Source organism: Mustela erminea, chromosome 11 (assembly GCF_009829155.1).
Source record: "Mustela erminea isolate mMusErm1 chromosome 11, mMusErm1.Pri, whole genome shotgun sequence".
Classification (NCBI taxonomy): domain Eukaryota; kingdom Metazoa; phylum Chordata; class Mammalia; order Carnivora; family Mustelidae; genus Mustela; species Mustela erminea.
This window is the reverse complement of record NC_045624.1, coordinates 52545411-52611309: the sequence shown is the minus strand read 5'-3', so window position 1 is coordinate 52611309 and position 65899 is coordinate 52545411. Positions and strand designations below refer to the sequence as shown.

The 65899-nt window shown below is 43.4% G+C and overlaps 1 long non-coding RNA gene across 1 annotated transcript; it reads left to right on the top strand.

The window, feature by feature from the left end:
* The first annotated feature begins 26445 nt into the window (after window positions 1-26445).
* Window positions 26446-32632, top strand: LOC116569479. Its single transcript, XR_004277053.1, has 4 exons — window positions 26446-26549; window positions 28222-28583; window positions 30882-31049; window positions 32294-32632. It is a non-coding gene; the product is annotated as an uncharacterized LOC116569479 (long non-coding RNA).
* Window positions 32633-65899: the final 33267 nt, after the last annotated feature.

Genomic DNA, 65899 nt, shown 5'->3' with positions numbered 1-65899 from the left:
TAGTCCAACTGAGTCTTTGCCTCACCCTTTGCACAAGCCTGACTACAACCATATGTGGGTAAGAAACTGAAGCAAGAAATACCCAGCTGAGCCTAATGAACCCACCCAACTATGAGAGATTGCTTTAAGTCACTAAGTTTAGAGGTATTTGTTATATAACAGTAGGTGACCAGACACCTAGTTCAGGAAAGTATGAAGAACATACTCCCTTGTCAGTAAAAAGGAAGGAAATTTATAGTCATATTTGTATATGTGAAGAAAGCTGAACTTCTTTCAAGTAGTCAGAACTGGCTACATGGAGAAAAGAAAGAAGGAAGATTTTTCATGTGTAAGTTTTTATGTTTTTGGTTTTTTTAAAAAACATGTAACTGTATTACCTATTTAAAATAAATTTTTAGAAAAGATTGTATTTATTTGTCAGAGAGAGAACACAAGCAGGGGGAGTGACAGGCAGAGGGAGAAGGAGAAGCAGGCTCCCCACTGAGCAAGGACTCCCCCCTCCACGTGGGCTCAATCCTAGGACCCTGGGATCCTGACCTGACCTGAAGGCAGATATTTAACTGACTGAGCACCCCAGGCATCCCTGAACAATTTTATTTTTTAAATGTCGCTGGATTTAGAAAAGTCAGGGAGGTAGGAAGAGCTGGTTTTTAGATCTCATTTTTCATGGAAGTTCAACTTGACTAAACTAGAAGGCACCCAAATGAAAATGTGGCCCGTGGGCACAGGGTGAGCAGGAGCTCCAGAGCGAAGATAGGTGCAATGGACAGGCCAGTGCTGGTGCGTGAACAAGTGTGGCAGTAAAGGGTAGAACTAAAGGAAGTTGCTCAGAGGACAGAGGAGGAGCAGAGACAGTTTTCCCATTCTCAAGCAGGGCCCTTGGAGAACATGAGGCAGAGGACTTCCCATTTCCAGCTGTATGAAATTTGGGGTAATGACTCTTGTGGCTTTTCCTCCTTTAATTCATGCAGTCCCATATGATTACCAAGATTACCACAGTATCTACTGGTTGAGCTTTCCCTGTGTTCTTCCACACTATGCACACCTGCTTGTCTCCTGATAAACGTACCAAAAAGACAAGCCATGCTAATGAGTCTCCTAACACGAATTGCTATTAGGACTTTGATCAGTCTTCTTGGAATTCATCCCTTCCCAGCATCTCATTTTTAAATTTTCCCTCCATTTGAGATATTTTGCATTGCTTACCAGCTCTTAAAAATTAAAAAATTAAAAAAAAAAAAAAACCAAAACCTAAATACAATTGTGTCTCCCTATTGAAGCCTGCCAACACTTTAGTATGTAATGATCAAAATGGACTGAATCTGACCTTCCCAAGACCAAGGTTGAGCCCTGCAATCTCAAAAGGCAGACCTTGCACAGGTAAATGGGTACTGCCCATCCTGCCTCTACTGAGAAGTTCAGACAGAACTGTTGGTTTACTTGACATTAGTGCTATTTTTATGTTTTCTTAGGGAATGAATATGCAATTGGGAGAAATGAAGCAAAATGATGAAACCTGTTTCAAAACTAAAAATATTAAGGCTTACTCACTTTATTTTCGTTTTCAAGAATCACAAATAGAACTACATGCTGTCAGACTGTTCATGACAAACCTGTGTGACGCTGGGCTATTATTTTTGTCACGCAGCACACACAAGTATTCCCCTCGAGGAGGAGACGTTTTTCTTACACAATTTGCATTGGTGTCTCCAGCCAGAGACTGGCTGATAAAGATGCCACGGTAAGTTCATCTTCTGTTCATTATACTCGTAATCTTGAAACAAATTCTACTGATGCTTTTTCATACACTATTTACTATTATCATTGTGGAAATTTCTTCCTTTAAGTCAAGAGTGCAAGTTTGCCACCTTTGGGTATTTAGAAAACTTTTGCCAAAAAAAAAAAAATTCTTTGTGGTCAAATGCTTAAGAAGACAGAGGAAGAAGGCAGTAAGAGAACTAACTTGACCAGCAGACAGCTAGAAAGGCAAGCCAATCTTTTCCCAGCATCCCTGTTCTGCTTGTACAAGTCTACTCGCCCTTAGCAGATCAAACAAAACCTCCTCCCAGAAGCCTTTCCTGCTCTTCCCATTTGGAATTAATTCTTCCTCAACTAGGATTTACCTACAACTATGAATCTACTTTTACCACCTCCCTTACAACAGTCCATTTGAATATCTGTCGTATTTGAATTAAATGTTTACAAAGAAGACCTATGTGTTATAAAGTCCTTGAAGGCAGAAAATATTCATCTTTGCATTCCCCTCTAGTGTCTTTGGCAGTTCGTAGCACATAGTAGATGCTAAGTTAATGAACACATGCATACGTGAATGCCAGTGGATGAATAACAAAAATGAATAAACAAAATCATTATTAGTTAAACACTGCCATCATAAGTAGAAAAAAGTAAGACAATGGTATTAGCGGAAGCAGAGGCTCGGAGGTCGCAGGAAAATACATTATTCTAAGGGTGACGGGAGGCTATAAATGGACTCCAGATGGTGGCATGTTCAGATCAGCCGAGAAGGAAGATGATTTTAGCATCAGTATGTGAAGTGCTTCAGAACAGGGAGATGCGAGAAGCTGGGCAGCCAGCAAAGCAGGTTACAGGATCGCAGGCATGAAGTATTAAGACGGTAATCCATAAAATTCGGTTGATGGAAACTTCTGTGTTTTCCGTATACTATTTGCTTGAGTGTATTCTGTGTACAAAGCGTCTGTGCTAATTAACTGAGCCGATGTTTGTAAGGCTGTTTGCACACTGTAGGGCACTGTGAAAAAACACTGCCTTTCTGTGGGGGTTGGGGGGCAGATGAAATGATACCTTGGAGGAAGCAGAGCCTGGAGTGGGATGACAGACAGGAGCAGGAAAGGAAACAGTGTGTGGAAGATCAAGCCCAACCGCAAGACAAAGGCCACTAAGAATGTGTTGCTTCCTATTTGTGAATATTAAGCATCTGTAGTATTGATCCAAGCCAACTACAGAATAAGCCAGGAGAAAATCTACCATAGTGGGTCTGGCAACATTGTATGACTTCAAACTGGCTTTTGAAGACCTTGGAGAGAAGATGGAGATGGGGCTAAAACCCAAGAAGAGCAAGGGCTTCTGCAGGAGCAAGAAAGGTCTCCAAAGTTCTTAAACCCTTAGCCTGAAGACAATGACAGCACTCAAGCGGTGATAAGGTAGCTGTTTTCAAATATTCTGAATAGGTAGAAGAGGAAATGGATTCATTCTACACATAGCTAAGACCAAAGAAGGAAACCACCGAGAAAAAAGTTTCTTCTCATAGTAAAGGCTTTTCTCTCCATTTCAAGTCCTTTTGAACATGGTCCTTATCCTTGCAAAATGGGGAGATGCAACTGAACCTCATGGGATTTCATGTCATCAGACAGATGACTGGACTCAATGACCTGGAATGTTCCTTCCAACCCAAAGATTCAGTGATTTTCCTGGCTGGTGTGCATACAGAAGCAGTTGTAGGATACCGGTTCTCAAAGTGTGGTCTGGAGACATCTGGGCACCCTCAAGACCCTTTCAGGGTTTCCACAAAGCTGAACCTATTGTCTTAATAATTCCAAAGTCTTATTTACCCTTTTGTTGTTATTCTATCATGAGTATACATTGGTGTCTTCCAGAGTCTAGAGACATAATGTTGTAACCCACAGAATACAACATTTTCTATTCTAGAAAGCCACACATTGAAGAAATTCACAAAAATATAAACAATGCCACTCTTCTCACAAAACTCTTTTTGCATTGGAAAACAGTTATTTTTCATAAAACCTATCACCTATATTAACATATAATCGGCTTACAACCTGGTCCCTTGGGAAGGAAAGGACAGCTCTGAGACGCTGAAGAGGTGATAATTCATAACTGCTATTAGCCGAGCTGCTGACTACATCTGAACAGGTGCTCTTTGATGTCTATGGGTTTAGAGGTAGGAAAAGCTGTTAGTCATGAAGTTTCTGTTTACGCCTGGTGAAATGTTAAAACCTGCATTGTCAGGGCTGAGAGAACCTGACTCCGTTTTCCAGTTGAATCAAGACCAGCCAGTTTTGGTCACAGTCCACTGGGGTATCTGCATATTTGTTACCCTTGACTCCTCTTTAGCTGTGCAATTCCTAAGGACTGAAGTCACTGCTTGTGAGTATCTGTAAATTCCCCATTACGTGTTGTATTGTTCTGTGCACTGTGGGCATTCCATGGAACTGTAATTTTGTAATTCCAAATTAAAAGTGATAATGTTTCACTTTTCAAATACATAGATTTGAAACATTCTCTTAGATGCCATTCACTATGGTAACAACAAAATTTCATATTTACTCACACAAGACACTCAAAGGATCAATAAGCTTTCATGTTTGGAGAGTTTTCATAGTTTTTCCCAGGCTATATGAACAAGGTGATTTTTTTGGGGTGTCTGGGTGGCTCAGCTGGTTAAGTGGCTATCTTTGGCTCAGGTCATGATCCCAGGGTCCTAAGATCGAGCCCTGCATGGGGGCTCCCTATTCAGTGGGGAGCCTGCTTCTCCCTCTCCCTCTGCCGCTTCTCCTGCTTGTGCTCCCTCTCTGTCTCAAATAAATAAACAAATACATCCTTTTTTTTAAAAAAAGTGATTTTTTTAGATCTCTATGATGTAGACATTAGAAGAAACAAAGAAATGAAGTCAAGAGCCCATGAAATCTTAGGATAAGATTTGGAAGCATGGGGTGTTTGTCTTAATAACTCACTTCTTCTCAGCTTTCTTTATAGTTTCTAATTCAGGAATCCTAGATGAGCACCAGTGTAGTAGGGGGGTCTCTGTGGCAAGGCTGGCTAGATTCAAATGCTCCCACTGCCGTTATCAGTCCCAAGAAGTTCCACAGGCCCATCTTTGGCCTCAGTTTCCCCCATTTATAAAATGAGGATACTCACAGGACCTGCCTCATTAGATTCATGTGGGGAATAAGAGAGTTAGTTTGTGTCAAGTACTTAGACTGGAGCTGGGGCAGTCAGGAGGACAGATGTGTTAGAGATTATCCTTAGTATTCGTTTCCATCAGGGGTCCACAGGCTTTACAATGGCTGGGAACCTCCTGAAATATGAAAAATATCTGTGCACTTTTCTGATGAAAGAAACATAGCCTTCATCAGATTTTCCAAGTAGGTAATCTAATAACGGCATCTCTAAAACCTATGGCATTTGGATTAGAGTCTACCTTCTTAAATGTGAGCATGTACAGACAGGCCAAAGACAAAGACAGATGTAAGCTCCCCATGTACATTAAGAGTTGTTAACTATGAATTCAATTACAGTCCAAAGGAGTGCTCCTTCTTTTAGTGAACACCTAAGTAGTACAATTTGATGCTCCCCACCCCCACCCCCAAAACACACACACCTGAAAATGAACAAAGGTTAGCACTCCATGCAGGTCCATGTGACGTAAACCGTTAGCTGCTGGCACAGAGAATTTGGGGGCAGGGGGTAGCTTGGAGACAATTTGGGGGCGGTGGGTAGCTTGGAGACAATTTGGGGGAGGGGGGTAGCTTGGAGACAATTTGGGAAAGGGCAAAACAAATGGAAATCCATTACGTCTGTTTATGCTTAAATCCTAAAAATACTCTGAAGAAGTGACAATCATCACAGGATCAGATACGAGAGGTAAATGCGACAGGAGAAAATGCCAAGAGAAGGCATTTGCAGGAGGCAACTTTATTTTCTGTTCCGGTTTTGCATTTGTCTTCCTAAGGCAGCACAGATCCTCCATGAGAAGAAAAAGACAGATGGGATGACAGAATTTTGTCGCTGTGTTTTCTGGAGCATTTACTGGAAAATTTACGACTCCTCATAGTTACTGTTAGATATGTATTTAGAATAATTTTCTGCCATGACAACAGGTAATCCTCATAAAATTTCAATCGCCAACAAGAAGGCAGAGACATTGCTTTCCTAGCTTTTCTGCTTTTCAGCTTGCATATTAATAACCTTGAATAGCTACTTGGTATTCTAAATAATTGAAGCTGCCTTGCTTGAAATCCACTTCATTATTGTTGGTTAAAAATGATGAATCCTTTCTTCTCTCTGGAAAATTTCGACAACTTCCTGAAAAGGATCTTACTGCTTCAAGATCACATCTTTGGTTCACATTAGATATTTCTGGAAACAGACTAGAGATGATTCTGGCTTTGCCTTAAGAAACATGTCAACACTTGAGGTATTTTCCACATCCAGGAATCAGATAATCAATAGTTAAAGAATACCAATCCTGCGCTTAGGACTATGCTAGCTACACATGTGGCTGGTAGCATCCATTCCCTTGAGGGACTCAGAAACTAACTGGGAGAGTTCAAACAATCCCATTTGAAACAAGAGGAAACTATTCAATAGTCACCAAGCCTCACTGTGTTCTGCTGTAGAGATGCAAAAACGAATTGGAAAGGGTTCATGTCTTCGGGAGCAGGGGAATTCTTACTAGGAAATGTGTTGAGGGTAAGCGTTTATGTGACTTCCAGAACCTCAAAGGAGGGGGACACAGATGAGAGTTGGCATGGTTAAGACATCACAGCTAAGGTACCCTGTGAGGGAGGAAAGGGATTTAGATAGACAAGCCACGGGAAGGAACAAATCAGGGAAATAGGAACGATGAGTGCTGTAGGAAGCACAATGCTAGGAGCTGTCATTTCACTAAGAATCAATGTGAACAATGCCTTCGGGCATGAAAGTGTCTGACCCGGATGCCCAGACCCATTGGCCCTTAAATGATCATGGCTTCTTCATGGTAAGTGGAAAAAGCAAAGCATGTTGTGTCGTATAATACTACAGTATGCTGGGATGGGTGGGACAGGCTGAATTACCAAGGGTAGCAGGAGTCAGGCAGAGGACACTGGATGGTGCCTAGTAAGACATAGGGAGCATGACAGGTCTCTGAGCTGGGGAGGGATGTGGTAGAAGCATGTTTGGGGATGGTTAACCGAGAAACAGGAGGCAGAGTTGCCTGGACCGTGGAGAATTAGGATCAGGGTGGCTAGCTTGGAGGTATCATAGTGACACTGGGTGAGGGGATGACCAACGGTCTCAGCAGGAAGGGGGAGGAAAGGAGGAGCTGGACATATTGAAACAAAACCGAACAAGACGGTGATATGGGGGATGGGAGGTGAGAGAGATTCTCAGGCCAAGAGGACACCTGCTTTGGAGGAGCTGCCAAATGCTGTGGTGATTCTAGAGAAGGGCCCTGAGCCCTTCTCTAGAATCAGATAATGTCAACTCTTCAATCTACTAAGCTTGCTTCCCATTACCAAAACAAGAAATAAAAACAAAATATTTTTTATCTTCCAGGAAGCGCATTCTGGGAAACCAAACGAGGGATTTTGTGCATCTCAGCTCATTGCTAACGCTGTTTGCGTCAGGGCCGAGCTAATACCCCAACAGGTTGCTAGGAGAAATTATCTTACAGAACATGTTTAAACTAAAGACAGGATTAAGGCTCCCATCATTTTACAGAATGACCTACTTCAAAGGCAGTCCCTTTAAATGTAATAGGTGGATTTATACAAGTTAGTAGGTTTACCCAGGACCTATTTGAAATCTTCTCTTTATTTAATACTTTCATCAACTCATAGGGGAGGCTTTCCTAGATAATTAGATGGAAAATAATAGAGTACTTTTATTATTTCCTTTTTACTGGTAAAGGAGCAGAAGGTAAATAAATTGGCTGAGATGCGTGGAGTGGGTTAGTCACCGCCCTTTAAATCTGTGGTTCCAGCCCGGAGTCCTGTCCCAGAGACCACATGGCACTGACCGCTGCCTCAACCCTGAGATGGGCCCTGGGCGGCCCCCTGAATGTTCTCCAGAAATCCCTTAAGCTTGAAATGCTTCTTAGGATTGATGCACTAATACCCACAACTCACAAAAGATGCAACACAGAAATAGCTTCGGTGACAAAACATTTTCCATAGTGGCAAAGACGAGTGAACTCACTGTCAAACACCCAAGAAGGTTAAGCCCAGTCAGGTGAGGCTTCGCTGATGCACTCCTCTACAGCCATCTACGGCCTTAGAGCCATCCTTGGTCCAAAACTCTGGGGTTTGGGTACAAATCGCTTGCAGAAGGTTAAGGGAGGCCAGCGTGCCACATGTTACTTAATGTCGAATTTCCTTAGCACTGTCCTGAGCAGTTGCTGAGAAGACCTAAACCTCTGTACATAGAAGAGAACAACCTTAGGGTTGGTGGTCCTTATGGGAAGCTTTGCTGCACACCCAGGCCAGCTTGCATTGTTCCTAAGAAGTTTGCTCCAGTCACGGTCCCTGTGACTCCTATTCAGAACCACCCTCCCCACCCCCATGGGCAAACCAAATTTCACAGCAGTCACTGCAGCCGCCCATAAGGAAATATGTGGCTCAGCTACAAGACAACCTATTAAAATCATACAATGCTGATGCAAATATACTTACCAAACATACAGATATGACGCAAGAGCACAAGCTAATAAAAGCCAATGAGCATTGAAAGGATTGGGCTTCTGTGTTTATGGAATGAAAAATGCAGAGTGGTTGATTTGAGGCAAAGACATTGACACCAGGCAGGACTGCTGAGCTCCCCTCTCCTCAAGGAGAGGCTCCGAGACTCCACCAGTGGATGGGTTTCTGACCCTGTAAAGAACCCAGTGCAGTGTGTCAGCTCATTAAATTAGAAACTGTAGCAGCATCTTCAAATATGGAAGTTTCATATGCACAGCAGGTAGCCAGAAAGCAGGTTGTCTTAGTGTGGGTTCCCCTGGAATCACACCCTGAAATAAGAATTCTAGGGCACGTGATTTACTTGGGAGATGCTTTCAAGAGAAGAATGGAGTAAAAGAACTTCAACAGGGATAAGAAGGGAGCCAAGGAAAGGTGCATTTTCAAGAAAGATAAGAATTAAGCTCCTGCTGGAGAACTCTGGCAGCCAATGTAGAGTCATTGGAGTTATCCCATTTAAGGATGAGAGAGCTGGGGTATTTATACTCTAATACCCATCAGTCATTGGGCACCAGTTCTCTGGCACTTCTTGTCCCCTGAGCACTGGCAGAGCAGGTTTCAGGCACCAAAATAAATCCTCCACACACACAGATGTGATGCAGGAACTTTCAAGCCTCACTGGTGTGTGCTACAAGGATAAAGCCTGAGTGCTTTATCATACATAGGTAGGGGGTGGATAGGATCTGCTGCAGAGGTCTTCCTCGGAAAATCCCCTACATATGAGTTCAGGAGACGGAGTTTTTAGGCAAACATGCTCTTTTTCCCAAAGTACATTTCCCCCTCACATATTTCAAGCAGGTGCCCATTTCCTATATTCTGAAGTTGCATGGTTGGAAAAAGAGGCAAACGTCCAAAGAAGGAAGTGTGTATTAGTTTGCTAAGGTTGCCGTAACAAAGTATCACAGACTGGGTGGCTAACACAACAGATATTTATTTTCTCACCTATCTGAAGGTTAGAAGTCCAAGATCAAGTTATCAGTTGGCTTGGCTTCTCCTGACGCCTCTCTCCTTGGCTTATAGATGGCTATTTTCTCCGTGTGTCCCCAGATGAGCCTTTCCCTGTGCAAGCCCAACCCCTAATTTCCTCTTCTTCCAAGGACACCAGTCAGAACGAGTCAGGGCCCACCCATTGATCTCATTTAACCTTAATTATCTTTTCAAAGGCCCTATCTCCAGACACAATCACTTTCTGAAGTCCTGGAAGCAAGGCTTCAAGTCAAAAATTTTAGGGAGGAGAAACAGCCCATAACAGAGAGTAAAGAACCCATTTTTCATGGAGATCTGTGTATACTTCTGGTAAGAAGCAAAACAGCATGAACTCAGTTCAAGCAAACAACTATAGTTGACAAAAATATGTGTGGGACTCTTAAGTTCTGTCTTAAGTTGGAAAAGACCTTTTACAAGTTCATCTAGAACTCCACCTGCGATGTGAGGACCACTTGCAATGGTTCCCCTGAGGTTTAATAAATCCTGGCTTCATTATACTAAATCCCATGAGCAATTTGTGAAACTGGATGACAACCAGAGCCAGCCTCTATGGTGTGCCTCTCTGAAGTGAGCGCTGTGCTAAGCCCTCACCTCCTACATGGTTCCTGTGGGGTCGGTAGTGATTACCCTGCAGCAAATGAGGAAACAGGCTGAAGGAGGCAAAGTTGCCGCATTTTTCTTTCTTTATTAAGGGAATGGAACCTATCTCTGCTAATAAAATACAAAGACGAGCTTTACCTGCTGCAATTTTTATATTTACTTCACTAAATATTTGAAAGGTAAACCTTTAATCACTGAGCTCAGGCTTAGGGGAAAGTGGGAAAGGGTGGGGGAATCGGTCAGCGGGTATGCTGGCCCCAAGAGGCTGTGCAATGGAAAGATGGGAGAAACAGACTTGGAAAGAGGGAGCTAGCACCCAGGCCAGCCTAGTTAACAGCCTCATGAGAACTCAGGCCAAGAGGACACAGGAAAGCCTAAGGGTACAGTTAAAACTGAGCTGAAAAAATTGTAGTACAGAGCACTGAAATGGGCAGGCTCATCTACTCTTTCTCTGTTCTTCTGTAGCCAGAGCTCAGAAGTTGACCTGAGAGCTAGAGCTCAGAATCCAGACGCATGTCCACATAGAAGGTTGAGACTGGAGAGCAAAAGCACATTCACAGGACACACTGTGCTGTGGGCACCAGCGTGGCTGAGGTGGGGGACGGCAGTACGTGGGCTCAGCCTGAGCTGTGGGTGTCTGCTGTTGGCATGCAGGGTGTCTTTATAAAATTAAGTGCCAGCTGCTTAAAAGTGGGAAATTTCTATTGAACTGCAGCTTTTTGGGTGCTCTGGACAAATCCAAAGACCTGGGCACCCTGGCCTGCATGCCTGCTGGAGAGCAGCAGTGGGCTGCTGCTCTTTCCTCAGCATGGGCTCTCTGCATTTGTCCATAGCCCCGTCGCTCCCTGATGTCATGCTCCAGCTGACCTCATTCCTCTCCGTGGCCCACCAGGCCCCCTTTAGCAGCTGGGGCTGCCACTTGGTTGAGTTGCACGGTGATTCAGAGGCCCAAACAAGTCAATGGGGTCTGTGTTTGAATCTTGGTTCTGCAATTTTACGAGTGTGTGATTGCCTCCCTGTCCATGTGCCTCTGTCTCTGCTACACAGGTGTAACAGTGTACTAAGTGGGACAACAACCGTGGACTGTGCAGTCGTTGGCTTATCACCGCACCTGACCCATAGAAAGCTGGAGCTAGAGGTCAGCTCTTACTGCTGCCACTGTGGTTGCAGGGTTTTGTCAGTGTGTAAGTTTGTCTTCGGATAACTACCTCCATAGAGAAAAATGCAAGTCAGGGGCACATATCAGACGATTTATTTTTGCATTGTTCCAAAAGCAGCTTTGTGACCTGCACTCAGCCTGGCTGAACGGGAGTTCATTGTTCCAAAAGACACTGGCAAAATAGTCTAGAAAAAAGCTCCATTAGCCAAGGAATCAGGGACATCTTTTTAGTAGATCAGGTACAAATATTTTTCTTAAAAAAAAAAAGAAATCAATTGGTATTGTATGATTTATGCCATACACACATTCAATCCAAACAAACAAAACTCTATTCTAAGAGGTTAGGCTATAGACATCAAAATGCCCCTTCATGACAACACTTTAGACAAGATTAAGGACAGGAAAAAGGTATTAACACTTGTAGAATTTACATACATGAATTATATATAAATTCACAATTATTCCTCAGCTAATAAAAACCCGAGTTTACATTCCTTGAATAGACAGGGATTGATTGTGTGATAAGGGGCGGAGGGATGATAAGGGGCAAGCTGCCAGATTAACCCATAAGGCATTTCCAGTGTGCACTGGGTATTCCTGTATGAGGCGATGGAAACAGGGGAAGGTAGATGACCACGAGAGGCCTGGACTCATCAGGATGCTGCCTGCTCCTCTAGTCCCTTCTCTGCTGTGGTGTAGAGGCTGAAATCAGGGACCAGACTGGCTGGTTTCAAACTCTACCCAAGAGCAAGTCACTTAACTTACTGAATCTCAGGTTCCCACCCGAGAAATGTATTCAATTAAAGCCTCTCACACGGGGCTGTCTGTCATCAGCATGAACGGGTACAAAGGTTATATGCATACGACATAGGCACCACTCAGTGTGAGCCCATCACAAACTACGGGTCAGTCTATCGCCCCTTCAACAAAATGTCCAGAGTGTTCATGTTCACCGGGAGTAGAAGGCATTCTGTCTCTCTGTTTCTCTGTTGAGTTCACCGTCACCTTTGCTCCTCGAAGGGAGACAACACACTTGTTTTTTCTCCTCCCGGGAAGTGCAGATTTGTGAAGGTACAGAGGTTACAACAGGTTGTGGGCGTGGTGGGTCCAGATGTGGGGAAAACAATAAAAGAGGAGAGAATGGCAGAGTCGAAGCAATCCCCAGCAATGGCTGCTCTGGGCTGCTGGGGAGGGTAAGTGGGGGAGGCCGGATACTCAACGACTGCGCTGGCCTCTCCCTCCATCCCGGCACAGCCCTGAGAACGCAGAAGTCATTGTTACTGGGCACCTGGGGCTCTGAGGGAGTGAGCTAAGATGAACATTTTTGGCTTCATTTTGAATGACTGAGGTAGAACTTATTTTTAGGGAAGTATGCGGTCAGATTGGCATTCCCACACTCGTCCAACAGTACACTTTCCCGTCGGCTACGGTTAATGGTGCTGAGGGCAATTTCCCAGGACTTAGAGAAAAATTAACACGATGTTCTTCCACCACAAACAACTTCCAATATTTCAGTAATCTGGATTTATACCAGGCATGGGAATAACAGGCCCATGGAGACCTTGTTAATTTTTTTTCCCCTGTAAGTCTGCTTGGAGAGCTCCCTCATTGTCACAGGCAGGTTACAGGTCCTGGAGTGAAACCCTGATGGGCCGCCAGCAGACAAGCATTCTGAGCCAATGACGCTCCTCACCTCTCTCTTGACCCGTGGACTCCTGGGCACATCTGTGGGTGAATTTTATGACTGACACTAATTTATATAGGCCTAGAAAGGGACCTTTGCTGCCTTCCAGCCTCTCCTCAGGAGACTAAGCATGGGTGCTCTTGCAAGAAAGTAAAGACTTGAGTAAAACACAGGGGAGGGGCACCTGGGGGGATCTAACTTGGAACGAATGGATTGTTATGGCCAAGGACACTGTCACCAGACTGAAATAAAAGGTCAGCTGCATTGGTGTACAGGTTATCCTTCCAGTGCCTAGAGAACAGCTAGGGACACAGTCATGAAAGAGAACCTAAGATACTTGCTGGACAAGACAGGGTAGGGGCCTCAAGAGACGATAATCAGCAGCTAGAAGCAAGTGGACAGGGTGAAGGTGAAGAACAGGCCAGCCGCTTGATTTTGTTTGCCTTTTCCTGCAGATATCTGCAATAGCACTGATGATTATCACGCTTGAATCAACAGCGCTTAATTGGCCTATTCATCTAGAAATGAGCATTTTGAGGTCTTTATAACCTGTGTCCTACGTTTCCTTAACAGGAGGCGCAGGCGTGGGCTTAGCTATCACCTAGACTGCCTCTTGCCCAGCACAGGGGCTCATAGAGGGAGTATCCCTAGGACTTAAGCCAGGATGTCTGAGAAAGTTGGAGGGAAGCCCTTTTAACAGTTCTACTGGGAGACAGACTGTAGATTCATGCCACTTGCTATAAAGTCAGAAATCCCTTGAGCATTTGCATTTGTGTATGAAACATGGTCTTGACTTGATCAAATGAAAAACGATGCGAACCCTGCCCGCAGGTTATTTATCCCAGCAGCGAAGGCTCAGAGAGGCTGAGATTCTATTATCATGGAAGCCCCAGTGGACCTCAGGCTCTTCTTCTCTGAATTTAAATAAGCCTGGTGCCTTTGCGTTTGTCCTCACAGGTCATATTTTTGAATGACAGAACCATCTTGGAGGCTCTGCTCTGGGCCCTCTGTCTGAGGGGAGGTGATGCCAATCTTGAGGAGGTCCAGCTCCCTAATCCAAGGGTCAGCAAACCACAGCCCATGGACCACATCCGGCCTGCTTCTTTTGTTTTTTAAATCAGATTTTACCAGAACTCAGTCATGACCCTTCACTAGGGATCATCTGTGGTTGTTTTCTCACTATGACAAGGAAGTTGAGTACTTGCAACAGACACCGCATGGCCTACAGAGCCTACAATATTTTCTCTACAGTTCCCTTCAGAAAAAGTTTGCTGACCCCTGCCCTGCGGCATGGCCTTTTCCAGGCCTCACTGGAATGCTTGGTATAGAGCAAGATGGAGGAGGAAGCATGACCTGAGGCCCCCTTTCCCCTCCCGGTGCCCAGGGACCTCCCTTTTTACATGTCTCCTCAATCTTACCACAGAAATCACAAAATTTTGTTCTTCTATTATCTTTGACCCTCAGGTTCACAGAGGTGAATGAATTCTTTTCTTCAGTCTGTGGCACAAACATCCTTGGTCCATGCCAGGTCCTTCCTTGTTTGTTTTACTTCATTTCATTCAACCCCTTCATCTTCAACCCTCATTCCTTCCTCCTAGAGGGATGTCACTCTCAAGTGTTTGATATGCACTTACCCTTATAAAATGTGTCATGTCATCGTTTCTGTGTTTTTAATGTACATAAATGATAGCATTCTGAAAATCTTGTTTTATTTCTTTTTTTTTCACTGAAAACCATTTTCATTTAACACCATGTATTTAAGATTCATTTATACATCCAGTTCGACATTTCTAATTATATCTCTAAGCTTTTGGGGGAAAAGGACAATAGATTCTTTTCTCAAAAGGTAGGGAACCAGAGTGGATGAGTTCTTCATAAAAGTTGTGACATAGTAGGGGCACCTGGGTGGCTCAGTGGGTTAAGCCTCTGCCTTCAGCTCAGGTCATGATCCCAGGGTCCTGGGATCGAGTCCTGCATCGGGCTCTCTGCTCGGCAGGGAGCCTGCTTCCTCCTCTCTCTCTCTGCCTGCCTCTCTGCCTACTTGTGATCTCTCTGTGTCAAGTAAATAAATAAAATCTTTAAAAAAAAAAGTTGTGACATAGTAGCTCCCCAAAGAAGATACAATTTTTATAAAAAGCCTATGATACATTAAACACAATAGTATTTATATTCATCAGTGGGATCCCTGAATTCTTTAAAAACAATAGTGTCAATTATAGTTTTAAGGTAGTATTTCTGATAAACATTCAGTATATTCACTACTAACCACTCCCCTCCACCAATATATCCCTACCAGCTGATTTGCGGCCACTTATTTCCAACTATACGCTGTCTGTATTGGGTTCTAAAGGAAGGCAACCAAAGTTTGGGGTTTCTCAGAAGATAGAAATTCAGGTAGGCCTATCCCCAAAGAGGCAAGAAAGAGAACATATTAGTCCTCTGAGAGCTGCTGAATCAGCTTCATTACACCCCAACAGTTAAACAAACCTACCAGGACCTTAGTTCCTGCTTGCATTCCCACATCACACACAGTCAGGAGAGTATGTCTGGTTCATAAGCCTTCCCAACCCTCAGACTTCCCAATGTCTCAGCAGGTAGAGGATTGAGCAGCAGAGAATCTCTGCAATTTGCCAGGTAAATGCTGTTCAATCAATATTTTCCATTAGACTCAAGAGAAGAGTACTCAGCTTTAACCAATCATTATTCCCACAAAATACTGTAAATAGTTTCTTGGCCAAAGCTTTTAATCTCAGCTATAATGGGCATTCACACTTTCATGTTCCTTTTTATATTATTTAAAAAAAAAAAGAACTATGTCTTTTGACATTTGATACTTTTCCAATTTGAGATAGGCTATAAATGATAGACTGAAACTAGGAATTTGCATGTATATTTACATGTTTGAATTATAATGATGTTAATGCTATCAGTCTCCTAAAAGAGTTCCAGAAAGCTTTTGTGGAGTACCTAATGGGCCATTCAAATTACTACTGTTTGCCCACCTCCCAATTTTAGGGCATCCCTACTTTGCATTTAGGGCAGTATCTTGAGAAGAAGCAGTCGTGAATTAAAACAGGGATTGATCTACTGCAGGACATGATGGAGTGATCCGTTTCTCTGGCCCAGAGAGGTGAGGCTGTGCGGGAGATGGTGGCAAGGGAAGCAGCACAAACACAACCATCTCCTAACTTGTCCCATGGGGGTCCAGACCAACGCCAATGGCAATTCTGATAATTAAAGAAGGGTTCTTGATGGGCCATAATTCACTGCTTGTGTACCCAATCAATAACTCCTTCAACTCAATTTCCTAAACTTGTAAGTGGAATGGAGAACCTGTAGTTTAGCTCATGGTTGATTTTTTAAAAAATCCGAACAATGTTCCCCCACCAAAAAGTGTGCACACACACACACACATCAGCCTTGTGAGAATAAAACAACTCAGGCCAAGTCTCTGCCTTTCTATTTCTTTATGAATCTGAATTCTATCCATACACGTCTCAGCATTGCAGATAGATAAGTAATCTTTCCCATCTGCAATTAACAAAGGTTAAAAAAAAAACCTCTCTGAGGTTTAATCTGGGAAGAGCTCCACTTCTAGTTTATAGCCAAGAAGATTACACACTAATTGAACTGAAGTGCCCATCAGGATTAAAGCAAGAAACTCCATGAAAGAAAAGTCTAGAATGCATCAATGAGGAAAGCGTGAAAAATAAAATTATTTTAAAAGTATTTTTTTAGGATAAGTAGTTACAACAATGAAGATTTTCACATATCTTATTAATCCTAATTAGGTATCTTTTTTTTTCTTCTTCATTTTTTTTAACCTAGAACAAGAGGCTGAGTCAATCTCATGTAGCATCCAAGCACTTTTTAAACACTTCAGCCATCAGTTTCCAGTGCTTCTGCTCTGCTAAGAAACCTTCCTTTTTTCTGCCTCTATCCCCAACACACATTACACAGTTTAAACTTCTGAGACAGTGCCTAACGATCTTTGTTCCACTATTTGTCATCTTCCCACCCACATTCAAAAGACACAAAATGTCAACTGTCACTTCTTTTTTTTTAAGGAAACCAAGAAAATTATAACTTCTTCTGTCAGCTGGGCCTAACGAACAACGAATTTTTTAAAACTTAAATAATGGGCACAAGGGAAATATCAAGTAGCACTTATGAACAAACTACACATAGAAAATGCTAAATTTTATACTTAAAAAATATATAGAATCTATAATTATCTCAAAATAACAATTTTAATTTAAGAAATCCTAACTTGTGAGTCAGAACTTTCATGAAGTTAAATATGTAAATATATAAGCTCAATATCTTTTGCATTTGCTTTTAAAAATGTATTTACTGAATTCATGATCTCTATACATTAACACGTTTCTTTTTTCTTTTTTTAGATTATTTATTTATTCATTTGTCAGAAAGAGAGACAGACAGACAAACAGAGAGAGCACAAGCAAGGGTATGTCAGGCAGAAGGAGAAGCAGGCTCTCCACTGAGCAGGAAGCCTGAAGTGGGACTTGATCCCAGGACTCTGGGATTATGACCTGAGCTGAAGGCAGACATTTAACTGACTGAGCCACCCAGGCTTCTCCATGAACACATTTTCTAATGGAAATAATAAGCCACACTACTTCCCCATTACCTAACACTTTTGGATTTTGAGTTGCAAAGAATCTCTAAAAATTTTCAAGGATGTATTATATTCGCAAAGATTGGGCTTGATTGGGAGGCAATATGAGAGAGAATAAAGCATTTCTGTTTGTGCCCTTTGACACTGCTTAGGACATAAGCCACTGGGCTGTACTGTTGCCCTTCTCTATCCCTCTACATTCTGCCTTGTTTATACCCTGAGTCCTGGGTTTTCCTGTCATTATGGAGCTTCTGCACAGAAAAATAAAATCTATGTCTGAAATTCATGGGCAGAAGATGGTTAGGGTAATGCTTGGAGTGGGGTTTGGAGGAAAATTTTCTTTAGCATTGACTGCTTCGAAGGAAATACTTGACTCTGATTTAACCTTAACTCTAAAGGGGTATTAGCTGGAAACGTCTACCAGACTCTCAGCTGAGGTAGGGCCCAAATGGCAGAAGAATTCAGAACCCATATTGAACTTATAAGAATATTTCTTTTTTTTCTTTTTTTCAAGATTTTGTTTATTTATTTGACAGACAGAGATCACAAGCAGGCAGAGAGGCAGGCAGAGAGAGAGGGGAAAGGAAGCAGGCTCCCTGCTGAGCAGAGAGCCGGATGCGGGGCTTGATCCCAGGATGCTGGGATCATGACATGAGCCGAAGGCAGAGGCTTTAACCCACTGAGTCACCCAGGTGCCCCAAGAATATTTCTTTTCTATATTCCTTACTCAGATTATTTGCCTGTGGATAAGGCAATACAAAGGCTGTGATTAGAAACAAGCTCTACATAAGAATAATGTTACGGATTCTACTTTCTTTAGAAAGCAACCTTTTTAATGCCACTAATATCTGAAGAGTAAGTTACCTTCAAAGCTGGTAGAATGGAAATTTCTAGAGGCCAGGGATTCTTGTCTGTTTGGTCATTAACCTGTCCCTAAGAGATCAGAATCAACAATCAACAAGTATTTGTTGACTGAATGAAGTTAAAAGATAGAATTCAGCTGGGTGTTTTAGGAGTCTGTTTCTAAAGGGGGAATAATGAAGTAGTTAGGATTTGTGCAAAGAAACACCATTGGCTTCTAATCGATAGTAATAGAGATGACAGGGTTTGACAGGGTTGACTTTCCAAAAGGGTTAGATTTTTCTCTTAAGTCTAACTGACTCACAGAACTGCTGGCTGGCAAAGGAGAGTTTACAGAAGCAAAAGCAGAAACATTTTAATCTGCATGTCTGAACTTCTCTAATTCTAAAATTCAATTAACAGTGGGCTTTTCCCAACTTGCAGAAAATAAAGTTAGTGAATACTGCATGTCCAACTGTGAGTTTTTCTTCACAAAATTTTTCTTGAAAACTGTTCTTATCAACTACAAGTATATAAGAAACTAGCATTCAATGGCCTGATTTTTTCCTTCATGTTGCTTGGCCTAAGTCAGTATGACCCCTACGTTCCAGTACCTGAACATATATAAGAAGCATTCTAGAGCTATTTCTGCACTGTCATGACAACAAGCAACCTAAAGATGAGTGTCATACAACCCCCTTTCAGCCACAAGTAAGCTATGATCTTTGAAAAGTTAGGGCTGCTCCGTATCGTAACTTTATCATCTGTAAAATGAGCTTAAAGCCATCAACCACCAGAAAGCCAGACAGCAGGGGGACTTTTGGTGTAGTACAGATCAGCTTCTATGCTGAGATGCAGAGCAAGGTGGGGTAATGGGGAGACCATATGTGGGAAGGCAAATGGGAACTATCTACCATTGCAATATCTTCACAGCTGCTTTATATCCAACACACTATCTAGGACAATGATGGGCTCATGGTAGATAATCAATGCTTATAGACTTGGAATTTTTTTTGCCTGGTAACATAAAGCAGAAGTCAGAATCAAGCTTGTGAACTGCCTATTTCATCTACAGCTTCCAACAGTTAATATGGACAACCAGTTATAGACACATCCCTGCCATGACAGACAATTACTTTGCCTTTCCGACTATCGTAAGGACCATCCTGTCATCCTCCCCAACCCCACCACCAATGCACAGGGTCAATAAAGGGGTAATTGTTGAAGCTGGGAGATGGGTACATAGTCTCTCTGCTTTCACATACATTTGAAATTTTCCCTAATAAAAAATCTATAAAAATAAAATAAATCTCCACCACTGACCATGTGAAGGAAGGGAAAACCCATGACCTTATAAACCCACCTTTTGCATTGAATAATGAATTTGGAATTTATGGGTATTTGTTATTGGATTTTTTTTGTTATGCAATTAATTCTGTAATGACTAATGCTTAAGATATTTTCTATGTTATATAAATAAATTATATTATAGGTAATTTTATGTGGTGATTTTAAGTTGTTCCTCTTATTTGGTGAGTACACAAAATAACATTTAGATAGCATTTAAATACCTCCTATAATTACACTGGAAAAAATTCTTCCCCAGTGTTACTGAAATCAGTTGCAAATTTTGCTTCCAGATACATAAAGTACTAGAAAAGTAGCCAAAAAGAGACATGGACTCAACATGCTGCCAAAAATAATAATAGAACTTTAAATGTTAAGCAGTTTTTTAAAAAGCTCTTCTCTGGAACGAAATACATTTACTCAAGTTGTTTTTCCCTCCATCCTCCTGCTTCTCGTTATAGATGTGCCTTTCCGGCTGACTTCCCAATCAGTTGGTGGGCCCAGTCCTACTGAGTCAGCCAGTTGCCGCTATTGGTGTGGATGTGTGGAGCTGGTGGAAGCCAAGACGGGGAGTGGGATGAGGATGAGTGCTCTGGGACATTTTAAATTGGAAAAAAAAAATTGGGCAGGAGTGCTGACTTGCCATCATGAGGGCAAGTTGATTGCCGTTTATCTTTTTGTAGGTGCCATGAAATGGTTGAGGCCAAAACTGGGCTCTTTGCTTTGTTTCCTTGGTGAAAACTGAGAATATCAAGGATTGTCCTCTGGTTGGCATCATGACCCTCCAACGCACAACTTATCCTTACCAGTGATTTTGTAAGTCATGCAAGGGGGAATGGGCAAGAGTTCATTTTTCCATCACTGCTTAGAAAGCTTACCATGACATTTCATTCCCAGCCATTCCTCTATGTCTGGTTGTCCCTATTCATGCACTCAGAGGAAAACTGACAAGGATATTGAGCCACAATTTTGAGTGTAATGATTTCCCTAATCCAAGTTGAGTCTGGATCCTTGGATCCTCAGCTAGAGTCAAGAAGGCTTTATACAGAAGGCCTACTCAGTGCTTTCTTTTAGGGAAATGTCCTGAAGTCAAGTTGGATTTCAGTCAATTTCCCCAGTTTTAAGACGAGTCATTTAATGCCACAACCTCTAAGCAGTCAATGCTAATGACCACTTTTTGAAACTTTAATAATGAAATATTAAATAAAATGAGGCAATGTATATAAAGTCCATAGCACAATGCCCAATCCATTGCTAAAGTCAGTAAATGTTTGCTCTTACTGTTGATTATCCTTGACATACACATGGCAAACCTTGTTTTAAATTAGTTATTCAGGAGTGCTTGGATGGCTCAGTTGTTAAGCGTCTGCCTTGGGTTCAGGTCCTGATCCCAGGGTTCTGGGATCAAGTCCCACATCTGGCACCCTGCTCAGTGGGAAGTGTGCTTCTTCCTCCCCACTTCCCCTGCTTGTGTTCCCTCTCTTGCTGTTTCTCTGTCAAATAAATAAATAAAATCTTTTTAAAAGATATATATAATTTACTTATTCATCCAGTCAGCCAACAATCATTGAGCACTGTTGTGTGAAGCACTGTCATTGGTTAACAGAGATGTCCTCGTGTACAAGCGGAGGCAGGTCACTGTTCTCATCAAACACACATGCTGCAGGAGGGAAGTCAGACAACACATTATTAAACTAAATAATTTAAATTAGTAGTTGCCATGAGTAAAGTAAAATAAGACCATGGGATAGAGAGTGACTGGGAAGAACGGGGTGGGGTGGGAGGTTGACACTAGAGTGAAGAAGAAAAACTTCTCTAAGGATGAAACATTGGATGAGAAGATGGAGTCTGGTAGGTGGAAGGTTCAGAGCTGGAGCATCACAGGTGAAAGGAACACCAGGGGCAAAGCCTTGCAGAGCATCCCATCACAACACAGTGCTGCATTACCACAGGCCATGGACACAAAGTCACGTTCCTCTTTGTGGTCACGTTAACAGTTTCGATTTCCATGGCATCTAAGAACTCAACCTACAACCAGAATAAACAGCCACCAGGAGAGGTGTGGTAATTTAGTGAGACTAACCCATTTTTACAGATGGTGTAGAAATTTTAGTTTAACCATGAGATTTTAGCTTAAGCACGAGAATTGTAGTTGAAGCATGAGAAGTGACTTCTTAAATCAATATTGCTTGAGGTTCCTATTGCACATTTCACTGGGAGAACCAACCTTTGATTTGGGGACCAGGCTCATGACTCACAGCTACTCAAATTCAGAGATCTAAGAATGAAATTACAAGATGGGAAGGCTCCTGCTCTGCCAGTGACCGGCTGTAGGCTCTTGAATTGGTCATTAGATTTGCTGTGAATCTGTTTATCTATAAAACAAGAGGGATGGGTTGAACTGGTACATCTAAAACTCTAATGTGCCTTCTGGCCCTGGGGATTTGGTCCCATGCAGACTCTGATTCAGTGTCTGGGGTAGGCCCCGAGATTCTCCACTTCTAACCAGTTCCCAGGTGATGCTGATGCTGCTGGTCCTCTGGAGACCACCCTCCTGAGTAGCAGGAGTTTAAATGATCTCTAAAATGCCTTCCAGCTCTAAATCTATGACTCTGTGTTCTAGGTTTACCATGACTTGTACTGCAAGTCCTTGATATAATCTTTACATCTAAATATCTGTGATCACCAAGCTACGGAGGACCTTCCTGCAATACCCAACCAGGTCTTCCTTCTGGTTATCCAAGACTCACATGTCAAGGTCACTGATTCACATCAGCTACCTCCTACTGTAACACCTATGCATTTTAGGGCAGAGACCAGTGAAACTCCTTATCACTTATCCAATCCAATATGATAACTTGAGGAAGCTTCGATTTCATAAGTGGGCCAATATTCAGACTGGAATGGAATGGCTCATTCTTCAGAGTAAGCAGTAATACAGCAGCATACTATTTCAATTTACATTATCAATTAAAGAATGCAAACCTTGGTTAAGATGTTTTTTTAAAGGGACACAAAATTCCATGTAGTGCTGGAAATTCAATGAAGGATATTACTGCTGATTTTTACCCTAATTACCCCCAGCAGAGTTTCACCTTGTGGGGGTTATTAGGTAAACACAAGAAAACAAAACAACCCCTAGATTCTCACAAGTGAAAAATTCTTCAGCAAGATCAGTTGCCACCTTGGCTCTTTCTCTCTGAAAGAGGGAGCTCAGATGGATGATTTCCCGGGGCTTGTCAGAAGATCTACCTCTAACATGCAGTGTGAAGGGGAAGCATGAAGGTATAACTCAAGGAATTACTAGCTCTTTTGAGAGACACGGCTCACTATTTACAATAAGGTAAAGTAAGGCAAGATAAAGTAAAGGGAAGAAAGAGGGCATTATAATGGCATGTGCTGTCATGGTGATAATGATGGCTTCTATCTGAATGTTGCCACAAAGCTTTCCAAATGTTTTCAGTGAGTGACTATGATTATCACCATTGTATGAGAAGAGAGAGCTACAAATTGTTAATTAGAGAAAACCGGGTCTGAACTCAGATCTTTCATCCATTTGTAATTTTCCAGACATAGCTCATGCTCCCATTACAGAACATTAACCCAGTCTTTGCAAAGGCTCCCAAGCTCATAGAGCAAGACACACAGAGGAGGAATAGGAATCTGTCCAGTTCTGTTGACTCTCAGAGTGACATCCTCCACTGCCAACCCCAGGACTTGTAATTGCCTTTTGGGCTAATTAGGACAAAAACCTACACTTCTCATCAGATGTGTTCCCCTGTAAAGAGTCCCCTAGGGATAGATCGAGCTTCACCAGAATGTCAGTAAATGCCATGATGGAATTAACCAGCATTTCATTCACCCCTCAGTGTTTCCTCCCCCAGACATCACTCGAACGGATCGCAGTGTCATGGGGGCATCCATCAAAAGAGAAGGAAACAAATGAACTAGGACTTATTCTCCCTAATCCTTCTCTGGCAATTCAGGAAACTCCCTGGTATACAGCTGGTCATTTCAGAAAAGATGCTATAAATACTGGTTAGTTGGATCCTGAATTTTCAATCGGCCTTTATATACTGTTATTTTCTATGGAGGAATACTTTGTTCCTGGAGCCTGGGAGCATACATTTCCAGAGAGATGGTGTCCCCAAACACTATTCACTGAGAAGGCAATTCTTTCAGAAACTGCTAATAGGAAACAAATAGCAAATGACACTGAACAAATCTCTTGGTCACGAATTGAAATCAGTTCGGGGAAACAACAAGAAAGAGAAGTATTTTTATAACCGTGATTTTTAGCCATTGTGAGCCCTTTATACGATTCCTATTTAGAAATGATCATGATACATAGAGAGGCAAAAACATTACCTGACAGCAAAGACTGGGTTAGCACTGCTTTTATTGACTTCCCAGATACAGCAGGCACTTGTAACTTAGTTATGTCCACAGGTGGGAGTCTCTGTTAGTGTTCTCATACATTTAAAAAATTAATTACAACCCAAATGGACCAGACCAAATCACAGGCCAATATCCTATATGACACAGGGTTGACTATTCCAGTTCTAGATACAATGGAGAGCCAAACATCAGTAGAAACATCCAGAACTTATTTCCATATATAGCTTTCTTCTAATTTTTTACCGTTCCTTTGTTTTCACAATGGGCATGCTAAATTGAACTGAAACCCTGGCAGATATTAAACTGGCCACACCCTCCAATCCATTGTCTCCTCCCCATCTCGATGGTTGGGCCTTAGCTGAAGAAAAGGGTGACTAGGTAGAGCCTCCTTACGGTGGTGGGATTCTCCAGCCTCAGGGGACCAGGGGACCAGTGGGTCAGCCCTGCCACACCTATACTTGGGGATAATGAGAAGCAGCATGTGAGGGCAGCTCTGATGAAATGGTGAGGAGTGGACTTCCGTCATCCCTTTGATGACTCAAGGGGCACCTGGGTGGCTCAGTGGGTTAAAGCCTCTGCCTTCAGCTCAGGTCATGATCCCAGGGTCCTGGGATCAAGCTTCACATCAGGCTCTCTGCTCAGCGGGGAGCCTGCTTCCCTCTCTCTCTCTGCCTACTTGTGATCTCTGCCTGTCAAATAAATAAGTAAAGTCTTAAAAAAAAAAAAAAAACTTAAAAAAAAAAAACTTGAAGGTGATGACAACTACACTTGTTTCTGCTGGGACCCTAGATGGAGTTTCTGACCACTTCCTGACCCATTCTGTTGAGGTTAGAGAAAGCAGGTATGAGAGGATTAGGTGGGGTAGAGTGGGGAACTTGCCGTACAGCAGAAATATGGGAAATGTCCTGGCAAGGTAGCAACCTTGAGAAAAAGACAGAGGACCCACCATTTGGACCAGGTGCCTTGTTTCCTTACCCCTAAAGTTTTCTTCTCCTCATTCTCTTAAAGGACATCAATTAGTTGTTAGTAGCTAATATAAGGATCTGGATCCCCACAGCTGTCCCCTCTCCAAATGGTCAATGGGCATTGATGACCATGGCAGTCAAAGTCTTAAAGCAAGGGCATTGTGTTACCAGAGGATTGTGCTCCCACTAAAAGAACCTAGACTTTTCCCTGCCCTCACACTCTAGCTCAGCCCCTATTTGATCTGGCTTTAACGGTAAAGATACCTCTCCAGAGAAGTAACAGCATGAGGGAACAGTGTTCCTTTTCAAGAATTTTGGTCTCCCTCTCTTGGATGTAACAATGAACTGAGGACTGTTTAACACCAGCTGTCAGTTCGAAAGCCCTGTCTGGGCTATCCAGAATGGATCTAGTTTGGTGAGAAGGGTTGCTTCTCCTCACCCAAGCTCTCTCCTGACCGCCACGGGGGACTCTGTCCAGTACCTCCAACTTGCTGCCCACTTCTTAGAAGCCCCGGGCAAGAGGGAAAAAGTGGCTGGAAACATTGGCAGTCAGGCTTCTGGAACAGAAGCGACTGTGAAAGAATTCTGCTGCAATCCCTCACCTGGCCCGCATGTAGACTGCTGGCTCAGAAATGGAACTCACCATCAAGCATGAGTCAAAGATGTGACTCTTGGCCCAGAAAGATCTGATGGCCCATTAGAGTTCTAATGGGCATCTCTTGGCATCTCTTGGCCCTCATGCCCTATATTTTAGTTCCTCCCCTTGCTTATCTTGGGTAACCCAGAAAGGAGCTGGGAGATGTACATAATATTTCTGATAGTGGGGATCTGGGGCCCAGTCGGCAGGGAGGGGTCTGATAAAATCCAGGCTGACTCAGGGATGGCAGGAAGGCCAGCAAGAAGGGCAGCCACTCACAAGGGAGGAACTGGAGGAACAGAGGAGGGAAAAGCTGTGGTGAGAACTGGTGCTGGGACATAAGAGCCACCTCCCCACCTCCACACCCAACTGGACTTTCACATGACTGCATCTAGAGACAGGCAGTACCACAGAGCCAGCTCCTGGGGGATAGAAACAGAGCACAATCGGTCTCTTTCTGTGTTTGGGAAAGGAGGGACTAAATGCCATTGCGAACTGAGTTTCATTTCCATAAACTTCACTGAACTCCTATGAAATCCCAGGCACTGGGATCAGACAGAAGGCTGAAATGAGAGAGAAACAATCTCTGTTCCCAGTGGGTGGCACAGAGCTCTGTAAGATGTCACCCCAGCTCCCTGTAGTCATCACTGTTACATCACAGAGAGAAGCAAGCAGTCGTCTGAGCTGTGGAACAGAGAGGCTGGCCTCGGCATGGTCCAGAAGCCCCCTCAAGTGGGAGCACAGCCCAGCCCCGATCAAGCATGACCGGGGGTCCCCAGGCATCTGGGGCTGTTACCAGTAGGCACCTCAGGTACATCAGTGAACAAGAGAGTGAACAAAACAGGCAAAAACTTATGCCTTGGCTGGGGGTGGGGGGGGGTGGCGGGCAGCGGCGTGTTATCTCCTTGGGTAAGAAGAAACTGTTCATAAATAATAGTCGTAACATGAATTAAATTATATGTGTTAGAAGATGTATATAGGGACCCCTGGGTGGCTCAGTCAGTTGAGCATCTGCCTTTGGCTCAGGTCATGATCTCAGTGTCCTGGGACTGAGTCCCTCATCGGGATCCCTGCTCAGTGGGGAGCCTGCTTCTGCCTCTGCCTGACGCTCTCCCTGCTTGTGCTCTCTCTCTCTGACAAAGTAAATAAATAAAATCTTAAAAAAAAAAAGAAAGAAAAAGATGTATGTATGGAAAGAAAAAAGCAGAGTAGGGCAAGGGGACCGGAGGTACGGCAATCTGAAAATGGGTGCTCAAGGTAGGTCTTTGAGGAGGTGACAACCGAGCAAGGACTCGAAGGGAGTGAGATCTACTCAAGTAGATGCTGGGGATCCTGAGCATAAACCCTGGACCTCCCCTCCATGGGAGCCAATGAGGCCAGCAAGGGCCGCTGCAGAACGTTCCCTTCCACAAAGCGAGGGCCTAGAAAGTGGACTCTGTGTGCTCTTCTCCCTGTACGTCCTGCTCTTAGAGGGCCTGGTCCTTAGTAAGTAGTCAGTTACAATCTATATTCAGTTACAATCTAGTGATGAGGCGCGTTCTGGGACAGCCTCTCAGGCTTGTTCTGCTTAGAGTCACTTTCCCGAGTTCAATTAAGCCACTGGTAGAACGCTGAACACAGACGAACCAATAGCGCACAGTTATACCAAGAGATGACACTGAACGAGGCCTCAGAAAGAACTTCCTAGCCTCCCACTCTTGGATTACTATTGTTGCCTGAGTGAACAAGCGGGATGATCCTCAAACCCAATCAACAAAGAGCCATACTGTAGTTTCCTAAAGTGCTGCCTTTGCAATTTTTCTAGAATCTGGAGAGAGTTCTAGATCTTTATAATAATCCAGGGTAACAGTGGATGATTCTGGCTCTCCCCCATCAGACACAGCTCCCCTGCCTCCTCTGACTTTCTCTGCCTTGCCTGCGTTCCAGAGCTCTGGCTGCTTCTCTGCTGGGGCAGCCGCCACAGAGAGTGACTCTGTGTGGGCAGCAGGCACCCATGGGACAGGTGCACAGAGTTTCCACCATCTCTGGCTTCCACGAAGCCCTGTGCCACGGGGCACAAGATCTGAATCACAACCTGGCCAGGTGTTACAAAGGGAAGTTCAGGGGCCAGGAGGGAGGGAGCAGGTAATCACAGGTTCATCCCTCTCATGACCAGCTTCAAGAATAAAGAACACATAGTGGATAGAGGTTAAAATGGTAAGAATTCTGAGTGTTTCCTTGGAGGCGGGCCCCCAGATATATTTCAGATGTCTTTGTTCTAGGTATTAGATCTCAAGATGAAGTCTTTGTTCTAGGTATAAAATGTCAAGATGAAGTCCTACCCATGAGACCCAAGGCTTCAACTCTTTCAACAATAACCAACATCAGCTTCCTCCCAGTGAAAAATACCGTATGGTTTTATTTACTCCTGGGGTCTGTTTTAAAAAGGGTCCCTCTCACTGGCCTTCCTTCCACCTCCCTCTCCCTGCAGGAAATGAAAAATAAATGGCACCACTTGAAGTTATAGGCACTTGCTGACAAAAAGCTACACCACTTAAAGGCATGAATCACCATCATGTGTGAGAGCGTGTGCACGCGTGTTCTTTCCCCACTTGCAGAAGACAGCCAATGCTTTTAAGCTTTGCTTTGAAAAAAATGTTTTTTTTAACTCAGATAATTTTCCAGGATTTTATTCAGCTGAATTCCTCAAATGCGCTTTGTTTTTCCAATCATGGATCAGCAGAGGCAATTTTCAGAATGACTCTGGAGGGATTACTTTTCTAACGTGTTTCTTCCCAGAGACCCGCTTGCCTCCTTTTGAGCTGAACGTTACTTCCTTCTCCCATGATAGAGGTTGGCAAGAGGGAACGCCTGGTCTTTTTCACAACAAAATAATAGGAAACCTACTTCTCATAACGTGTTCCCTTTCCTCGGGGCAGGTTCCTGGATTCAGGTGTTTGAATTGGACGAGGCATGATTTTTCGTGAAGTTTCGATGCCTTGAGGCTTACCAGGGCACTCCTGTGGTTCTGGCCTAGACTCAATAAATATTTCCTTGTAGAGCAGAAGAGTAGGAAACAAGTTTCTAAGCAGAGAGCATCTACTTTTGCAGGCCTCTGGGGGCTGATTGGGAAGTTCTCTCATAGGGTGTCACCTCATGCCAGGCAAGCTGGCTTACGGAGAGAAATGAAGGATAAAGTTTGTGTAGAGGGGTCTTCAGAGAGGGATTCTGTGCTCACTTCCAGCCCACATGACTCCATGGACGCTCTCCACTCCACCACATTTTAGGGTTATCTCCTTTGCACAAAGAATAAATGCTGAACTCCTTAGACTGGCATACAAAATTCTTTGCAAAGTCACTGCCAGTCACTTCCCCATCTTCAATTCCCTCCCCTGAGCCACACTCATCCATAAGCAGTAAAGTTATCCCAGAGCAGACTCCATATCTGCCTCCCAAAACCCACCTTCCATTTGCCCAACTCTGGCCCTTTCCTTACGGAGATCCCACCTTCCTTTCCAGTCTTAAATCAAACGGCATCTCCTCCAGGAAGCCTTTTTAGTTCTCCCTTCCTAATTGGAATTCATTTTCTCCCTCCACATTCTGTGCCTCTATTTCACAGACCTTATTAGAAGTTTGGCTATAGGAGGGTAGTACTGCCGATGCTTGGGGGTAATTAGGAGAAATTAGGGCAAATTACATTCGGCATTTTAAATTTCCCTTCCCTGTTTGTTGGGGGTGTATAGCCATGCTTGTGTAAATGAGACTTATTAGGAGTGAAGTAGGCAAGGCTGGTGGGTTTGAGGGGGACAAATTGTTCTAGAACATTCTAGGAGATCTGGGGATGAGGTCTCCATGGGGGGTGCCAGTAAATGTGGCCAAGGTTTTAAAATCCAATGTGTGGAACAAGAATTGAAATCTGCACCTGTGTTGGTAAGAATGCTGGCTGAACAGCTATAGAGAGAAACTGCCTTCCATAGGAAGCACTGCCCAGAATCTTCTGTCTCTGGGATCAGAACCAAAAGATTTGAGGTGTCAGGAGTTAAGAGGGCTGAAGTACTTATCACTTATCACATCATGACTGCTCTAGGCTTTGCACTCAACTCATTCACTTGGCTCTGAGCATCTTGAGGGCAAAGATCAAGTCTTACTCATCTCGAACCTTCCACCTATTGGCACTCAATAAGTAATGGTCATAAAATCGAATTAAATGAGCTCTGGTAAAGGTTTCTATCCTAATGGCGTTTCCATAAGAAAATTAGACTCAACGTTTATATAGCTTTAAAAAATCTTATTTGGCCTGAATCAGCTTCAAGGAGGAAAATGCTTCTTTCAAATAGGTATGCTTGTCTGGAAATGTAAAACCATCCAGTAGAAAGGGCCCTCATCTGATACACTGTCTAAGCCCTAAGCAATTCAGTCCATTTTTGGTCCAATAGCATCAGGTATCTTCTGTGTACTCTTTGCTTCAAAATGTAGACTCTTTCTCAAATGTTCAAAAAATTCTGATACAGCAGGTTCGTGTCCATTTTGTAATGGAGGGAAATAAAGTTATGTGTGCATGCACAGAAAGAATAATAGTCATGCCCCCCAATGACAAAGGCTTCATCACCATTTTGGTGTACTACATTCAACCTTTGCCCCAGGGTCTGTGGACCTCACTTAGGATCCGTAACGAAGGCATCCAGACTGTGGCATCCCTTGGTCATAGCCTATGTCTTACCTTAGATGTCACCCTACTTTCTCTTTCTGGGTTCTCCTCCACTCATTTCAGGATCTCACACTATTTGCTCTCTCTTCTTTCCCTATTAAATCTGTTCTCAGGAAAAGCTCTAACTCACACCCTCTGAAATATCAATGGCAGATAAGACTCTGTGTACAACCCATTTCAACAGTATTTGCATTTCTTTAGGAGTGAAAGCTTGAAATGAAAGAACTATGTCCCCCATCTAAGCTACAGACCCCTGATGAAACACTTCTTTAATGTTTTCTCCAGAAGCAGGTTCAGGTTTTAATGTCCAGAAAAGCCAGCCTTATTCTTTTCTTTATTATTTATGTTTATTTATAAAGCAACATAAACCTAAGTTTACAGTTATTAAATATATATTTTTCTTTAATCTTTATGACACTCCTTATTCTTTGTTTTTTCTTAAGAAACTCTGATGGCATCAAAACTGTAAATACAAAATTAGGCATAAAAGCATATTTATCTAGAGGAAAGCTGTGCAAGTGAGGTGCTCTGAAGTTCAATCCTCAGGAGTCTGATGATAAACTCGTTTCTCATGGCTTCCTTGATCCTTACCCACCATTGAAATCGCTAAGGTAAGTACCATTAGCCCCATGTTACAGATAAGGAAGCTGAAGCCCAGGGAAGTTACAAAGTTAACAAATAGAACCGTACAGGGATAGATCCTGGAGGTTCCCACAGTAAAGAAATGAAGGCAAGAGGACTTCATCTGTGTATTTAAAAAATGGAAAACCTTTCTGGATGAGACCTAAACCCAGATGATCTGGTTCCAAGCCTGCCACCTGAGCCATCTCACTGAAAGAAGCTATACCTCACATCTGCTCAAACTTTGTCCAATGCTTTTTTCCCCAGCCCCAGTGTGGACTGACCCCTAAAAAGGAAATAAAAAATAGAGGTACCCTTTTTTTTTTTTTAAATAGAGGTACTCTTGCTGCAGATTTACCTTTTCATATATTCAAGCACAGTGAAAACAAAACTAACAGATCTTCTCAATAAATAAGGAGTCCCGAGAAAAATATGGATAGGTCACATTTCATGGGATAAGGGTGCTAGAAAATCTCCATGCCAAATTTGTGGGAAGTAAATTACATGGCAAATAGAGCACTCAGTATTTCAAGGAACTCTATAATAAAACCTTTCGTTAAAAATTAAAAGAATTCTTGTCAATCCAAGAATAACATTCTAATTTCCCTTTTGACAGCTTGAATGTTCATATCCAAGGCTTTCTTAAGGGAGAGCACAGTTATGCACACAAGGAAAATGTTGGAATTTAGATAGGCTTGTTAGGTGGACAGAACTCAAACCCGAGACATAGTTTGGATTCATTCAACAAGAAGAAAGGCTTCAAACACTTGAAAATACATGTCAGTCCTGCTGGTTCTGTTTCCATCTCAACCATGTGAATGATTTTATCAGTAGGATTTCCTGTTCTAAATATATATATATATTTTTTTCATATATATATGTATTTTTTTAAGAGAGGACTGTGGAGGGGCAGGGGGAGAATCTTAAGCAGGTTCCACACCCAGCATGAGCCTGACACGGGGCTGGAACTCACAACCCTGAGATCACGACCTGAGCCAAAAATCAAGAGTCAGCTGCTTAACCAACTGAACCACCCAGGTGTTCCTCCTGCCTTATCTTTAAGAGACAATTATTCGATCTATTCTCTTAGAAACTGTTAGATTCATTGTAGTCATGGTCAAATTGTCCACGCCTCCCTGGATCTGTGAACTTCTGAATTATTGCTCTGCCCATCTTTCCTTCAGAGACAGAGCCTATTTTCTCATGTCTTGAATATGAACTGCTCTTTTGACAGCTTGAAGCCACAGAATGCCTGGATCTCAGGAGGCCCTTAATGCTTCCATTCACAGTCTTGGCCCCTGGGACTGCATATCAATAATCCCAGGTCCGCCTAGGGGAGAAGAGACCTGGGATCCAGGTGCCCCTGCCTCCCACTGCCCTAGCTGGCAGCCACCTGGCTGTGATGGAGGCCATCCCACACCAGCCAGCTCCACACCAACCTACCGGCGCCATGAGCAAGCCCAGTCTTCATCATGTGAACCCGGCCTTGACCACAAGTCAAGACCACCCAAGTGCTTAGACTTGTAAGCCAAATAAATAATTACTGTTTTCGAGGTATTAAGTTCTAGGGTGGCTTGTTTTCACAACTAACTGACACAGAAATCAATCAGAACAAAAAATCAGCTACCTTGACAGCATTTTCTGCTTAAATAACAACTGAAATTTTAACACTGGTAGTCGATATCCCAGCCTTCATCTGCTTTAATGTCATGGGCAGACCCACGAGCCGTGTCTAGTCTGAGCTTAAATAATTCTACACGCTGAACATATGACACACACATTTGGCAAGATCATTGCTCTGGCACTGGTTACAAAACAGGGAAAGCAGAGTTTCCAGAACAAAGCAAACTTTTTTTTGATGAATAGATCTGGCCACACACTCTAAAGAGTCAGTGATTTCTCTGCTGGCATCTCATCAAAGAATCAAGACTTTGTAGATAGGCTGTAATTATTCACAAGAACAGGAGTTTGGCAGACTGGCCCCCTCTTTTTGTAAATAAAGTTTTATTGGAACACAGTTGCATGCATTCATTAACATATTGTCTATGGCTGCTTTTGTTTGACAATGACAAAGCTGAGAAGTTGCAATAGAGACCCTCGAGCTCATATAACTGAAAATGTCTAGTATATGACCTTAAGAAAAAGTTTTCCAACCTCTACAAATTTTTTACAAGTAGATCTATTTAAATGGCCATTATGAAGATACTAAAAAATGACTAATGTTGGTTTGACCAAACCTAACCAATCACATTGCAGGGGGAAATAGTAAGAAAGGGAGGAAGTGGTGTCTAGGGGTATGGTCACAAAAAATGCCTCCACAAAAAATGGAGGCAAGAGACCCTCGTTGGGTCTGTTGGGTGAATTTCACCCCACCAAGCCACAGTTAGGTTATACAAATATGTGTGCCAGTTGGTCATCCAGGATTTAGACAAAGTTAAGCTCCAGTGACCTTTGCCCAGCTGGTTTTGTTAGCTGATCATAAATCCTGTTCCTTAGGAGTCACCTGATTGATTCCCTTGCCAGAACAACAGCCACATCTCAGGGAGAGGAGAACTCATGGCCAGGGAAGGCAGACAGCTGGGCTTGACCATTGCCTTCCTAAACTCTGGTGTCCTGGTTTATGAAATGGCCACAGGTGGTCTCTGCCGGGCTGATTCTGTGGCGCTAACATGTTCTGGCAGCTGCTGGGACACCTCCACCAGAGCAAATCCCCGATGCACAGACTTTCCTTAATCCCATCAGCTTGCTGACCCCAGCTCAGCTTTTCAGCAGAACCTTGAGCCTCAAGCCCACATTACTGACAGAACGAGGGACCTAGTGGAGCACCACTCAGTAAGGTGGGCAGATGGCAAAATGGTGGTGCCACCAGCCTGTGCAAACCAGAGACAGGAAACCTATCTATCTGGCAGGAAGTGGTTCATACACCTAAGTTTAACAGTGTAACTCTAGGTGATAGGAATGCTGGTGCTTTTAATTTTCTTCTTCTTCTTCTTAATATTTTTTTAACGTACTTGTATTTATTTGTTTTAGAGAGACAGAACAAGCCAAGAGCAGGGCGAGGGGCACAGAGAAAAAGCAGGCTCCCCAGTGAGCAGGGAGCCCCTTGTGGAACTCAATTCCAGGATGCTGGGATCATGACCTGATTGGAAGGCAGATGCTTAATTGATTGAGCCACCCAGGCACCCTTCTTCTCCCCACCCCCCCCTTTTTTTTAAGATTTTCTTTATTTATTTGAGATTGAGAGAGCGTGCGCAAGCACAAGTAAGGCAAAAAGGCAGCAGGAGAAGCAGGCTCCCTGCTGAGCAGAGAGCTTGATGCAGAACTTGATCCCAGGACCTCGAGATCATGACCTGAGCTGAAGTCAGATGTTTAACCAACTGACCCACCCAGGCACCCCAATTTTCTTCTTTTTACTAATGTACATTTGTCAGTGGTGCACAGAGTGGAAAAAAATAATAAAACGTTGTTCAGAGGACCTCAATCCCATCACTAAGGGATGACTAGGGCAGACCGGCTATACATTTCCTACTCTGAACCATGACCACTTCTTTTCCCCTTCAGATCTAGCCTTGATGCTGTCCTTGAATACAAGAACAGGTGACTTGTCTTGAGCACCTCTCCTCCAGCCCAGGTCTGCTCTGGTCTATCCCTCTGCACGGGAACATTTTGATTCTGTTCCAAATGTTCCACTATGGGGATAGCATGGACTCTAAAACCTGCCTGGCAATTAGAAACAGCCAAGGATATTTGATGTAAAATATTCCTGGGGACGTGGATGGTTTTAGCGACTCAGGAACAGGGCTTGGCTAATGCCTTTTTAAGTTCCCCAGGAACTTAAAAAACTCAGTTTGGGGCCAGATCCCTTTGGAACCACAGCCCAAGTCCTGGCCTGATATTGCTGGGAAAGTAACCCCAGTCTTGGGCTGGGCCTTATAGAAGTCAACAACAGAAACAGGGAAGGGACCCTTGGTTACTTCTTGTCAATAATGCTTTTCCCCTTCAAAGCCTTTTTTCCTTTCTCTTTCCTTTATCGGTTAAGAACCGGGACTCCTGCCTGCCTACACACACACACACACACACGCACACACACACGCACTTGGGTTCAGCATGCCACCACAGGCTTTCCCACCTTGTCTCCTTCCCAGGGCACAGGGCACCTGGGGACAAAGCAGCTCTACCACAAGGCACATGCAAGAAGGGCTCTCCACCCTTTGTGTCATTGGAAACTGTCCAACATCGTAAGACATAATTATCAAAACAATAGACCCCAAGTAACTGGGTGAGGAGAGAGTCTCGGGTTCCAACTGTGGGGTTTTCAGTATAGAGGATTCCTGAGTCCTGTTCGTGCTGTGGATTCATTTACAGCCACAGCGGCTCACAGAAGGAGCAAGAAAAGAACACGTCCAGCTCTATACCTAGAGCAGGTGGGGACGGCAGAGCTCCAGACATGGCATGAAGCTGCCACAACCAGCAGAAACGCAGTCTCCCTCAGAGACCAGAGCTCTGCTACTTGGTGGCAGCTGTTTTTGAAGCCACAGACATTAGCAACCCACAGTGAGTCAGTCGTTTATTTTTAGGCACCCGACAGGATCCTTTCTACTCCCAAGATGGCATTAGGTACTTCACCTGATGATTTAATGAGCTTACCTTGTAAAAATAGCACACTTATCTATATTTACAGCTAAGGAATTTCTAGCGTTACTTTATATTGGGTGGCGGTGTTCAGCACTTACTCGATGCACTCAAGGATAAATAAACACTAAATGGGGTAGCGATTTCCCTCCCGTTGCATTTGGGGTGAAAAACAGAATTCAAGGGAGAAAGCCAGAGTGTGAGGCCGACTCAAAGTTTTGTCTCATGAGGCACATGTCTTAATGTCTCTAAATTTGCGTCTTGAGCTGGGAACAGCAGCCACTGCATGGAAAGTGGTACGGAAATTAATGCTACCAGGTGTTGCATTTGCTCCCCATTGTGTACACATAACAACCGCCTCCCGGGGACAGGTCATGTGACCAATTGTAGCCAATGAAGTATGAGCGGAGATGACAGGTACGTGACTTCCGGCTGAGGTGATGAGCCCATGTGTGATGATCACATCTCTTTCTCCTCTTGTCCAGGGGATTGAGAGAGGGCGTTTTCCCAGATGGTGCAGTTTACAAGATGGTGAAACCTCTTTCAGCTGGGTTCCTGGGTGACTCTGCGGAGCCGAGCTCTCCCTTCCCCCTCCCACTACTCCCTATCCTCATGCCCCCCTCACAGAGGAGACAGCATGAATAAGAAATCATCTGTGTGGTCCTAAGGCCTTTCTGAGTTACTTCCTCCATTCCTAATGGCCAGGGTTACTGTGAGGCGGCAAAATGTAGCCATCAAGAGCGAGATTTCTGGAAGCGCACTGCCTTGATCTGACGCTGAGCTTTACCACCCATGAGCTCTGTGATTGCTCTGAGCCTCAGTTTTTGTATTGAGACATGGAGATCATTCCTCAGAAGACTGTTTTAATAGCAGCCAATAGATTTCAAAAAACCTTAAAACTACACCTTACACACAGTAAGCCCTCAGTAGCGGTCAGCTACTACTAGGCAAATTGCCTAGGACGGAGGGGATACTCGCAAAACACTCGTTTTCTGGCTCCACCATCTTCTACAGCTCCTGGATCAGTGATCCTCAACCCGGGCTGCACTCACAGATCTGGTGTACTAGACCTGAATGCGACCCAGCATGGAGAGCTTTTCTAACTCCTCAGGTACCTATAACGTGTGGTTCAGAATCACCCTTCCACACTTGGCAGCAAAGAGTAAAAACGGAAAGTTTTCTCAAACTTGGTGAGTAACAAGATGTGGGATTTCCTGAGAGCCGATATCCTTTCCCAGCTCCAGGAGAGTGGGGTATTCAGACCACAGAGAAGAATGCCAAGCCTGGGTTGTACCGCCTTGACCGTGGGGCTGGTGGCGTGTGTTTTCCCCTTAAGCTGTGGTCCAAAGCAGCACATCGGAAGCGTTTAATACACCTGGGTGGGAGAGTGTCCCGAAGAGAGTTCAGGATTTTGTTACCCATGACAGCCAGAACTGTGGTTGCCTCCTGTTCTCGGTGGCCAGGTTGGGATGCATGGTACCGATGCCCATGAGTATCCAGGAAAGCAGATGGGATGGGAAGATGCAGGAGGCCAGCTCCCGGGTGTTGGAGGGCTGGAAGCCCAGCCCACCACAACCGCAAGAAGACCGAGAAAACCACCAAGAAAAATATCAGGGCCTGAGGATGTGGGCAGTGGGGTCTTTCTGACATTGTGTTAGAAACACACAGATGCAGGACTAGTAGCCTTCGTTCCCTGGGCCAGAACTCACCATGAGCCGTACTGTCACAGACAGTGATCTTAGGAAGAAGGCTCCCGGGCTCTTCGTGTGGAAGGCACCTGGCCTGAGTGCAAGCTCTGGGGTTTTTATTAGCAATCCTCTATTAGAATCCCACAGTAAGCTTCTAAAAGATCTTGATGTCTGTCTCATCCCATGCCACTTAACTCCGCTTCTTAACCTTGGTTGCATGGTGGAACCACCTGGCAGGCTTTAAAACATGGATGCTTGGGTTCTCTCCTTGCCACTTCTACCTGGAGCTTCTAAAGTCCTTGGTGTGTGGGGCACCTAGGTGGCTCAGTGGTTTAAAGTCCTTGCTGTGAGGTGCAGCCTGGGCTGTTTGTAAGTGCCCCAGGGAGGGGACATCTGGGTGGCTCAGTCATTAAGCATCTACCTTTGGCTCAAGTCATGATCCCAGGATGCTGGGATTGAGCCCCACATCGGACTCCTTGCTCAGTGTGGAGCCTGTTGCTCTTCTCTCTCTCTATGTGCAATAAATAAATTTATTATTTTTTTTAAAGCTCCTCAGGCAATTCTAACATGCAGACAGGGTGGGAACAGCTGCCTGAGAAAAACCTAGGAACCAGAGATCCTGATTCAGGAGGTCTGGGTGGGGGTTCAGGAATTGAACTTGAAACAGTCTTCCCAATACAGGAGATACCTGGATTGCGCTTGAAGAGACAATGTGCTTGGCTGTCTATATGGTACAAAAACAACAATACGAATTAAATTGCATCAATTCAGGAAAAGCAAACCAGTCTGATGATCGAGAATTGTGTAGACAGAACATCCTATTGATGGGTTAAATTTTCCCCTTTTCAAGCAACTGTCTCGCTATCCTGTGGAAAGGGCTGTCACACGTTATTAGTTTAGGCATTTTGATTACATTGACGGGTCCATTCCATCACTGCCCATAAGGCCCTCATCTCGTACCCCCCCCCATGTTGCTGCAATACCTGGCACACACACAACAATCAAGTAGCGAGCAAAGTGAGGCCACTAGTTACCTGGAAATCTTTAAAGAAACAAACCAGGCCCCACCATGCATGTGTTCCACCAGCTCTTTAGATAATGGACAAGTTTTCACCCAAGCTGACCAAAGTGCTGTGTATAGGTTACGCTTGCCTCAGTCTTTCTCTGATATCACTCTCTTCTCTCCTGGTTGAGGAGATGCCTGTCATCCTGGCAGATGGATAATGCCTAAGCCTCTCTCTCCTTACCCTCCTTCCCTAATCTCCTAAACGGATTGTCATATCTGGGGGGCTTTAGTACTTAGAGATTGGCAGCTTTCTGAAAAACCCTTCCTTGGTCGACTAGTGAGCTCCCAAGTGGAAGACACAGGCTCACATTAGCATGGCCAAGGCTTGATGGAATGATGTTCTGGAAAAATTGAACCAGTGAACTTCTCAAAACAGCAGCAGCTGACAATGTCTATGCCCTAATGTGGGTTCTGGACCCACAATACACCTGGAGGGGAAAGGAGATTTTCCAGAATGGGGTGAGGAGGGGTGTGAGTATCAGTACGGAAGGGCAAAGAGTAAGGGGGCACAAGGAATGAGGGGTTCAGGAACAGGTTGGGAAGCAGGGGAAATGGGGTTCTGAGCATGAGACCAGAAGGAGGCCAGGGACGAGAGATGCTGCTCATGGGTGGGACCGGCTCAGCAGCAGACAGGTAGGCTTGGAGGACTAAAGGGAATCCAGTCCCAGTTATTGAATCCTCACCTGAGTCCCTTGGGCCACGTCCCTGCCCTGGTGAGTTGCTTGGGTCTGTTCTGTAAACTGCTAAAGCTAGCTTTGCCTTCATCCTGTCAGTCAGCCCTGCCCCAGCCTGGAGTTCAACTCAGAAACCCTCCCCGATGTCTGGGCCCTGCTCTCTGAGACAGACTTCCCAGACAGAAGAGCTGCTGCCGAAGACCTCTCTATGCCACTAAGATAAGGTGACATTGGAGCAGAGACCTGAAGGAGGGGAGTAAGGAATGTGGATGTGTGGGGAAAGGGCATTACAACAAGACAAACGCAAGCGCAACAGCCCTGGGGCATGGACACACTTGGCTTGTTCCAGGAGCAAGTGGACTTGAATGATTTGTGGAATGGGGTAAGAAATGGGGTAAGAGAGGTGGCAGATGTAATACGTTAAGGGTTAGGAATCTGGATTTTATTCTAAGAGAAATGAACAAGGTACTCTTGTCAAAAACTTAACAAAACTTGCAACCTGAGACAGCTAAAATTACAAGGAATGAACAAAGATGAGCTGAAGTCAGAAAAACTAGGATGCAGTCCTCATTCTAGATCCATCTTCTGTGATAAAGCATGACAAGTTCTGTTGCCACTATACCTCCTGCTGGGTGGACCTCCCCAGAAGCAGCCCCAGCCCAGGGAGACTGCCCTGTTCCTCCTCCTGTCTACCTTGTCCATGTGTAGTTAGGTCTTCGTTGCCCTGCGTCCCAAGTATGAAAAGTGTTTGTGTCCCCCCGTTGGCCCAGTGGAAGAGAAAGGAGAGAATCAACAACAGCCTGGTTAGTTAAGCCTCTTAATGTGTTCTTTGTGGGAATGGGAGAGAGGAGGCAGGCTAGTGAGAAGGGGCAGATGCTGCTACTTTTAGATGGAGGGGAACAGGGGGACCGGCCCTGAGAGACCACCATCCCCTTTTTCCCTCTGTCCCTCATCTCCCAGTCTGTCCGCCGCCACATGCTCCATGTGCTGAAGACTAAGTTGATGTTCTGTTGACAAGCCCAGGGGCTCTGACTTCTTTTGATGACAGGGAACGCTTGACCTGACTCTTTAAAATATACAATGATCATGTATGCATATCCTTACCTACTCAGTCACACTCTCTGCCTCATACTCCTTGGTGACTTGAGAGATCTGGTCCAGAAGCAGGTGACGCAGTTACGGCCAGGATTCCAGAAATTCACTGCACTCTAGTCATCATGAATGGAGCCCAAAGAATGATGTACGTAGCAGACTTCTGTACAGCACATCAATACTCAGTACAGTTACAACTCGGAAAATGGCACATACATATAAAGATACAGATATAATCTGCATTACACGTGTCTTTGCCTACATGTATGTGTCTATCAAGTTTCCCCATTAAAAATGGATAAAGGGCACAAAAGGCAAGGAACAAAAGAAATATAGATACTTGAGAACATTGAAAACCTCAACTTCTCTAAGACTCAAAGAAATGTCTATCAAAATACTGAGAGTAGCCAGTGTTCTTTAGAAAAGGGGGAAATACACTCTTTCAAACATTACTGATGGAAATTTAAAGCAGTATGATATTTTGGGAGGGAAATCTAGCAACAGGTGGGAAAATATTAAACAGGCAAACCCTTAACTCACCTCTTTTATTTCCAAGTATTTATTTTGAAGAAATAACTGGACAATTCCAAAAGGATATATGTGCGAGGACTTCCAGGTGTAACAAGCTATACCTCTACAGGGGGAGCTGGTTAAATATGTATTTAACCATACCATGAACCAGGCTTTACAACCAAGCATGATGGAGAGCAGTGTTTATGGACATGAAAAGGAATCCCCAACATACTAAGTAGAAAAGGTAGATTACAGAATTATATAGAATTATGTCAGAAAGAATAGATATATACAGATTATATATAAAGAAACCATTTTGGGTTACCTTCGGAGTATAGGATTTTATTTGATTTTTAGTTTTTCTTTTTTACATTTTCTCTGAAATTTAAATAATGAACATTGGTGATTTTTTTCAGTCAGAGAAAGTCAGTAATACTGAAATGCTCTGAAAAGTGAGGTGAAGGCTCAGTCCATGGACCTCAGTAGAAAGGAGATGCCTTTCTCCTGTGCTCCCAGCCGGAACCCAGCCCGTCATACCATCTCCAGATAGGATCTGGCTTCACCTAGCTCAGAGAGATGAGTGTCTACCCTATTTTTAAAAGCTCCCAGAGAAAGAGGCTTCCAAATTCCCCTTGAATATCCATTCCAGGGTTTATCCAATTCATCTGAAAAAGAAATTTCCCCTTGCTTCTCTCCCTCAGCTTATGGTGCAAATAGGAAATGATGACTGCATTTGTCCTTCTCTAGAGCAATTAGTTTCCAGAAAGTCTATAATTCCATACATTCTGCAAGTGAAACACATGTGTGTACTCTCTCTCTCTCTCACACACACACACAGACACACACAGATGCACACACTTTCAGGGCAGTCTAAACCGGTATTACACATAAGCAAACATTACACTCCACGCCTTGGGCTCAATGTAAGAAGCCGTTTGGAAAGGCCACCCCATCCTCGGCTGCCCTAAAGCCCAGAATTTCAGCCCCGAGAGGTTTGTCCCATCTTTTCAGAGGGGGCACCATCAGGAGGGTAACCTTGGGCAGGAATATGACTGGAGATGTAGCAGGAAGGGATCTCGGGCTCTTTGGCTGATAAAGGAGTGTATCACCCTCCCTCAAACCCAGAGGAAAGCAGAGAGAAGTTTGCTGATATGGACAGCGTGAATGATGCATTGTGACAAGAGCTTTTCCACCTCTCTCTTTTTTTTAAGGATTTTATTTATTTGTCAGAGAGAGAGAAGGAGAGAGCGCACAAGCAGGGGGAGCAGCAGGCAGAGGAAGAAGCAGGCTCCCCGCTGAGCAAGAAGCCCAATGAGGGGCTCCATCTCAGGACCCTGAGCCCCCCAGGCAGCCTGCCACTCCTCTTCGTCTCATCCTGCCTTCCTGCCTTCCTCCTCTTTCTGTTGTTCCTTCTCTTCATCCTCTCCTGCCCAGTCCATTGTCCTCCACACCACCGCCACATTTATTGTGTATTTACTGTGGGTCAGACACTGTTCCAAGAATGCTGCATGTACTCATTCTCACACATACCCTAGGAAGGATGCCATTAGTGCCGTTTAAAGTAGTTTCATCCAAGAGCTCTCTCCTCTACTTGCTGGACACTAGCTGTCCTCTAGCTATCACCCATAGGAACCACAGAAGGGTTTCCCTGCCCTTAGAGAAGCCTGGGGATTGGGGGTGGAGGAGGCATGGCCCAGAGCCTACCATAACTCAGGGACCAAGGGAGTGGAGCAGGGTAGAGTGGTGGGCAGACCTCAGGCTTTATAGCTAGAGCAAATGCTGCCATATCTCCACCCACAACCCTAGGACAATCATGCATTCCAGATGGCTTCCAATTGTTAGGGTCTGCATCTCTGCACACCGAGTGTGTTTGTTGCCCAATCTAGGCATTCAACCAATGACAACAGTGTATAAATATCCCAGCTCCCTCAGCTCTTGGGTGGGCTAATTTGGGGTCATGAGTTTTTTGCTTTTTCTTTTGGAGATTAAAACTTAATTGTCATTGTATTAGCTGATATAATAATGCAACCTTTTTTGGCTGCCTTCCCTCTCCTGGATTACTTTCCACAGCCCAATGCACTATTTGCACTTAAATTTTTGTCTCAGGGTCTCCTGAGTTAGGAAAACCTAACTAAGACAGACTCTAAACCAGACCTCTTTTGAATTCCTGCACCAGTGTTTTCTTTCTATATGATCTTTGGAAAGACTTCATTCTCTGGAAAGGGGGCAAGCTGGTGCAGAACATCGACATTATCATATATAAAGTTCTGGCGTGTTATATATAAAGTTCTATATAATATATTATATTATATATGAAGTCCTCGTACACAAGCCTTCCAGAAATGGCCATTCTTACTGTCAGTCTTTACTAAAGGAGGTGCTATTGTTCTATGATCATTTTTTCTATTCCCTTTTTTTTTTTTTTAAGATTTTATTCATTTATGAGAGAGAGAGAGAACATGAGCAGGGTGGAGGGGTGGGTTGGGACAGGGGGAGAATCCAACTCTCCACTGAGCAGGGAGCCCAACAGGGGGCTCCATCTCAGGACCCCAGGATCTTGACCCAAGACTGACTGAACCACAAAGGCTTCCCACTGTGCCTATTCCTAAACAACTATAAAACATCTTTTCCCTCCTCATTAACACTTCCAGAAACTTTAACCCCAAAGGCTTCAAGCTGACTGCTCTCCAGGTTAGGGCCAGGAAAGCTGACAGCAAATTTGACCTAGTGTAAAGATTTGATATAGCTCCTTGGAGTTCAAGCTCTACTTCAAAGAAATAATTGCAAGGAATTTTCCGAGAAGGAGTTTTGTCAAAATCTTCTACCCTCTTGCTAATTTAGAGATGCTAATTCCTTCCCTGGGTAAAGTGCTTTAATGTTGTCAGAACATTGCCATCCAATATTTATAATTACATCTGATTCTCACATCTGATTCTTGTGTCAGGATAGGATAGGCTGTGCTCCCTAATGTACCCCCACAATGTCAGTGGATTAACACAACAAATATATATTTCTTGCTTGATCTCTCATGAGTCAGCTGGGGGATGTACCCCGTGTCATCTCTGTAGGATCTACACTGACAGAGTGGCCATCATGGAACAGGCTGCTCATTGTGGCAGAGGGAGAGAGCATCTGGGAGTGTTCCCTCCAGCAAGTCAGTGCTGGGCTCCAAAGTAACGTGCATTTCCTCTCACATTTCACTGACGGGATCTGGTCACGTGGTTGATCCTAGCAGGCCCCCAGCAGGCAGGCACAAGGAATTGTTGTTGAATAGAAGTGGGGACTAGCACCATATCATTTAACCCATTGTATTATGGAAAATAAGAGAAATGGTGAGTTTCAGTGCTTTCTTAACGTATCCCAGAGAGTGTGGGCCTATGATTCTGATGTGGTTCCTTCTCCCTGAAATGTCTGAAGACTACATTAGAAGGCAAAGTGGGTCTGGTTTCTCTTCCATCTCTCTGAAACTCAACAAACCTAAATGGTTTTTGTAATGGTCCTACCCACTGGCAGTCTCAAGGTCAAGGACTGAATGGTCAGAGAAACTGAATTACTGAAAGAATTTAGGGATCAAATGATAAAGGGATTTTTTTTCTAAAGCAACAAATTGTATAAAGAAAGCGGCCCCTCCCTCTAGCCTACCACCTTGTCCCCCAAACCAGGAAGAACCCTCCAACCAGCGGCATTGTAAAGCACTCAGTCCGTATGGTCAATATGTGGTGTTCTCCTCTGCAGTCTTGAAGCTTCTACCCAGTAGTGCCCTGGAGCCTGCCAGATCAACCTCCAAGAGCCAACTGTGAGCATCTTTTCCCAGTGCCACATTTAGGAATATCACAATGGTGCCCTGAAATTGGCCATGGTAGGAATATTTACACCACAGAAATTGGAAAATCAGAACTGTTTTCTCTCAGAGAGCTGGTTGTTAACTATGTGCATGTTTCTATGCTTAGTCCTTCACATACGATTGGCTTTTCCTTCATTCTCTTGCCCACCACATAGGCATTCCTGGATCCCTGAAGTTGAGAGAGCTTCTCTGAGGAGAGACTCCTTTGTCCCTTCTTAAAGGTCTTCCCTTGCCCAGCACATACTTACATGTCCCGTACTATTTGCCAGTCATCATTCTAATTACTTACATGTATAAAGTCTCTCATCCCTGTGAGGAAGGCACTATTATTTTACAGATGAACAAACAGAGGCACAGAGAGGGTAAGTCACTTTCCCAGGTCCCACAGGCAGGATTTGAACCCAAGGGGTCCAGCTCAACAATCACACACAACTGTCTCTCTCTCAGAGCACATGGCAGAATAGGAAGATTTTGATTTGTTAAAAAAATAACGTTAAACACCATTTTTCTGAATATAAAATACAAATTATGTCTGGCGAGCTAATGTGGATTTTTTTCACTTACTATTCATTCATTGGCCACTGGCTCTCTGCTAGGCTCTGGGCTAAGTGATGGCAAAAATACAAGGATGACAGTAAGACAAGGTACCATTTACCGTGTTCTTAAGAAACAGGTCCTGTGGCAGGTGCTGAGGGGCTAGAAAGTTGATGACAATGACTGCTATGATGACAGCAATAAAAGTTACATCACCTAAATGCTTGATATGTGCAACAGACCGTGCTGAGTGTCATTACATTTCAATTTTGCCACAACTTGTGAGAAAAAACATTTTCATTTTGTATCCATTTTACAGGTGAGGAAACTGAGGCTCAGGGAGGTGTAGAAACCACACAGCACATCAAAGAGCTCACAATCCAGGATGCTCCACTCTGCTCTGTCAGGCAGTAGAGTTAGACTCCTTGGGTTTCCCTCCATCACCTTCACACCACAGCCAGGCTGTTCCATCTGTGTTCCTACTCAGTTTTGAAAGTTTCTTTTCCAGACGTCAAGACAGCTTTGATGTTGTCAGTCCAACATCTTGAATATAGGTACAGTGAGAGGAAGTCCAGTAAACCAAAGAAAAAAGATTTTTCCAAGCAGTTTGTAAGAAACAGGAACCACTAGCATTCCAAAGGAGCCTGTATCGAGCACAGACGAGCATGGTATTCACCAAGTTCGACACAAGGTGCCACTGAGAGCAGAAACTCATTACAGGCTAAGCAGGGAGCTGAAAACAACGTAGGGACCTCTTCTTCCCATACACACCCAACTTTGTAATTAGAACCTCTTATGGGAACATTTTCAGTATGAACAAAACTTGAACTTGGAATTATCAAAGTTAACTTTGAAATGAAATGTCATTATCAAATAGTGGGATCAATGTTTAAACAAATATGCTAGAACTTGAACAACTGTTTGAATGTTTTTATCTTTAAAGATGGCACTCTAGAAGATTATTCTCTTGTTTAATAGTGTTATCACTTAAAAACATCGATAGTCCTATTTTTAAAGTTATTTTCTAGTTTAATCTAGGAAACACAGAAAATGCAAACGTGTGTGTGTGTGTGTGTGTGTGTGTGTGTGTGTGTGTGCTCACCTTACTGTGTATGTTTGGTTCCAAATGACTTTGTGCTCTTTCTAAAAACAAATTTTCCCTGCCATAAATATTGTAACCAACAAGGGAGACCCAAAAGAATATGCCCCGGGCTCTGCAGTGCAATTTCAAAAGAACAGTCTCCGAAACGGCATGAGGGATAACTTCATTAAAATATTCAAGCTGAATATTTTGAAGATAAACATTCTCATTTGAGCTTAAACACACTTGGTGGTAGGATTTTTAAAAAGGGTTTTTAGTTTTCCTACTTTCAAAAAGATTTAAAGCAGTCATCGACCACTTGAATCATTACATCAGTTTATCCTAAGGTTGCGTCGGACCAAGTTTCAGGGAAATGCTTGTTTTGTTTGAGTGAGAAGGAAAAAGATGAAGTTTATGTTGAAGAATGTGAACAGGAGATCTTGGGAGAAAAACACCATAAAAATTCTTCATTGGAATATGGGTTTAACATAATAAGTCATGACAAAAAATTGTTTGATAAGGCAAAATTATTTTCTATCCTTAGCTTAGGTTATGGAGCAGAGTGCAGTAGAGACAAGTGAAGGAATGCAGTGTAAAAAGACTGCAGGGACAAGTGTCGGCGAGGATATGGAGAAGCTGGAACACCGCTGATGAGGACATGAAATGGCACAGCCACTTTGGAAAATACTTGGTTGCTTCTTAAAAAGTTAAGCATAGATTTGGGGCACCTGGGTGGCTCAGTCAATGAAGTGTCTTGATTTCGGCTCAGGTCATGATCTCAGGGCTGTGGGATAGAGCCCAGCCTCCATCTGGCTCTGTGCTCAGCAGTGAGTCTGCTTCAGAGTCTCTTTCCCTCTGCCCCTCCCCCTGAGCTCTCTCTCTCAAATAAATAAATAAATCTCCAAGAAAAAAAAATTAAGCATAAATCTACCATGTACCCAGCCACTCCACTCCTAGGTATCTCAAGAGAAATAAAAATATGTCTCTACACAAAGACTTGTATGTGAATGTTCATAGCTGCTTTATTCATAACAGTCAAAAGGTAGAACAAGCCAAACGCCCATCAGTGGATGAATGGACAAGCAAAATGTGGGGTATCCATCAATGGGCCACGAAGAGGACTGAAGTGCTGATATGTGCTACGGCCTGGCTGAAACTTGAAAACATTACACTGAGTAAGAAAAGAACCAGTCACAAAAAAATTGTATATTGTAAGAATTCCTTTATATGAAACATCTGGGATAGGGATATTCATAGAGGTAGAAAGTAAATTCGTGCTTGCCCAGGACTAGGAATAGGAATAAGGAATGACTGCACGTGAGCAGGAAATGTCTTCTATGGTGATGAAAATGTTCAGATATGAGCTGGAGTGAGGTTTGCACCACTCTGTGAATCTACTAAAAAGTCATTGAATTGTGTGCCATTGAAATGAATAGATGGGTTGTCAATCACACCTCAATAATACTGTTAGAAATAAACACTGTAGTTAATGACTTGACTTTCCATCTATTTCTGGGTCCCAAACTTAAATTTAATGTAAAAAATTACAAAGGGATGATAGATATGAATCCATAAAAGTGTAGAGGTTTGGGGCACCTGGGTGGCTCAGTGGGTTAAAGCCTCTGCCTTCGCTCAGATTATGATCCCAGCGTCCTGGGATTGAGCCCCGCATCCGGCTCTCTAATCCGTGGGGAGCCTGCTTCCTCCTCTCTCTGCCTGTCTCTCTGCCTACTTGTGATCTCTCTCTGTCAAATAAATAAATAAAATCTTTTTTAAAAAGTAGAGGTTTGACACATCAAAACGCAAAAATAGATAAATTGCTAATAATAAATAATAAAATAAGTAATAAATAAATAATAAGCTGACAATATTTACCATATATAAGACAAAAACTTAATGTGATTAGTATATTAGATTGCATACAAATCTAGAACAAAGTAGTGAGATACCAATTCTAAATGGATAAATGGTTTCAAAAGAGTAGTTCACCCCCTCTTTGAAAAATAACTAATAAACATAAGAAAAATATATTCTGTCCTAAGAATAATCAGAAGAATATAAATTTAAAAAGCTATAATTTTCATCAATTCAAGTGGTAAATTGTTTTGGATAAAACATTCCATACTGGCCTAACTATGGTGAGACAAATTCTTGTGTGCTCTGTCTGAGTCAATATAAATAAGGACATCTTTTCAGGAAAACAATTTGGTTGTTTGTCTCAGAAGCCCGAAAAAAAAATCTATAACTTTTGACTAAATAATTCTACTATAATTATAGGGTGCTAGTTTAAGAAACTAATTTAAGATACAGGAAAAAACTTCGTATACAAAGATGTCCATTTAAGTACTATTTATAACAAAAAACAACCTGAAATAGAATATTTAAGTAAACTATTCTACATTCATACAATGAAATACTACATCACCATTAAAAATATTTTTGAAGAATTGGTAACATGGGGACATATTTGAATCATCATGTTCCATGGAGGGGGGGAACCCATCAGCATACAAATTGTTAATGGGGGGAAGGGGAATCACACCAGGATATAGTATCACCTCAATTAGTTAAAAAATGTATGGAAAAAAGACTGGAAGGAGATATACTAAAGTATTAACTCTTACCACCTCTGGGTAAGTGGGATTTTCAAATATGTATCATAACAATACTTCTAGAAAACATAATTTAATGGTGTTTATTAAAACAGGTATTCAGAATAGTTCACTGCCTATGGTTTGAAAGTCATCATAACCTTGTCTATCAAAAACTTGTACTAGATTAACCGACCCAATGGCTTTGTGTCATACATTAAACTTTAATTCACTGGACAGAACACATTGCTGCCTATTATTCACATGCTCTTTAAATACACTAACTGCTAGTTTGGCAGCATGAGGTTGTTTTGCAAGGGAAAATGGTAACAAGCCATCTACCAGCTGGGGATGTCCACCAACACTCATGGCATTATTTGTTGCCTTTGATGATGGCCCAACAGAGCAATCACTGTCTACAATATGTCAAAAGGATCCATGCAATTAAGTCAATTTGGGCCTAAAGTCAGTGAATTCAATAAGACGAATAAGGTTTAAAAAAAAAAATCAGTTGGCATCACATGAAGCAAAACTGATTGACTGACTGAACTTCTCACATTTCAACTGATTTGCATAGTATTCTGAGCAGTCCAACCTGCAGCTGTTTCCAGCTACACTATCTCACTAGAGCCAATAATAATTTTATAAAAATCTGCAATACAATTTATCAAGATACTACTGTTTCCATTTTGGCTGACAGCCTCCCAAGGCACAGCCTATATGAGCTGCCAGAGCTAGAAAAGACATGGCCTCCAGGCTTATATTAGAGCAGAAATCCTAAGGAAAGCGAGTCCTTTGTATCTGACTTCTAAAGAAAAAGCAAAAGGAGCATCTTCTAACAAGAACTTTGGTGCTGAAATTAGCTCTCCTTCCCAGAGCTACTTCCCCTTTCATATTTACAAATGGCTTCTACAGCCTCAGTGGCTATGACAAGTTCCTTGGAACTGGAGACTGTTGTGTTATTATTATCTTCCCTCTTGTTTGTCTTCTCTGTGTACAGAGACTCATCAGACTAGAAATATCTGTTCTATTAATCCCTGCAAAGAAAAGAAGGCACCCACCAGCCCAACGCGGAAGGAAAGTACTGCCTCAGAGGTAAGGAGCCCCAGGTCTTGTCTCAGGGATTTTGTTGATGGTGAGACCTTGGGTAAGCCACTCGGTTGCACAGCTGTGCACAGCACAAAAAACTTGGGAAGTTTGAAAAGTGTCATATTCAAGAATATGGTAAACCAGATCCTCTGAAATCTTTCCCTAAAATGCAAAATAAAATAAACATTATTTAGTTGAAATGCATAGCTAAGCTCACAAGAAAGTAAGGGGAATCCTCAGAACACTATAAAAAAAATGAAGTAAGAGCAAGAAAATCAGAATTTTCTAAAAGTGGTGAAGCCATGCCAGGGACATTTGCTGATATTCACTGCTCAGGAAGATAGAAACGAGGCCTAGGGCCCTTAAAAGGTATCAAGTCAAAAAGGAAATGCTCTCTTTTGCCATCCTAACTCCATGAACTAAGTTAAATATCCAAAGGGCTACCTATACCTTCAGGAAAAGGGGGAGTGACAGCGAAAGCAAGAAGAAAACTGTCATATTAAGGCAGAGCTATGGCTCCAGGTGAAAGGGAAAGTAGTGACCTTCCCTGAGAATTTGTAACTTCAGGCCAACCTGCACACATTCTGTCATTCATCACAGATTTATTGAACATATACCATGTGCTGGGCTGTGAGCTAGATGTTGAAAATAGAGCAATGGACAAGATAGGTCAACCCTGCCTCCAGGGAGATTATATTCTAACCATGGAAGACAAACTGTGTGTGTGTGTGTGTGTGTGTGTGTGTGTGTGTGTGTGTATCAGGTAATGATGAATGCTAAGGAGAAAAATAAATAAGGATGAGGATGACGATAAGTGACTGGATAGGAGTAGAATTTTCTATAGTTTGGTGAAGGAAGGACTCTGGTGACAGAGCATCTAACTAAGCAGGACTTGAAAGACATGAAGGAGTGATCCATGCAGTGATTAAAGGGAAGTGCTTTCAAGAAGAGGGAATCAAAAACATAAGAGCCCTAAACCAGTTCTAAGTAAAAGAAGAATACAGAAGATAGAATCCAAGAGACAGCTGGGGCAAGGGGCAGACCACAGAGCATCTTGTTGGCCATATGGGTGACTTGGAATTGGTTCTAAAGAGCTGAGAAGACACTGAAGATTGAGTTCATATTCAGAAGGCTTACTCAGAGTGTTGTATGGGGAACAGACAATAGGGGAACAAGAGCGGAAGCCAGAGAACCAGTTAATACAACAGACCAAGCAAGAAGTGATGATGGTCTAGACAGCTTGGGACTATAATTTGAGTGTTTGTATCACTCCCAAATGTACATGTTGAAATCCTAACCCCCAAGTATGACGGTATTAGAAGGTGGGGTCTTTGGGAGGTGCTTGGGTCATAAGGGCATAACCCTCATGAATGGAATCATATTCCTATAAGAGATCCCACAGAGGTCCCTAGCCCCTTTCCCCATGTGAGCGCACAGCCAGAAGATACAAGCCACGAACAAGGAGGAGGGCTGGTTTCCAGAAAGTAACCATGCTGGTGCCTTGGTTTTGGACTTCTATCCTCCAGAACTGTTGAGAAAGAAATGTCTATTCTTTATAAGTCATCCGGTCTATGGGAGTTTGCTAGAGTCACCCAAGCAGACTGAGACACTTGGTGTAATGGAGATGGCAAAAACGGCCACCAGGAGGTCCTGATTGACCGGAAGTGGCTTGCAAGAGAGAGAGAATCAAATGTGATTTTAAGTCTTGTGGCCTGAGCCACTGGAGAAGAGGGTTGGCTTTCCTGAGATGGAGAAGGGCGGGGGGAGGGACAGGGAGAGGACTGGTGGGCAGCGCCAGCCAGGTGTGGGCTTGACATCACATGGGACCTATGATTACAGACGTAGCTGTTACGCCGTAGGTTTTGACAAAATAGACAAGTTTCAAAAAAAAGTCTAATGTTCTAACTCTGATTTAAGAACAGGAAGCCTGGTTATTTTTATAGGCTTGAAATGAATTTAATCAGGGGTTGTGCATTCTGTCTTCCCACAAAGAAAACATCAGTAAATTCTAACCAACATCCAAGGATCACAACATTTCCATTATGGTTATGCAGAGTCTTAAGAGAAGAAAGGGAAAGAGAAGGACAGGAAGAGGAGGAAAAAGATGAGGGGGAGCAAGATTGTGGAGGAGGAAAGAAGGAACACCCCAACGAACGTTAAAGCTAATATGTCAAACTGAGAATTGTACAAGAAATATTATACAACAATCTCATCTGTGAACATAAATGCAGCAATTCTCAATCATTTATTTTTTTTTTTTAAAGATTTTATTTATTTGACAGAGAGAGAGAAATCACAAGTAGGCAGAGAGGCAGGCAGAGAGAGAGAGAGAGGGAAGCAGGCTCCCCACTGAGCAGAGAGCCCGATGCGGGGCTCGATCCCAGTACCCTGGGATCATGACCTGAGCTGAAGGCAGAGGCTTTAACCCACTGAGCCACCCAGGCGCCCCTCTCAATCATTTATTAGCAGGCTAAATCTATGAGTGTACGGAAAGTATAATACGTGGCACCTGGGTGGCTCAGTTGGTTAAGCAGCTGTTTTCAGCTCAGGTCATGATCCTGGAACTCCAGCCCCACTTCAGGCTTCTTGCTCAATGGGGAGTCTGCTTCTCCCTCGGCCCCTTACCCCACTCGTGCTGTCTCTCTCACTCCCTCTCTCAAGTAAAAAAAAAAAAAAAAGAAAAGTAAAATACCTATGATCAAGGTTAGTTTAATACTAGAAAACCTTTAACTTACCTCAAATTAAAGTTTATGAGCAGGCCTTTCACCACAAAGGAATTATAAATGGTGAGTGGTATGGTGAATCTGTAAACATGTAGGAGATGTTCAAACTCAATAGCAAATTAAAGGTAATACCATTTTAAACATACCAATGTGACAAAAAAATTTTTAAGCCAATGATACCCAAGGGTAAGCAATGACCAACCCAAGAACAAGAAATAATCTTTAACAACAAACAAGTAACAGCCCCTAGCACTTAGGTTGTCGCATCTAATACCTTTTTCTAGGATTTTGGAGAGACGACTGATTCCAGGTCATTCATAAAATGTATGAATCAATCTGGCGCTGGTCATACCAGAAAATTAGGAAGCTGCTGAAGAGTGTTGCAGATGAGTCAAGAAGACATACAGGCCAACTTAAAGAGAGGCTCCCACTGGTCAGTGATGGGACAGTTGAACGTCAATAGGTTTAACTACAATGGTCTGAAATACTAAATATATTTCAAATTGTCAGAGGCAGGCCCCTGGCCAGGGCGGCCTCCGCCATTAAAAGATGGCGCCTGGCTAGTTGCCAGGTTAGGATTGCCTCGTGAGACTAAGCGGAACACCCAAAGAGGAAGTAAACAGCATTGGTTGCTAGCAAAGTTGTTTGTTTAGGTGCACAGCCTGATTCGCTCCCTCCTGTACCCTGCTCGCTGATTGGTCATGTAAACATATATAAGTGTGTAGACTTGCGGAAATAAAGAGAGAGAAGATGCATCCGAACCAGGGTTCTTGTTGTCCTTGCGGGGCGAGGGCGATATCAAATGAGAAGATAATAATTTTAAAAATTCGCTGGTCATATCTAGAAGATTGGAAACCAATTTGTTATTTTGAAAACTGGTAAATAAGGGGAAAGCATCAGGCTAACTGAATCTGTTTACAAATTCAATCTCAGGATATCAGTCAATGAGGAAAAGGATTTCTTTTTTTTTTTTTAAGATATTATTTATTTATTTTGAGACAGAGCACAAGTGGAGGCAGAGGCAGAGAGAGAAAATCTTAAGCTGACTCCACGCTGAGTGCAGAGCAGAACTCGGGGCTCAGTCTCACCACCCTGAGATCATGACCTGAGCCAAAATCAATGATCAGACTCTTAACCGACTGAGTCATCCGGGCATCCCTCCTTTTTATTTTTTTAAGATTTATTTATTTCTCTTTTAGAGAGAGGGAGGGGGGAGGGTCAGAGGGAGAGAATCTTAAGCAGACTCCACTCTGAGCACAAGCCTGATTTGGGGCTCAATCCCATGACCCCTGAGCTAAGACCAAGAGTCGGGTGCTTAACAAACTGAGCCACCAAGGTGCACTGGAAAGGATTTCTTTATAGAAGTATCCCAGCTGTATTATGCTGAGTGAAATAAGTCAATCAGAGAAAGACAATCATCATCTGATCTCTCTGATATGAAGAATTTGAGAGGCAGGGCAGGGGATCGTGGGGGGAAGGGAGGGGGAAAAATGAAACAAGATGGGAGAAAGATAAACCATAAGAGAGTCTTAATCTCAGGAAACAAACTGAAGCTTGCTGGGGGTGGGGGAGGGAGGGGGTGGCTGGGTTATAGACATTGGGGAGGGTATGTGCTATGGTGAGTGCTATGAATTGTCTAAGACTGATGATTCACACCCCTGGGGCAAATAATACATTATATGTCAATAAAAATATATCCCAGCTAATAAATGAAGTGGGGGTGATAGAATTGTAATATTTTAATGCCAGAATTAAATAATGAATCTAGACAATAATCATAAATGGCTGTTGCTAACATTATAAGAAACAGTTAACCAGCTATCATCTCCTTCCTGGTGGACGGAAGGATACCACATTATCTGAAGTGTTCTTATAAAAAAAAAAAAAAAAACTAAAGCTAAATGTGATCAATTCTCTAGATCTCACCACCAATTTCCAGAAAACAGAGGGTTCAGTGGAACATGCTGGTTGACATACTGGAAAGTAATTGCAAAATCTAGATTGTGGGAAAGCATATGGAATAAATGACCTGATTTTTTCAACTGTGAACATAATTGGGGGGGGACACCGAAGCTAAGTGAGACCCTGTACATGAAACCCTCCTGTACAGCTTGTGGGAGTGCTAAGTGGTGCAATCACTTTGGTCAATAACTAGTCAATATCCAGGATACTCAGTGCTGCACAGACCCGACCAAGTGGATGCTCCCCCTCTAGTTTCAGACCCTGAAGAAATGCTTGCCGATGGGCCGACAGTACGGCAGTGATCATAATGACAACATCGGAATAGTAAGGACCCCCCACCCAAATGTCCAACAATCACAACAATGAAAGTAAACTGTGGAGTAGTCATAAAAAGGAATATCACATTTCAGTGAAAAATGAATAAACAGAGCTACTTGTGCCCACATGGGTAAATCTCACATCGTGTTATATATTTTTAAAGAGACATACAGAATAATACAATTTCTTTCTTTTTTTTTTTAAGATTTTATTTATTTGACAGAGAAAGACACCGCGAGAGAAGGAACACAAGCAGGGGAAGTGGGAGAGGGAAAAGCAGGCTTCCCACTGAGCAGGGAGCCCAATGCAGGGCTCGATCCCAGGACTCTGGGATCATGACCTGAGTCGAAGGCAGACGTTTAACAACTGAGCCACCCAGGTACCCCAATAATACAATTTCTACAAAGTTCAAAAACTCATAAATCTAAACAATATGTCTGGTGAGCTTGAAAGGTCTGACATAGGTTGGGCAGATCTACAGGTAGTAAAACCATACAGAAAAACAAAGGAGCGCTAAAAACCAAATTCAACCAAGGGTTTGCCTGAAGAACAGAGGATGTGAGGGCTCGGTCACAGAACAGATACACAGGGCCTTCTTCAGCACGATGTCTCCAAGTGGTTGTGGACATGTGCGGGGGTGTTTCATTATTCTTCATAATATACACACGTGCATATTTATATTCTTCTATGTATATGCGCTATTTCAAAGTTTGTTCAAGAGAGTGAACCAAATGATTAGAACCTTTCTATCACTTAAAATTCAACCCATGTGACTTCTTTCCCTCACATGCCCTCTGGGAAAAATAACAGTAACTTTCTCATAGAATGTGGTGAAGATGAAATTAATTAGTGCACATCAAGGGCTTGGCTTAGAGTCAGGCATATATTAAGTGCTCAACAAATGTAACTAGTACCATCACCTTCTTATTCACCACCAGCACTGCCTGCAGAGCACACCTTTAAGTATGATCAAGGACAGGAATTATTAAAATCTCTAACCAAGGAAGAAATTGTCAGAGAACATTTTGTATTGCTGCTTAAAGCAAAGTGACAAAGTTGCTTACAGCCCGGGAACAACTTGGTCCTCCTCCCTCTGCCCCGTGGCTCACTTGGTTTTGACTGAAATCACAGGCTGAGCCCAAAAGCTTACAAAGAGTCATGATGAAGAAAGCTGACAACACAGCAGCACAGTTTTCCTCAACAGTCCAGTATTCTCAAGGATCTTTGAGAAAGCTGCGTCCTCCTGCTTAGAGACTGTGATGACCTCATTCAAAACTGTCTGCCCAACCTGCCCCGGGCCTTTCAAGCCTGTCAGACAGACACACTCAGCACCATGACTCGGCCTTCCTCATTTGCTCTTGACCTGTATTTTCCCCAGTCCTGTCTATAATGGATGTGGAACCCTTGACTCTGTGATTCCAGCTTCTGCCTGCATATTTGCAGGCATATTCCTGCATATTTGCAAGATAGCTGGAAGCAGTTTTAGAGCCTCCTGTTTCTTCATTCATGTCTAGCAGGAAGGGGGAAGAAATCTTTCTGCCAGTAGCTCTCTTAAGAAATGAGACATCTTCTTTTCCAAAAGTCTCTAGAAAATCTCTCTTCTGGTTCATTCACCTGGATTGGGTTGTGTGTCCTGAAGTAAGCACTATGGCTAGGGGGATGGAATTTTCTTGTTGGGAATTAGCTAATGAGAGGCTAAGGCTACACTTTTGGAATGGTCTCCTCTCCCAGAGCATGAGGTCTGGCACCAGAGGCATGATTTTTCTGCCGTTTCACCTTTGCCCCCAGATCCATTCTCTGCTCTGTTCTGTACCCTCGGGAGCAAACTTGACAGAATACATTACACCCGCTGTCTTGCTCTCTAGTTTCTCATTGCGTTTGATCCTGGGAGCACGGACGGAAGATCAGAAGGCAGGAGGAGGAGAAGATGGGGGTAACTATTTTCCCATCTGCTTCTTGCCTCACTGCTTCTCCATCAGAGGCTGTGTTCCTCTACAGGGACAACCCCTGTTGGGTGGCCTCCCACTCTTCTAGCTACAGCTCTAGCCAGGCTCTGGTCCCCTGTTCCCCTCTTCGTTCTATCAGGTCACGAGGTGGCATGGCTCTCCAACTCTCTGCTGTTGCCAGCCAGTCCCTTAGCACTGTGTCCTCCATCATGGGTCCCCATCCCACTTCCATTTCTATAACTAACCCCTTCACTAACCCCTGTGGTTGTGCCTTCTGTTTCCTTCCAAGACCTTAACTAGTACAATATCTGAGTAAAGACTGGGAAAAGGGTACCAAGAGAAAGGAAGAATGGATAACAGCAAATGCCCTCTGTTGCCCACTGCTCCTGCCCTCCTTCTCACACATTGATGGAAACTAGAAAATTGCCCTTCATTGGTATCTAACAGGCTATTTACTATTCTAGCTTCTTATTCTGCTATATGTTATGTACAATATCAATAACATTTTAAAATAGATACACAATAGGAGTCCCGTCTCTTTCTAGAGAAAAGTTCTTGTCATTCCCTGAGAGCAAAGGACTTCCAGTTGCTTTGTAAGCCCCACCTCAGGCAGAAAAAGGCTAAGATCTTCAGACTTGGTCCTTCTGCCAAAATGGTGGCTGACTGCTCACAGCACAGATGAATAATCAACTGGGAAACATAAGACAGGAAAACAGGAGAGAGAGAGAGTGGACAAGGATTCTCAGAATGGAATAGGGTCTCAGTGGAACAGGAACAAGAAATGCACACTTCACAAGCCTCCTGGTTATTTGACCCAGACCTTGGCAACAGTGGTGAGCGTCCCCTTGTTATTGCCAACCCTCTGCCATCTCTACATGCAAGCTCACCGTGGCCCTGGGGAAGGGATCTTGCGCTCACAGCAGTACGGGGGAGGTCAGGCCAAACTAGTATGGGGGAAGGAGGCTTTGTATAGGAAAAGGCATACAAGTTATGGGGCTGGAAGTCTGCTACACAGGAGAATTCCTACAGCATGGAAAATATTGCAAGATGCCCACATACAATAGGAAAAAGTATGCTAAATGATGTGAAGAGATAGACTCGAGACAGCAGAGAAATCCTTTTCCAGAAAGTTCCCCACCCCTACCCCTTCAGGAAAGAATGAGCCCTTGCAACTGGTCTAACTGGTTGTCAACTAAGATGAATTGAAGAGGAAAACTGCTGTGCTTTGTCCTGATGAATGTACGTGTGTGTAGGCGTGTGTGTGTGTGTGTGTGTGTGTGTAGATAAATGTAAGGTTCCCCACTAAGGTAAGGTTCTCTCTTACCCTATCACTACTTTGTAATTTCATGATTGTGCTTTACTGGGTGACACCCCCCCCCCCCCCCCGCCCCTTGGACCCCATCCTGAAGGCCGGGGAAAGACTTGCACATCCACACAGGGGTGAGCACCTGGCATCCTGCCTCACCACAGCTGTTTCAACCACGTAAGAAGCAAGGGGGTGGGGGGGAGGAGGGAACCGGCCACTCTCCATGAGAACAAAGGGCCAAGGATGCAGAGATAATTTTGTCAGAGGGATTCTGCTTCCTGGATGACCTCATTCCAAAGCTCTGCAGAGCCTAGATAAGCATCACAGGGCTCTGGCAGAGGGAAAGAGAAGGGACAGGAAGCTGACTTTCCAGAGTCTGTACAGCCTTCCTTGACTGGGAGGCAGGGCACCTGTGGCCATCAGAAGTCATGACACCTCAGGCCTGCTCCCGCCACCTCCACAGGAAAGACAAATGCTGGTCACAGCACCCCCAGTGCAAGGACTCCACTGAACCCATGAGGGTCCCCTAGGGAGTTTTTCCTTCTGTGTCCCCAATGATATACATTTCTTATATTTTTATTCAAATGAATTTCATTCAAAAGAAGTTCATTCTTGAACTTCTTCTTTCCTATCATCAGAATAGACAGGATCAAAAATAGTAAGAATAGGTTACCAAACATTCCGTTCCAGAATATAATTTCTGAGCCTAATGGCAATAGTTAGTAAGAGAGAAAATTAAACGATGTTTCTAAGCATGTATTGGTTTGTCTTCTCATCATTTCTTGAGCCCTTTCTCTGCCAGACACAAATTCAAGCCCAGGAGACAGAAAGATAAAACACATTCCCAGTTCTGAGAGAGTTCACGGATTTGTTAGAAGTCACAGACACTTAAACAAGGGGTTATAGAAGTGCTGCTAAGTAATTTTATCCCTAGAAATCCTACTGATGATTACATGAAATAATAAATAAGCCAGAAGACTCATTTATCAAAACTTGGTTTTATATTGTCTAGTTTGGCCCCAGAATTTGTTAATGTATTCAAACCTCTCACCCCAAATCTACTGCCTTATTCTAATAGAACCTTCTATAATAAAGGAAAAGTTCTGAGTCTACACCGTCCCATGGCATAGCTGGGAGCCACACATGGCTATGAGTACTTGAAATATGACCGAGGAACTGAATTTTGAAATTTAATTAATTTAAGTAGTCACCTGTGACTAGTGGTTACAAGGCTACCGAACACAGGTCCACCAGATCCGATCTGACGTACCAAAGCCCATGAAGGGTAATCCACTGAGATTAAAATCAAGTAACACACCAGTGAGAATGGCCAACGAAGCATTAACCAGTCAACTGCCGGCCTGCCCACCTGGACTTACTCGGCCTTGAAAGTCAGGAAGAAAATGAGCCTGTTACTCCAATGGGGCAGGAAAGGAGGTAGGAAGTCCAACCATAAGACAATCCTAGGCAGCTACAATGGAAGTAGCAAGGCAGGAACAAACCAGACCAAGTTGGGGGTGGGGGCAAAACAGAGCTGGGGAAGGTCCAAAAGCAAAATTAAAGCACATTCAAACTTCAGTAAAATTTCTTAAAATTCGAGATATTAGGAAGATTAATTAAATGCAATCCCAAAACTGTCTATTGACAACCCTCCTTCTATCAACAAATGTTTTTCTAAAGGCTTACTGTGTGCTCAGCACTTGGGGGTGGTTATTAAGAAATCTACAGTAGGGGTGCCTGGGTCAGTTAAGTGTCTGCCTTGGACTCAGGTCTTGATCTCGGGGTCCTGGAATCAAGCCCTGCTTTGGGATCCTTGCTCAGCATGGAGCCTGCTTTCTTCTTTCCCTCTGTTGCTCCCCCGGCTTATGCACTTACCCTCTCTCTCTGTCAAATAAATAAAACCTTAAAAAAAAAAAAAGAAATCTGTAGCGACATCAATCTCTGCCTTAAAGAAGTTAAGGTTTTTGCTTGAGACACCAAACGCACACATGCGGAACAGTGAGAACACGACGCAAGACAGTATTCAGTAAAACACTGAATGGTATTTAACTTAGCCTAACTAAAGCCCCAGGGCTGGAGAGAAAGGGAGTGAAGGCCCTGGTCACCCAGAGGTCTTCAATGAGAAAAGCTTTGACACCAGCCTGGCCCCCGCCTGCCCTGGCCCCACCCAGGGGTTTTGCCGGCGTGACTAGGAGTTTCACAGTGCCCATGCTGAGCCATAGTCCAGGCAGAACCACTGGGGACCTGCCAGGGATGAACCAGTGCTGGTGTCCCAGACCTCAGCTTACATCTCAGCTTTCTCTAGTCCTAGAAGGGAGACTTCCAGCAAAGTCCTTAACCTTCCTAAGCCTTGGTTTCTTCATATGTGAAATCAGACTAATATATCTATCCACAGGGTTTTTGTGATGATTAAATGAGACAAATAAAAGGCTTACAAACAGCTCATTTTTTTAAAAAAAAGATTTTATTTATTTATTTGAGAGAGAAATAGAGAGAGAGTGTGGGGGGGGGAGCGGGGGAGGGTGCTGAGGGAGAGGGAATAAGCAGACATCCTGCGGGTACAAAGCCTGGCTCCAGGAACTTGATCCCACCACCCTGAGATCATGACCTGAGCCAAAATCGAGTCGGATGCTTAACCAACTGAGCCATCGAGGTGTCCTCAGAGCTAATTTTTTTAACTGTTTTTCATACATTTTGTACACTTGGCAATTTCCAATATATCCTTTAAGATTGATCCTCCCTGTCCCAGGAAAGCTCCCCGACCTCCCCTTGCTGTTGGGTGTGTTCTCCTGCTTCCTTCACTCATAGCCAGCATGATAACACATCCCACCTCCTCTGGAACAGTCCCAGTTGATGCCTGGGCAACCCATGCAGTTTCTAGCAGTCATGGCAGTTTCTTAACACATGGAGTATTTGTTGATTTTTCTCCCATGTTGATGTTTCTGTACCATACTGTCTGTGAGGATCGAATTAACATGGCTGGGGGGAGTTTGGTAGAGGTCCACTCTGGGCTTCTAGCTTCTCCCGTGGTCTGGCCTGCAGATATGTAAGATGCATGCGCAGGAAACAGGGTCCTGACTTCAAAGGACCAGCAATCACCTGTCTCTTTTCCTGAGCTTTTCTAGATGAAAACCACAACAGGGGACAACGAACGTCTCCCTTTCAGGGACAGTCTGCAGCACACTTGCTGCTGATCCAGAGAGATGTATTTCTGTAGCTCCTGGTCTCAGAAGGTGGGGACATGTATTCAGTGCCACAAGTCCTGCCTGCCTGCCCTTTGGTGTGCCGGCCAGGTGTGTCTTGGCCTGTGCAGGGGCCTGGAAGATACGCTAAGCCACCAAACTCCAGTCAGCATAGTCTGGAAAATAAGGGAAATTAGACACGAAGTGCCTGTGTAAGATATGCAGGAGTTAGAGGCTCAGAAACTCCTTCCATAAAGTAGGTAATGAGCAATCTGAATGCTCTTGCTGTAGAGGTTTTTCATTTATAACATGGCATAAAATTATATTTATTTTGGGGCATGTGGGTGGCTCTATCAGTTAAGTGTCTTCCTTCTGCTTAGGTCATGATCTGGGGGTCCTGGGATCAAGCCCCACATCGGGCTCCCTGCTCAGCCGGGAGCCTGCTTCTCCCCCTCCCTCTGCTACTCCCCCCATACCCCGTTTGTGCTCTCTCACTCTCCCTCGGTCAAATAAATACAATCATTTATAAAAATTACATTAATTTTACTATTTTGTTAATTTTTTTTTTTTTTGCTTGTTGGGAAATAAATGTTTTCAGCAGCAACTGAACAAAGTGTACATGTTAAATGAAAAACGACTGAATTTCCATGTATTAAGAAAATTGATGGATATATAATGGGCATACCATCTTTGGTAACATTTACCATCCACTGACGGGTTCTGGTGTCATCACTGACCACATTAAAACCTGACAGAAGGGGCACCTGGGTGGCTCTGTGGGTTAAGCCTCTGCCTTCGGCTCGGGTCATGATCTCAGGGTCCTGGAATTGAGCCCCGCATCGGGCTCTCTGCTCGGCAGGGAGCCTGCTTCCTCCTGTCTCTCTGCCTGTCTCTCTGCCTGCCTGTCTGCTTACTTGTGATCTGTCAAATAAATAAATAAAATCTTAAAAAAAAATCTGACAGAAATCTACTGAAAAAGTTCCAGCCTATTACAAAAGTTAGAACTACTTTAAAAAGGCTGCATCCCTGGGTGACCATTTCACACATGCAGCTACAGAAGGGGGGTTGACGTATCACCCTGGGAAGCACGACTTTTCATTCAGATCAAATGACTACTCCTCTCAATTCATCTTGTCCATGTCTATTCCAAGTCTGTATGTACAAATAGTGAGCTGATAGCTGTACATGTGTTGGAGATATTAGCAAAAAAGAGCTGCCAAACAGCTGTCAAAGGTCTTTTTTATATTAGGGTCCTCAGATATTTTGATAATAAGTCCTCAGATAATCAATTCATTCTAATGATGGTGTGATTTTCTTCCCCATACAATTCATGAAATCAAAGTAAAATGTTGGAAGTTTATTCCTAGGTAAAACATCTGACATCGTTGGGAATTCTGTTCAAAATTCAGCTCAAAAGTTCAATATCTGAAGATAAAAATGTGTTTCTACTGTAATAATAGGAACACAAATTTTGTTGGGAACTTAGGCTCATGGAAAAATAACGTTTTTATCAAATTAAGAAATCCACAGAGCAAGATGTACTTGGAAATTGTTGTGGAGCATTTGTATCCAAACAAGGTGATATTCCACCAAAGGAAACAGAAACAGTCTTTGTCAAACATTACAAATGTTTCTATATGTGAACAAAGTAACGAAAGTACAAGCTCCCACCCCCAGCCCCGACTCTGTCTGCCTCTCTGCCTACTTGTGATCTCTCTCTCTGTCAAATAAATAAATAAAATCTTAAAAAAGAAAAAAGAAAAAAGAAATGTTTGAGCCTTTGAATAATAGCTATTTTGTAAATCACCCTACACGTCCCGGAATACTATTGATTCTTTTGAAATAATTCTTTAAATGTTGGTTGCATTGTGATGAAAATCAATTGGGATATTTTAATAAATTATTCAATAGATGGAGCACAAAAAAATTCAGGTTGTAAAACTTTTTACAAATCCTAATTATCTCAAACAAGCTTACACAGGGACTGATTGAAATAGTCTCTATCCAAGGAAGGGAGGAAATGAAGAAATTTAATCTTAGGAGCTCAGAGGTATAAACTATCTTGATTTGTGAGAAAAAAATCCTTTGATGAAGATTCTATTTTTTGATTAGGACCAATTTGTATTCTGTACTAAAATGAAACTGAAAAGTCCTCCAATTTAACAACATCTAACTTTAGTGAAACGTTCAGAAGAATCGTAAATAGTGAGGAATTATTTAGCAATTGATGCCTTGTAAAAATATTTGTTGAATAAAGATGCTCTGAATGGCAGCAAAAGACATATAGTGGGAAGTTATTTGGACTGAAATATTAACACATTCTGATTTGAAACATTAGAATGAAGACTATCCTCTATTTATCTGCACTTGCTCTGAGCTTCCTAAATAATTCAGTACCTGTTTAACTCAGTTAAGTGGCTGCCTTTGCTTGGTCACAATCCCAGGGTTCTGGGATCGAGCCCAACACTGGACTCCTGGCCCAGTAGGGAATCTGCTTCTCCCTCTGCCCCTGCCCATGCTCTCTCTCTCTCACTATCTCTTTCTCTCTTGTTCTCTTTCAAATAAATAAATACAATATTTAAAAAAAATTTCAGTACCTCTAAAGAGTATCCTCTCAATTAAAAATATTTTGGTCCACAGAGAAGGTTCAATTTCAAATTATTAATCATAAAATGCAACTGCAAATGATGTGGCAATTTTATTTTAAAAATTAAAATTAAAAAGACATTGGCATGAATACATTCTTCAAAAATGCCAGGGATTTACTGCAAGAGACAGATAGGACTGAAAAACCAATTAAAGTATGTGAATTTATGTATGTATAATATTATTGCATTTTGCTTATATTTTCTTAATCAAAATAAAATAGTTTATTAAAAATCTTGCTTTATACATATGAACAATTTTATTTTTATTTTTTAAGAAGAATTTCATTTTTATATTCCTTTTTAAAAAGACTTTAATTAATTAATTTATTTGAGAGAGAGAGCATGAGCGGTGGGGGGAGGGGGTTGGAAGGGCAGAGGGAGAAGCAGATTCCCCACTGAGCAGAGAGCCTGATGCAGGGCTCAATTCCAGGGTCCTGGGATCATGACCTGAACTGAAGGCAGATGCTTAATGGGCTAAGCCATCCAGGTACCCCTATATTCATTTTTGAAGAAAATTATTTACAGTTCTACCACTAGGCTGAAACCAATTTGTTAGTCAATCACCCCCATGGCCAAGTCCTAAATTTGCCCCAGCTGTAGTTCACACCTGCCTTCTCCATTCCTTCGAGTTCCACTGGAACTGCCTTGGTTTGGTGTGAACAGCAAGGATTTGATGTCATTTACCTGGTGTCCCTTCAGTTGCTTTACCATGTGCCCCACACTGTTTAATTTAATCCTTCTTAGCCTCAGAGTGGGGCATTGTAATTATCCCATTCACAGATAAGAAAACTGAGGTGGGGCGTGGTTAAGCAATCCTTCCACGGCCCCACCTCCTACACCGTGACTGAGCTGCGATCTGAGCCCAGGCAGTCTGGCTGCAGAGACCTTGTCACTAGCAACAACCTCGGCTGTCTTTCTCTCAGTAAATGTCCGTGGAATAGATAAAAACCAAATGAACAAACGAACAAACGGGAACAAAGCAATGGCAATCATTGTAACCATGATGGGTGAAAACATCACCGTGAGGGGAAGTGTCTAACACACAATTCCATATTCACAACACAGCTGAAAAGTTTGTAGTTATAAGAAGCAATTTTCAAGGGAACAGGAATTACCGTAAGTAAACAGGATTGTTGACTCAGCATGCCAACAGCCAGGATGCAAGGAGTCCAGGAAACAAACACGCTTTCTCCCCTGCTGATAACAGAGACCTCTCGATTTTGGCTCTTTGCTCCGACTCTGATAACCAGACACCCTCTCTAGCTCAAACAAGGATGTTGTGTGCCCCGTCCTGTCAGGCCCTGGATTTCGGATCCAGCCCCACCGGGAGGCGGCCTGGCCTGCAGGGAAGGGAAGCAAAGGCTCGAAGGGCTCTTTCTCAAGCATGTGGGATTGGAAGTGGTGGGTGGTGGAGAGTCTGAGGCCTCAGGAGAGGAACCAAGGGTGAGGGCAAGAGAGGAATGCCAGATCCATGCGCCTCTGACAGGGCTAGAAGCTGATGGTGCCTTTGACCGAGTTGGAACCTCGGGAAAGAGAACTTTGATGGAAAGGAACATGGTCTGGTGTGGTTTGGGCTTGGTGAGTTTGAGACATTTGGAATTGGTTGGAGAGAGAGTGTGTGGAGAGAGGCTGAGAGAGGACCAGGGTGGCCCGCGTCACCTCGCCTCTCAGAGGTGTTGTCGGAGAGAAAAAAGGTGTAGAAGTGATGGAGATGCAGTTGTCCTGGGATGGAAGAAACCCAGGATGAGAAGACACTGTTTGGAGAAGGAAAAGCAATAACCACGGGCACACCCAGGTAACCCTGAAACACAAAGCCTCTCCGTGGTCGTGGGCTGACAGCTCTCACGTCCTCCTGAAGAAAGAATGTGCAGTCAGTGATGGGCTGTCTGCCACGCGGGCCTCTGTGTGTCGTCCCACTCTTAGCTACTTCCTCATAAAGAGAAAAACTGAA